Genomic DNA, 72,089 nt, shown 5'->3' with positions numbered 1-72,089 from the left:
ATTCAATAACTTGTCCCTCATCATTTGTTTTGTCTTCTCTCTACTCCTAGTTATGATAGGTTCTATCATGACTTGAGATGGACCTCTAGTCACAGCCTCTACTCTTTCCCTCTCAAGACCATCTATAGGAAACTTCTTCACCCTCTTGACACCTCTCTTCATTTAAATTCATGTTGGAATTGTAGGCTTCACCAAGGTAAGTGGAACAAACTCAACCATCAAATTTAGAAATCAAAAGTTGATGTTCAAGCTCAACTTTTGGTCTGCATGACCCTTCATATGAACTTTCCATTGGTAGCCATCTCACATTCATGCATCCTTCTCCTTCTTGTCCATTCTACACCCACCCTGAATCCTTTAACCATGTTTTTTGGTTTTGCTCCCATTCTAAACAATTATGGCATTCTCTCTTTTCAACCCTCCCTTCTATTTTTTCTTTTAAATGGTCCTGGAAAAGTGCACTCTTAGGGTCCTTTAAAGAACATAATTTGATCACATAGACCTAAAAGAAAGTTATCATTAAGTATATATGGAATTTCATATATTTGGCCTTATTCCCCAACACCCACTACCCCATCTCCAATGAGCTTCACATGATTTGCTCCAATTTGAGTCTACATATTGCCCACAATTGATCCTTTATAGACTCTAATTCAGATCTTGTTATCACTCTCCATAATATCCAGGTTCAACTCTAGAAGTTTGAAGACTTTGTTTTGATTTCCAAGTACCCTTGGAAGGACATGTTTCCTCCATGATCCTTCTCCAAATATGGTTTTCATATGCTAATTGTTTTATGTTTTTCTCTCTTAGATGCAATAGAGCTGGATGGTCATTTTCAATATACAAGGAGCCCATTGGATTTGTGGCCGATCAATTTTCAACATAGAAGGAGCACATTGGATTTGTATTTGTGGTAACTTTTTTCTCCATCAATAGTTTGCTCCTGCTACAACTTGTTCAATCAATTTCAGCAGTAGCTAATTTTACTTGCAACAATCAAATTGTTGTTGATGTGGACTCGACCTATTTGTTGATCAATATGTCCTTCATGTTGTAACTCATATTTGCAAGTCTACAATTATTTTCTTCATTGAACAACTACTCTGATATCTATATATGTATATATACATACATATATATACATATGTACATATATGTATACATATATACATATGTATATATCTATATATACATATATATACATGTGTGTGTATATGTATATATATCTATTCATATATACACATGTATATATCTATATATACATATATACATATGTGTGTGTATATACATATATACATATGTGTGTGTATATACACATATATATGCATATGTGTGTATATGTATATATGTATATATATGTATGTATATTTGAGGCCTTCAACATCATGTACAATAATCATATTCTTTCCATTTCCTTGATCTCCTCCTGAGCGTCTTGTCATTCATATATAAATCACACAAGTAGGAAGACAACTATCTAGAGAAGATAAACTAACATAGCGAACCTATCAAATAACATGATTATGTAGTATCATCTAACATCTCAGCATTGAAATAGAAGTGGTTATTCTACTCTCTTAAATGGATTAATGCCTCACAAGTGGATTGTTATAAATTGAGAGTCCTTCTATCTTAATTAGTATAATGAATATTACTTGTATAGATAAATAAAATGTATGCTTTTGAGTATATTAGCAAACAAAATATTTAATACAGTAAAAATAGATTAAAGTTAAAACATTTGATCTCCTATTTATCAAAGAAACTATTTGATTCGTTAAAAGTAATATTAATCACTGAATTAATATTTTACATGTAATAAATGTGAATATTAGTAATATAAATATTGTAAATATATTCTCTCTAAAAATATATTGAAAAATAAAACTTCGAACCACTTACAATTCTAAAATAATAATTCACTATAAACAATTCAAAACTAATACATCTCAACATATTTTAAATAAATACATACAAAATATATATACCAACTTTTTATTTATAATTAAATAAATAATAACAAATACACCAAACAAATCTACAACAACATACAATAATAACATTGCTTTAAAAATATATCCAAAAATAACATAAAATGAACTTTCAAAAAAAAGATTACTCATATCAATTACATACCAACCTTCAAACCGTTTTAGCTCCTTAATTGTTAAAAATAAATAAATAATAAAAGTTGTTCCCCAATAGCTTACCAAAATAATCAACATTATTCAACAAACAAAGTGTTCCATTTGCACCTTACCAAAACCACATGTTGGAGTTGCTAGAAATAAACTATATTGCAAGTGGCTATAAAATAAAAGTGGATATTAAAACCCTCTCTATTATATTTAGCATCGAAACCTTAATCCAAGAGAGTATTCCCTTATATCCAAATGGGCCAAGAAATGGGTCAACACTCTATTTTAGAAGAGCATTGGAAGAATGAATGTTATGATGACTAAGGCCATTGCCTAGGGAGTAGAAGAGCATAAGGTATTGGGATTAGTCCCTATCACTAACCCCACTACATCATGCTTTTCGAGGGATTTTACCATGTGGTGTGTCTGCTAGGAATGTTGGGTGCATCATCTATGTTTTGTTAAAAACTACCCATTTTGAAAATCCCCAATTTTAATATAGTATTACATAGAAATTTGTGTCTTATATGTTTTTGGGAGGAGTAAATAAAGGCCAACATGAGGAGATGTCTAGACATTCTAAATGAATTTGATTGGAAGATGACTGACCCCAACATGGATATGTTCATTCCATTCTAATACTCATCACATCCCCTATGCCTATTTTTCAATTATTACCTTGATAGACAAACTCATGTTGGTACTAAAACAATCTTTAAGAATTAGAAAATGCCATGAAAATGGACAAGGAGACATCATATCATGGAGAATTTCGAAGCCTTCTCTATAATTGAAACTTCTTTTATTTGATTTTTTTAATATTAATGATATACTTTTTGAAATATGTTTTTTATCTTAATGAATAAATTTATATCTTAATTTATGACTATAATTTTTTTTTTTTGGGTTGTTTCAGAGTATTGTTACTTTTAGTGATTCAACTATATCTTGATTCAAACTTTTTTTTTTATAGTTTTTTAATATAACTGGGGTAAGACCACTTCTAAGTAATGAACAACACAAAGAATGTTGAATCTAAAAATTAAATCTTAGACTTAATAAAATGAATCCAAAGACTAACAACCTTGACAACCGTGCAAACTCAATTTTATTAAAAATGTGGTAAATTTTATTGAATTTTATTTATGTGAGTTTTTACTAATTGGATCTTTTAGTAAAGTTCTTTTAAATTCTATCTTGAAATTTTTTTAAAATAAATAAATTATTTATATGTAAAACTTTTAAAAACTATTAAATAAATCTTCATTAAAAATATTATAAAGCCTCTCAAACTTTGTCAATATAATTTTCTATTAATCATATATGTATTAGTATAAAATTATGTGATTGAAAATACTATAAAATCGTTGTGAACCTTATCTATATGAATCTTCATCAAATAAATATTCATTAAACGTGTTGTCAAGTCCATGTAATGGATTCTATGTGGCTTGTGATTAGGGTTTGGATGGTGTAGAATAATGAATGGATTTTATTTGACATTTTATTGACCATGCTTGGGTGGTGTAGAATATGATATTATCCATCCTTGTGGACCGGCATAGATTTTTCTTTCATAATCATCAACTCCAATGTAGAATCTTTCCATTCTTAAATAAAGCCAAATGCCCAACCTTCTATGCATATCAAGTGGATGTCAAATCAAAGATTAGATAGCTTCCAAGAAAGTGTTGTCTTTTCTATTATTTCCTTCCCAAGAATCATTTCTTTCTATCTTTAAAACTTTTTCAAATCCACTAATGCCTTTCTATCATAACAATACACCAAAATCTACATAGGTAATTGATACTTTAAGGAAGTTCTCCAAGTTGAATGAAATTGGAGCATTCAAAGTTTAGCGTGACATTGTCTTCATTTCCTCGGTTTTATCTCTTTAAAAAGGGCCCATTAGCTTTACTTCTTTATATGGGTTTAACCTATAAGTTACAAGTTAACTAATTGAAGAATGACTCAAGTTGATTATATATATATATAGTACATTAAAATAAAATTTAAATATTTAAAATTAATTTATTGTTCATATATTTAATTTCTAGACATGTATATAACTTCTTAAAATCAATTATGTGTGTGTGTTAATTTTAAATCTATTTATTAAATGTGATCCATGATTTTATTTTTAATTTTAGTTTTATTTTTAAAACTAATATAGGTTTTAGCTTTTTAATTATTTTAATTTATTTTTTAAATTACTTTAGTTTTTCAATTTAAATATTGATTTAAGTTTTTATAATTTATTTAGTTAATTGGATATTTGTGAGAGATTGTAAATTGTTTGGTTTATGTTTTCTCTTATCTTTTTTTTTGCATATTAAGAATGAAACGAAGGAGTTTACAATGTCACAATGCCAAAAAAAATCCCTGAGCTATTGCTATGAATGTTCTACCTACCTATAATACAAAAAATCAATCAACTATTACTGCCACAGAGAGTTTAAAGTTTAATACAGACACTCTCTATCTCTTATATCTCTTCTAGGTTTGAAATTTCCTTTATACTTTCTCTCTCTTTTAGGACACTCGGATAACTGAGATGAGGGGGGTGAATGAATTATCCAATAATTAAAACATTTGTCAACCTTAAACAATCTTATCCATTTAGCCAAAGTAAACAACAACCATAATAAGATGCACATAGACAATTGCACCAGATATGTTAACTAGGGAAACCCTTGATCAAAGGGAAAACCCCGATGGAAATGATGTCCACAAGATGATGTACTAATATAAATATTCCTTGTTAGAGGATAGACCATGTTAGGAGTCTATTACAACATTTAGTTCATATGAGTCCCTATTAGGAGACTTTGAATCCCAATTAGGAAATTCCAACCCTTTAGGAGTTGTAGAAGACATAAGGACCCTTTGTCCAAATAGCTTCTGGGGCAAGACCACTGAACTCACTGTCCAACTAATCTCTCAACTATTCCTTACAGAATAATTGTGTGTACTAGATTGTAACTTCTTTCCTCTATTCTGTCAACCAAACCAATCACAGACAAACCTTGTAGACCAAGCCGCGAACCTCAAATCCAAGTATCCAACTTCAGATCACACAATAAAACCTTGGCAATGAAGTTTCCTTCACTTCCACACTGCTCTGCTCAACTTCACATTTGGCTCTTCATGCTGCTTACAATCACTTCTCTTTCTCATCCATGATAAAGGAAAATGTCCTTCCTTTATATCGAATCCATAAAATGTTAGAGTAATAAGTTATTGTCTTATTAATTAAATCATTTTGATTTAATTATTAATTCACTTATTATCTCTAGTTTACTTAAGCTAAACTTTAGGCATATAATAATTTTTATTTTTTTTAATTATTATCATGTAACTTAGCTTTTACCCTATTAGGCTTTTGATCTCCTTTTATAAGGACTGATCTCTCTGTAAATTATTCATTCAATTTTGATTATAGCAATCACTTATTTGCTCATCAAGAATGTCTCATCTATGGATTTAGCAATTTCTACCTCCATAGCTTTTTGCTTCTCTCTTCTGTAATAGGTGTTTGCATGTAGGTGATTCTTGGGAGTTGTGGGGTTGAGCTTTCATCAACTTCAACATAGTATCAGAGCTACAAAATTACTGATGTCACACCTGCGGCTGTCAGAGTTGCATCAATACTTTTCTAGTGTTCTTGTTGTCTCAATACTTTGCTGATGCAGGTGTCCTTTTTTAGAAGATTTGAAAAGGTTTTTAATAAAGCAAAACTCTTTGAAGTAAAACTTTTTTTTAAAAAAAGCAAATGCTTTTTTAAAATATTCATGAGTTTTTTTCAATAAAGTAGTCTCCTTGGGAAGCGTGTGCAAATATGGTAGCAATTTTTTTTTGCCTTGTCAATTATGTCCAAATTGGACAAATTTTATATGGAAATATGGGTTTTTGGGTGCTACAAATCCAATGGTGAGGTCTGTTTGGGCTCAAAATGCACCAAAAAAATGACCCCCTAGATCCAATACAAAATAACTCTAAAAATTGAAACCCTATGAAATAAAAAAAGGCACAGATCTGAAAACCAAGACTAGTAGACCAAGGGCCCATTAACACCATCCTTTTTTGGGTCAAAATTTGACAGCTTCCAAACCATCACTTCTATAATTTATTTTGTCTTAAAAAGTTGTCTGTGGTTTTTTGGTCATATCTTGGTCATACAAAAGTTTTTTTTGACAATCTTATATCATCAGAAAGCTCTTTCTAAGCCTATCATGATGGTGTAGGTTATTTGGACTTTTGATGCTATTTGGTTTCTTGTTTATGTAGTCAAAGCTAGAAGCTCTATTTTGCACTCTGAGAGACATATCTTGAGCATCTGGTCTCTAATTTGGGTATTCTTTATATTTTTGAAAAGGTATTTCTGAGATCATTCCAATAATGCTGGTTGTTTTTCCAAATTCTTCTCTAGGCACATTCTATTTAGTCTTTTGAATTTTTTTCATTCTAGTGGATATCTGGGTTGTTTCAGGTCTAAGGATCGATTTTGTTGCTTTATATGATCTGTCATGAGTTGAACTATTTTTTGTATTAGCCTTATATCTCTTTTGATCTTTGTTGACATCCTTTTATAGTATTTTTGCAAATGCACTAAGATAAAGTGTCACTCTATTGCATTTCGAGATCTTGCACATCTTTGTGTTTTGTTGTACTTACACTACATTATAAAGTGTCATGGGGAGATAATTATTTTCCTTTTAGTGCCCTCTTCTTTTGTCAAGTGAGTGTCCCTTCCACAACATTAGCCCCATGATGTGTCAATGACACGTGCCTTTATAGGTGTTTGTACCTCTTCCTCACTCTCGATGTTCTTGGTTCTTTCTGTTTTGTAGGAGATGTTGGCCCACTTTCTCAATTGCCTGTCACCTCACCCTTGTTTGCATTAGGGGGGTTCTTTTGTTGTTTCTCATGCTTCCTTGGTTCAATGGAGTGAGCTATGTATTCAGTATTTGATCCTATGTACTAGCTGATTGTAGTGGTTAAATACCTATGCATTTTGGTGAGATGGATCATTTACCATATATACACTCTTCTTTTCATTCCTACTTTGGTTGCAACCTTCCTTGGTTCAATTGATCAACTCTTCAGGCTTTGGTGTTTCATGCCATCTATATCTTTGAGTTCAATCGTTTGCCTTTGTTTGCCTCCTGATTCGATGCAGATTACAATATTCTCTACCTGGTCAAGTTCTATTTCAGAGGAGGTTCTACAGATTAGCAATATCTTTTTGACAGAGTTTGCAACTTCTTCATGCTTCACTGATGTTTCTTCATGATTGCTCTTTGCTCCTATTTTCTAGAACATTCTTTCTATCTCTTTTTGGAGTAGGGTTTTTCCCATGTGGTTTTCTCTATTTCTCCTCTTTACAGAGATTTGGTTGTGCTTGGGTACCTCATCAAGCCTTGTTGCTAGGACCCAAATTTGCTTTTTACAGTAGTTTCTAGGTTTTTTAGCTACTCCCTAAGTTTATCTTAAGGGGGTGTGTTAGAGTAATAAGTTATTGCCTTATTAATTAAATCATTTTGATTTAATTATTAATTCACTTATTATCTATAGTTTACTTAAGCTAAACTTTAGACATATAATAATTAATTATTTTTTAAATTATTATCATGCAACCTAGCTTTTACCCTATTCGGGTTTTGATCTCCTTTTATAAGGATTGATCTCTCTATAAATTATTCATTCAATTTTGATTATAGAAATCTCTTCTTTGCTCGTCAAGAATGTCTCATCTATGGATCTGGCAATTTCTACCTCCATAGATTTTTGCTTCTCTCTTCTGTAATAGGTGTTTGCATGCAGGTGATTCTTAAGAGTTGTGAGGTTGAGCTTTCATCAACTTCAACATAAAAAAATTCCCTGAGTTAGCTGTTACACCTTCTCAATTAATTATTATAGGACCGCATTAAGAACACATTACACTTAGTGATAACATTAATCTCTCACCTTGCAACTTGAATAACCTTTTGTACACGTAACATTATGATGAGCAAACTTAACCATGTCATCATCAACATGTATTTTTCACATCTTTAGTTTTGGCTTCTCAAAATAACAACTCTGCTAGGAGATATAACAAGTTTACTAGAACATGCCTTTGTAAACTCTATCTCACAACAATCTTCACCAAAACTTACATAACTTCTTCCAAACTTAATATCTTATGCTCCCGAGGTTAGTTGCATATACTAGACACTTAGTAGTATCTCCCTTTAACCTCACTATTGAAATTACTCCATGATCTGTCTGTACCAACTTGATCTTTTTGTTATTCTTTTGTTAAATACCATAGAAAACTACTATGTTGACATCAATGACAAATGCAGTCATGAATGTAACATATCATCATGATAATGATCTAATCATGTTTTTATAATACTCCCCCATAGGAATATCATCAACATTCATGCTTCCAAAAATCAAAACATCATCCAACTTTGCCAGTTTATTAGCTACCTCACCCTCTGCAACTATATTTGGAATAACATCCTCATGTGGTAGCTCCTTGGTGCCAGGCAGCACATAGTTCCTTATTTCATTAAGGGTGCCCTTTATCTAATTATCAGGATCATAAATCCTATAGGGACTAGTTGATAGGTTGTAATGGTGGAGGAAAGAATGGATTTGATCAAGGGCCTCTTTTCCAATTGAAAAGTCCCCCACCTTGAAACATCTACACAAGAAAGTGCCTTTATGCACTTTAGGCCCTAGATACTCCCTATTGACCATAAACAACTGCTATATGAGTTCCATTATACCCAACCTAGGAGGAATAAAATTTGGTAATGTGTGGGGTGGCTGGGGACAACTATGGACTCTCATTAAGGAAAAAGTTGGAAATAAGAAAATGTCCCCCCAATTATGGTCTAATCTTTTATCCTCGAGAAGCAGGGCTAGTCTCAACAGAATTTTCAAATCTCAGGTGCCCTAAAATAACCTGAATCTAACATTCTCATTATCATGGTACTAAAATTATTAAAGAATGAAACATAATCACAAAAATGATAAGTATTGTCCCGTACTTGTGTCCACAGTTGAACTGGTAGCTCTCCATTTGCATCAGTGGTATGATCAATGAAATCAGGGCTTATGTACTCCACTTTCTTGTACAAGATTAGGTGCATCAACAGTGAAAAGTGATGGTGCTTGAAATCTTTCAACTCTCCACTCTGAGTTAGGGCAATGTTTTCCTTCATCACCTCTAGAATGTATTCAACATAGTCATACTCCCCCCATGGTAGGAGTCTTGCATGTCTCTGGAAATAATAAATTCAGCACCATACACCATATCAGTTCCATCTTTTCCCACCACCTTGTGGACACCATATACTATTTTTACAAAGTATTTTTTGAACTTTTCCAAATGCATCATCTTCTCCACCTTCTTAGGGTAATCACCCACACTCTTTAGGTCCATAAAGATATCTTGTAGCATAGATTTCCATGTATAAGGTTTTGTATTTCTCTCAAATTTCTTCTCTAGATCCTCCAAGTCTATAGTTTGGCCCATAGCTCCATCCAATCTAAAAGCTTCAATGAATGAAGCATGATCAAGTGTATAGAGGATAGTCCCATCTATCCTATGGAAGGACTTGGTGGTTGAATTGTATGATCGAATTAGGGCCTTCACCAAGTCCACATCCACAAAGACCTCTAGAAAGATCAAATTTTCCAAGGTCTTCTTCCATGGATTACACACCAGGATCTTCTTCTTCATGTTATGATAAAAATATTTGAATAACTCAAAAACCGTGACTCCAGGGCATGTAGCATCTCTTCACAGAGCATATGGGTCGACAAAAGCATAGTCATCTATAGCATTAACATTTGAGGAACTAGGGAAAAGCTTAATCCATTCCTTGACAAACCTATTAGGTTTTCTTTGTTGCATTTTCCCTCCCTTGGAAGTCAAAGTTTTTACCACTTCCATGTTCGTTGCTTGAATTTCCTCAACCTCCTTATTAGACATTCTAAACTAGCTTGAAAATACTAGGAAAAGCTATGTCTAGGTAATGAGAATAATAATCTGCACGCACTAAACTCTGTAATTGCTTAGATCTTCTCTTTGTGAATGGTAAACTGCAACTAATTAGTAGAATATATCTATAACTCAATGTTCATCATCAATGTCCCTTTGCATTGATTTTCATCATGCTCGAGCCTTAAAATTTAGCTTATTCTATCACCTTAGGGGAGTGTCATCATTATTATCTAATGTTGCACTTTCTATTCATTGCTTAAATCTCATTGGTCGAGAACCCTTTGTCATTTCCAACTTATAAAATGGAAAACATAATGTCAACTTAGGGTCTATGATCCTTCAATAAACCCCAAAGTCAAAACCCTTGTAATATCTTAGGCAGGGAAGAGATACCCTTCAATCTTATGATCTCCTAAAGTCAAAAACCCTTATCACATTGTCACAAGGCTTGGAAAAAGTCTCTACGATCTCACGATATACTGGCTACTATAACATCAAAGGTTTCCTTTAAAATCTATGCGATCTCATGACAAGTGGTGTATACTGCACAATGCAACATCTCATGTTGTCCTCCAGACCCGTATAGTACTACAAGAAATTGTTACCTCCCTTTACTATAGCATCGCAAGCTTTATCTTTTACTTTTACAAACTCATGACACAATCCTCTTCGTAGCATCGTAGCACTTTATCCACTGGCTTGAGATCTTATGATACATTTTTTCTTGTAAGATCAGAGATCGCACTATACTGCATTAAAATATAACTTATGTAAAATAAGTTCCTAGCCCCACCAATCCAATTAAGCATCCACCTGGTGTACATTTCACAGTTGACCAATCAAGATCTGACATCCGTCGTTTGTCTAACATTGTAGTACTACTTTGCCTTGTCATTTTTCACCTTACAATCTTTCAATCATAAGTACCCCATAGCATCATAGCATTCTCAATCTCACATTCTGATCTTACAATAAGGACTTCATCATAACATCTTACAACTTTTCAAAGACCTTATTGATGTTGTGATCACCTTATTTGTCATAACATCGCACACCAGACTTGGGACCTCTTTAACATGAAATATGACCATACGATACAAAGGGAATCATAAGATCGAGTACTTTAACTTTCTTATCTACGATACTACAATGTACTGCATATCTTAAGATCGGGGAACTAAAAACATTACACTATGATTCTCCACTAACCCTTATATCATAACATCGTAAGAGATGATGTAAAAGATAAATAAACTCCCGCTTAGATTAAAAAAAAACCTAGGGTAAGGGCTAGACTTTTATTTTTACGAAATTTCTTATAGGATCAGATGAAAACATAACCCTTAGGGCATCATTTTTCACACTAGGGCAAGGAAAAACAACTAGATTAGGGAAAAATACCATGTTAGGGCTATCCTATGAAAATTAAAATTGATAACACATAAAACCTAACATCACAACACTCTTTTAAAAACATTTTCATCATAAAATTTTGCAAATTTAAGTTCAGTGAAAATAGGGGCTATCATGTTGGACAACCTTCATCAAACCTCACAAAATGAACATCCTTTTTTTTTCTATTTAAAACATAGAATCCTGTACATGTCTTTGACCACCCTTTAAGCTCATTGAACCAAATTCATTCTCTGCCAAAAGATACAACTAATTTACTAGTACCTGCTTTTCAAAAACTCTCTCTGAAAGTTTCTTCCAGAGAACATTGCATAACTCTATCATATCTTCATATTTATTTTTGTGCATCTAACTAAAGCATCTATAAGAATCTTTAAATATATGTCTAAAGTGCACATCCCAACTCGTTGAACATTGATCACACCAAATGAATCTTTCTATGCAACTTTGATAATCTTTAGAGAATAAGATATATGTTGACATCAATGACAAACATTGTCATGAATGCAACACATAAGCACTAATTGTGTCTCTAACAATGCTAACATACTCCCCCATAGGAATATCATTAGCATTCATGCTAATATTTCTACCATTTACAATTCTAAAATTATATAAATACCGTCTTGAAATGAGGACAAGGAAGAAGAAGAGTCATGCATCATATTTATTGAATTGTTAATAATTTTTTTGAAATACACATTCCTATGCATCTAGTTTGGGAAGTTGAAAAGATGCCTTTCAGGAGCCCTCCTAGGGAATTTGAAGGGTAATCTATTAGCTATGTGTTTCTTTTAGTGATAGTCGTGTATTGATGATTAAGAGGGGGAGTGGAATTTCTAAGAGGCACATGGATGCTATAAAAGGGAGGCTTCAGCTAGAGGTTATTCATTTATAGTTGACTCCTCTTCATAGATAAAAATGAGTAGTGATGTAGGAACATCCTGGGTTGCATTGCTATCCTGCATGTTTGCCAAGTTTCTTAGTTGTTGTTGAGTCACAATGTCTTAAATTGTTGAGTTCTCTTTGTTTGTTGAGCTCATAATTGTTGCCGAGTTCCTTTGGTTGTCAAGTGTTGCCAAGTTCCTTTACTTGTTGAGTGCTTCCGAGTTCCTTTGGTTGTCGAGTGTTGTCGAGTTCCTTTGGTTGTCAAGTTCTAATGAGTTCCTTTGGTTGTTGAGTGCTGTCGAGTTACTTTGGTTGCCGAGTGTTTCTGAGTGCCTTTGGTTGTCAAGCTTTCTGAGTTGTAACATTTTGTTTGTGTTGACATCAGATTGTTTTGAAGTGAAGAAACTGTAATGAAAAAATGATTTTTTTGTGACTAATGTCAAACCTGCTACTTGTTGGTAAGACAATTGCTAAGTTGATTTGAGTACTATCATTTGTTTGATTAGTGAAGAGGATTTGATCAAATAAGATAACAACATCACCTAAAGGAAAGGTTGAGTTATGATATAAAAAAGAAGTACAAAGATCAATTAAGATAGTGATGATATAGTGTATTGTTTATCTACTTAAGGCTTCAAAGGTTGGTTACACTTATTAAGTCTAGAAGAACAAGTAAGAAGAATTATGTCTGCCAAGCTTGACTAAGTGCATAGTAGGTGCCAAGCAAAGTTAGTGCCAGTCGAGTAGAAAATCAGTTGGAGCCAAGAAAAGTGAAAATTCAGTGTATGTTGAGTGAACATAGTGTAAGCTGAGTAAAATTTAGTTGATGCCGAGCATTAGTAAACTTTAGTGTTTGCCGAGTGAACTAGTGTTGGTTGAGTGAAAGAACAATATGAAAGCTGAGTGACAAAATATTGATGCCAAGTGCCAGTATTCATGTTAAATTGAAGATTTGATGAATATGAGCCAACTATTTTTTTTTTTTGAATTTATGAAGCATGTGGAAGATAACTGTGATGAGCTGGTGGCACAAAATTCAAGGCAAACTATTTTGAGGTAAATTCAAGGAAGATTATAAAGGAAGTTTCTAGAGGAACCAAATAGAAAAGTGGGTAGATTCATTGTATCCTACCTAATCCTACCTAACCCTAAAATGGATGATTGTGGTTAAGTAGAAAAAGATCTCAAATCTCTATTTATAGAGAGAGTTGGTCAGAAGAAAAGGTTGTCACATGCGAGAACCTAAGGAAGAAAAGGAGTCTAAGGTATTGCTTCATTCAGTGGCCGAACATAAGAGACTACAATTTGTATGCAAAGCAAGAAGACTTAAGAGTATGAATACTTGAAGGGTGAACAAGCTATCAGAGTTAAAGTGTGTGAAATTCGAGTAGAGTGGAGGACCAAAAAAAAGATCTTTAATCTACAAGTGAGTTGTAATTTGTTATGAGATCAAGCCTTACTATTAATTTCTAATCATTGTATCAGTCTAGGGTAAATCCTTTGAATTAAGATTGACCTAATAGTCATTTGTAAATCCTTTAACTAGGTGACATTCCAAGTGAATGATCTAAAGTCCTCTAAAAAGGCTCACTCCTCACAAGGTGATTGAAATCCTCTAACCAAGTTATATTTAATAGCATGTATTGTAACCTTTAATAGGGTTAGCCTTTCATAGGGCATCACTGCATAAAAGTGAGAATTAGTAGCATGTTATTGGTGATTTTTCCCAAATTGGGATTCCACATAAAATTCTTGTGTCAAATGTGATATTGAATTTGTTATGTTTCATGTTTACATTTCTACAAAGTCATTTTGACCTAGGAGAGTAACCTACAAAGTATTGCATGATTTAATGGTTACGTGCATAATAATATTTTATGGATATGGGTTCACCAAGCTGTGAAAATATTTATTTGTACATTTGGACCTTGGATAAATGATTCACCCCCCTCTCATTTATTTAAAAGAATTCCAATACTTGGTGTCAAAGTCATAATGCTTAAGAGAACTAGTTTGAAGGTAATAGAAGCAAAAGATTAAGATGTGAAAAAAGAGGTACCCAAGCTTAACAAGGAGAACTTCCCTACATGATAAAGTTTGATGAGGCTACATCTAGGAGGTCTTGGAGACCATGCATAATCTACCATCATCATTGAGCATGCCAATCCTACTGGAGCCCTATCTATTAATGATTTGAAAAAGAAGAAAGAACGCAATCAAAAAATGTTTGAGATTGCCTCTGCCCTAAGTTATGTTGAGTTTGGTGATATCAAGGGTTGTGATTCTGAAAAGAAGATGTGGGATACTCTGTACACTATTTATGTAGGAGACACAAATGTTTTGAGAGCCAAATCTGAAAGTCTTAGAGGTAAGCTCAATGACATGAAGATGCAAGGTGAGAACATTACTCAATATTTCTCTAGAATAAAAGATGTTGTTAATGTTATAAGAGGAGCTACTTATAGTAAGATAGATGATGATATTGTATTAAGCAAAGTACTGAGAACATTGTTGCCCATCTATGCTATTAGAGTTTCTGCCATAAAACAACTGAGATATATATTAGGTTCTAATCTGACTCTGAAAGGTTTGGTAGGTAAGCTTATTGCCTTTGAGCTTTCTAATTATGATAGCTTCAAATATGAAAATGTTGAATCTACTTTCAAAGCTAAGTTGTCATTAAAAGAACCTAAAGAGAAGAAGAAAAAAGTCAAATATGCTTCTAGTGATAGTGATATAGATGAGGAGGATGTAGAATGGCTTGCAGCACTATTAGCAAGGAGATTTCACAAAAGCAAAGACAAATTTAAGGGTAAGTTACCTATCATGTGTTTTAACTGCAACAAGGTTGGCCATATTGTTGCTAGATGTCTAGAGAAGAAGAACTATAGAAGTGGAGACAAATACAGAAGTAAAAGAGATGAGGACAACAAATATTACAAAGACAAAGGCAAGAAGTCTTACTACATTGTAGAAGAGGAAACAAAAGATGGATCTAATGACCATGATGATGAAGTGGTGTATGTTGTAATGAAGGATGATTCTAATGAGGATGAGGCAACTACACTGGTGTTTTATGTGAACAAGAGTGACAGATGGATCATTGATAGTGGAAGTTCACATCACATGACTGGAGCTAGAATTAAGTTCATTACCCTAAATTATTATGATGGAAATAGTGTAAGGTTTGCTAATGATGCACCTTGTCTGATAAAAGGAAAAGGATCTATCAAATTCATAGAAAATATCTTATGTGATAATGCTTATTATGTTGAAGGACTTAACTATAATTTGTTGAGTGTGTCATAATTGAATAGTTTAGGTTGAAAAGTTAACAAAAAAGCTAAGATCTATGATATTGATGGGAAACTAATTAGGAAAGGTGATCAAACTAGATGTAATCTAATTTATCTTGATATGAATGATGCTACTTGTCTTGTTGTGGAATTTGATGATGTGTTGTTATGACACAAGAGGTTATTTCATGTTAACTTTGATAACTTGGTCAGTATCAATAACATGAAAAGAGTGAGAGGTTTGCCTAAATTGAAGAAACTTGACAATATAATTTGCAAACAATGTCAGTTAGGCAAGATGACAAAATCTAGTTTTAAAAGTAAGACTCATACTTCTAAAGAAATTTTGGAGATTGTTCATACTAACTTGTGTGGACCAATTAATGTGTAAAGCTACAAGGATGACAAGTATATTATCCTATTTGCTGATGACTATTCTAGGATGATGACAATTATGTTTCTGAAATAGAAATCTGATACTTCTCAAATGTTTAAGTGATACTTAGCTAGAGTTGAAAAGGAGACATGAAAAAGCCTAAAATGTTTGAGATCTAATAGAGGAGGATAATTTACATCAAATGAGTTTGAGATGTTCTATAATGATAGAGGAATCAAATGATAGACATATGCACCTAGGACCCCTCCACAAAATGGAATTGTTGATAGGAGGAACAAATCTATAATGAACTGTGCTAGGACACTCATGATGGAGAAGAATGTTGCTTTGAAATACTGGAAAGAGGCTATAAGTACAACTGTCTATACCTTGAACCATGTGCAAGTCAAGAAAGGTACTCATTCAACACCTTTTGAACTATGGTATGTATACTCACCCAATGTAAAATATTTTAAGGTATTTGGAAGTAAATGCTACATTCTTAAAGATTTCAAGAATGGTAAATCATATGCTAAAATTGAAGAAGGTATATTCCATGGCTATTCCACAAGAAGTAAAGCTTATAAGTGTTTAAAAACTAATACTAACAAAGTTGTGGAAAGTGCAAACATGAAGTTTGATGAATATACAGAGGTACATGAGGCTAAACCTATAAAGGAAACAAAGGAATACAAATCTTTTGTATACTTTTATGAAGGTATGTATATTGATGAAGATGTTGTAAACCAAGTTGCAAATCAATAGAAAGTTTTAGTGATTGCTAAGTCACATACAATGAATGTTGAGTTGCATTCAGGAACCGAGTTACAATCAAGAGCCAAGTTGCAGACTGAAGTTGAGGCACATTCTGATTCTAAGATTAGTGTACATAAAAGAGATGTTTCAGTACATAGTGATTTATAAGTTGACAAACCTAATGAGGAAAATAAAGTAGAAACAAGATTGTTAAAGTATGTCAAAAGACATCACCCTGCTAAACAAATTATTGGAGATTAAGATGCTAGACCAATGACAAGGAACATGATGAGAAGTGATACATGTTTGCTAAGCACACATGAGCCTAAGAAAATAAAAGATGCCTTAGAAAATGAGGACTGGAGTAGAGCCATGAAAGAAGAGATTGATCAAATTGAGAAGAACAAGACATGCATTCTAGTTCCTAGATCATAGGACAAGAATGTGATAGGAACCAAGTGGGTGTATAGAAACAAACTAGATGAGAATGGTGAAGTCACAAGAAATAAGGCAAGATTAGTTTGCAAGGGTTATGCACAAGAAGAAGGGATAGACTATGGAGAAACTTTCACCCCAGTTGTAAGATTGGAAGTAGTAAGAACCTTGCTTGCTTACTCTACATACAAAAGTTTCAAAGTTTATCAAATGGATGTGAAATTAACATTTCTAAATGGTATATTTGAAGAAGATGTTTATATAGAATAACCAAAAGGATTTGTTGATGCTAACAACAAAAACCTATTATGTAGACTACACAAAGCTTTATATGGTTTAAAGAACGTCCCAAGAGCATGGTATGAGAGACTTCATACCTATCTTGTGCAGATTGATTTTGAGAGGACTGATGATAACAACAATCTATACTTGAAGAAAGAAGGAGGTAAAGGTATTTTACTAGATGGATTTTTTTGTTCATGATATCATATTTGGAGGTCAAGATGGACTAAGTAAGACATTTGCAAATGAAATGAAGAAATAATTTGAGATGTCTATGTTTGGAGAGATCAATTTCTTTGTTGGTTTGTAAGTATATCAAAGGAAATATGGGATATACATCACTCAGTCTAAGTATGTGAAGAAAATATTGAAAACTTTTGGATTGGAAGATTCAAAACCAATTAGCACACCTATGGTGACAGGACATAAGTTGTTAAATAATGATGATTCAACTAATGTGAATCAAACATTGTACAGGTTTATGATTGGAAATTTTAAAGAATGATGATTCAACTAATGTGAATCAAACATTATACAGGTTTATGATTGAAAAATTACAATATTTAGTACATAGCAAACCTGACATTGCATTATCTATTAGGATTGTTGCAAGATTCTTTACTAATCCTAAGGAGAATCATTTGATGGTTGTTAAGAGAATTATGAGATATCTGAAAGGAACAAAAGACTATGGTCTATACTACTAAAAAAATGAAAAATTTGAGTTGAAAGCCTACACTGAAGTTGATTGGGCTGGAAATATTGATGACAAAAAGAGCACTAGTGGAGGAGCATTTTTCTTAGGAAAGAGGTTGGTCATCTGGACCGACAAGAAAGAAAATTACATATCTCAATCTATTGTTGAAGTTGAATATGTTGTTGATATAGTAAATTGTACAAACATTGTATGGATCAAACAACCACTCAAAGGTATGAAGGAGGAAATCACTGAACTTGTGGTACTTTATTGTGATAATAAAAGTGCTATAAATATATCAAAGAACCATGCGATACACATAAAGACTAAGCACAATACAATCAAGTATCATTACTTGAGAGACTTAGTTCAAGACAAAGAAGTGAGGTTGAAATATGTGAATACAAAATTGTAGATAGCTGATATCTTCACAAAAGCTTTACCTAAGGATGCTCATGAGTAGCCAAGAGGTAAACTAGGGGTGATACACCTATCCATAGCTACTTAAGAAGCATGAGTAGTGCACTACATCAACTGAAGTTGAATGTTGTATCTTACAACTTGATGTAGTGGTTATTACTTTAGGAGCTGCCTATGGTAATCAAAGAGCTAGAACAATAGATAGTCACAAGTAAGGTGACAGAGGGAGAAATTGAAACTATTAACATCTGCTTGTTGAGATGACAAGTCTTTGGCATTGTTGTCAAAGAGGAAGAAATAAAGAAAGGGAGAAATAATAAAGAGGGAGAAATTAAGAATACTTTAGAAGGAGAAAGAAATATGAAATATCTACTCAGAGGGAGACAGTGTATCTGATGTTTACAAATGAGGGAGAAATGACTAAAAGAAAAAAAGTTGATTGTTTGTTGATCATAACATAATTTTGAATTTTATAGCCTATATAAAAGATGAAAGTTGTTGATAGAGGGAGAGATTTCAATACAAGGAATTATTTTATTTTCGGTATTGTTGTTGGTATTGGTTTTCCATTAATGCCAAAGAGGAAGATTATTGACATGAGATTGTTTTGAAGTGAAGAAACTGTAATGGAACAATTATTATTTTGTCATTGACGTCAAACCTGCTACTTGTTGGCAAGACAATTGCTAAGTTGATTTGAGTACTAGCATTTGTTTGATTGATGAAGAAGATCCGATCAAATAAAATAATAAGAGCACCTAGAGGAAATGTTGAGTTATGATTATAAAAAAGGAGTATAAAGATTAGTTAAGATAGTGATGATACAATGTATTGTTTATCTACTTAAGGCTTCAAAGGTTGATTACATTGACTAAGTCTAGAAGAACAAGTAAGAAGAATTGTGTCTGCCAAGCTTGACCGAGTTCACAGGAGGTGCCGAGCAAAGTTAGTGCAAGCCGAACAGAAAGTCAGTTGGAGCTGAGCAAAGTGAAAATTTAGTGTATGTCGAGTGAACATAGTGTAAGTCAAGTAAAGTTTAGTTGATGTCGAGCATCAGTAAACTCTAGTGTTTATTGAGTGCACTAATGTTGGCCAAGTGAAAGAACTGTATTGAAGTTGAGTGACAACATACTGATGTCAAGTGCCAGTATTCATGTTAAATCAAAGATTTGACAAATCTGAGTTGACTATTTTATATTCTTGAATTGTGTGAAGCGTGTGAAAGATAACTATGATGAGCTAGTGGCACATAATTCAAGGTAAACCATTTTGAGGCAAATTCAAGGAAGATTGTAGAAGAAGTTTCTAGAGGAACCAAATGGAAAAGTGGGTAGATTCATTGTGTCCTACCTAATTCTACCTAACCCTAAAATAGATAATTATGGTTAAGCGACAAAAGATCTCAATTCTCTATTTATAGAGAGAGCTAGTCAGAAGCAAAGGTTGTCATATATGAGAACCTACATAAGACAAGGAGTCTAGGGTATTGCTTCATTCAATGGCCAAAAAAGAGAGACTACAATTGGCATGCAAAGCAAGAAGGGTTAATAGTATGAATGCTTGAAGGGTGAACAAGCTATCAGAGCTAAAGTGTGTGAAAGCCAAGCAGCATAGAGGATTGAAAAAAAGATTTTTTTTAAAATTTGCAAGTGAGTTGTAATTTGTTATCAGATCAAGCCTTATTGTTACTTTCTAATTAGTGTATTAGTCTAGGGTAAATCCTTTGGATTAAGGTTGACCTAATAGTCATTTGTAAATCCTTTAACTGGGTGACATTCTAAGTGAATGATCTAAAGTCCTCTAACAAGCCTCACTTGTAACAAGGTGATTGAAGTCCTCTAACTAGGTCACATTTAACAGTGTGCATTGTAACCTTTAATAGGGTTGGTATTTCATAGAATATCACTTCAGAAGAGTGAGAATTAGTAGCATGTTACTGGTGGTTTTTCCTAAATTAGGTTTCCACGTAAAATCCTTGTGTCAAATGTGTTATTGAATATATTATGTTTCATATCTATATTTCTGCAAAGTCATTTTGACCTAAGACAGTAACCTATGAAGTTTTAAGTGTTGCATGATCTAATGGTTGCATGCATAATAATGTTTTATGAATATGGGTTCACTAAGTTGTGAAAAGTTTTATTTTATACATCTGGACCTTGGATAACTAATTCACCCCCTCTCAATTATTCTAAAGAATTTCAACAACTTGGTCCTTCATGTGTCGGGTTTTCTATGTGTGGTTTCTAGTTGGAGCTGACCTTTGCATTTAGTTTTGTGATAGGCATTTGCTGAGAATCAACTTGTAGCTTGTTTGGAATTTAATGTAAGGGTTTAATTAGTTGGTATTTGCAACATGTTGACTTGTGGCCATGCATGTATTTAAAGGGTCTTAGGTAGAGTCTTAGGAGGTAGAGGGAAGCAAATATGATAGAGTAGAAGCAAGTTGAGAATGCGAAGTTTATCATTGTGGATCAAATTTGAGTTGCAATGTTGGTCGTAACCCAGAAGGCCTTACAATTGGGCATGTATCTGATATTTTGATGAATCTATAAAAGCATTTACTCCTCTATCTCCTGTGGTTGTTATTTTTGTTTATTTTCTACTATGTTTACTCTCACACGTGGCTTGGATAGCTAGGTGTACCTTTGGCCCTAGTTATCTCATTCATCCCTGCATCAGGGGTGGTTTGGATAGTTGGGTGTGCCTTTGGCCCTGGTCATCTCATTCCTCCCCGTGTCAAGTAATAAGGGGTAGAAAAGAATAGCTTGTAGCTCTCTTACAAGGCTATAAAGCATTAGTGGTTGAATTTTTATATTTGAAGAATTTATATTTCATTTCATCAAGAAAGAAATTTGCACATTTTTTCTTGCAATTTTTTTTTCTTTGTATGAATGGATGGTGGAGTAATCCTCATTTAGCTCAAGAAAGAATATGTTTTGGGTATGCTATTGGGAGTCCCCTAAATCAACAATTTTGGAATATCAGTGGCTATAAGAGTGTAACATTTTAGGTCCTTCAAAATGACTAAATTTGGTTATATTTTGAAAAATTGAAGAGGATCATGTACATAAAAATGTGCCTTGATTAATTGTGACTAGAATAGGAAAAATAATTAAAAGAATCTCATGTTTTGGAAGAAAATCAAACTTATGAATGAATGGGCCATGCTCAATGCTTTATACAAAATTAGCATTTATGATAATATTAAGTCATTAGAGAGAAAACCCAACTTTCACAATGAACCTACAAAATACCTTAACAAACATATCTTCTATGATAAACATTAGTTCTTTAAAACAAAGACATTCAAAACACCATGAAAATTCACTAACTCAAACAACAAAAGTTCTAAATTCAATAAGAAACATGTTTAAAAGAACAAAGTTAAAAGCAAAGGATGTTAGAGGAAACTAGGATGTTTAATAACATAGTGTAAGGAAACTTGCAACCAAAAATATTACCATTTCCACATAACCCATAATAGATCTGAAATAAATATGCAATTGAAATCCATATGCAAGAGAATAGACAACATACACACAAAAATGTGACACAAGATATACCTTGGGAAACCCTCATTGAGAAAAAACCTAGCCTTCAAAATCATCCAACACCATGTATTATTCAACAAAATAAACCATTGTTGTACAACCATGGAAGCCTTCAAAGCTATAGTGACAACCAAGCAATCCATGTCAACAAGCATGGATGCACACATCCCATGTCATGATTCTAACCTTCACAAGTGCTCCCTTGGCTAACCTATCAAACCTTGTTTTTCTCAACTCTTGCCTTTTCCCCACTATCTTGTCTCTACAACTACCCTTGTGGCTGCTTATATAGTAGCAAGTCCCACAAAACCACCAAGTGGTATTACATAAACCATGTGCTACCTAACCCATTGACCTCACATTTAATATTGGACATTTAATTATTAATCTATAGCCACATTAATGAACAAGGAAACAATCCTTTCTAGCACATCCACCATCATGGATCAAAGTACAACATGTGCTCCATCTAGGTACTTATAATAAAATCAAAGTATTTAGCATCTCCAACATTAATGATCCCGCCTCCTATTATGCCACTACCATTGGATATATATAGAATCCATCCAAAGAGAAAGCCACCCAATTTGTCATATAAGAAGATAATAAAATATTGTACCAACTGAAATGCCAAGCACAAACACCTAATCCAAAGATAATCAAATGTATCCATAGTTGTCAAAATATCCATAGCTGAAATAACACCCACAACAAGTGCCAACCCATCCAACTATTGATACCTCAAAATCTATACCAAGTGAATCTCACATCATCAACACATCAAATCTATAACCTACAATCACAAGCCTCAAGAGCAATACCTACCACATATATACCAAGAAGTTCCGATTGCAAAAAAAATGTCAAATCTATAACCAATCCACTCACAACATCTCATAGAAGTGAATCCATGTAGTATCAAGAACATCCACAATACATAAACCAATATCATGCAAGAACAATTCTCAAAACAAGTCTCCAATGCTCTCCCAAGTTCTCCACAACCAACAAATGAAAGAGATAAAGAAATAACCATGTCATCTCTCACATGACATACATGAACACAAACTAGTGATCATAATGTGATATAAATATCAAGATTTAACTGTGTGATTTTTGAGTCAAACTCGATGACCCATGTTTCATGAGTAGTGATTCAACATGAATCCATCTCCCATGAGAATAAATGGAACACTTAGCACTCATTGGATCTAGGTGATGCTCATAGGGGTGAAGCATCGGGACTTCTCGGGAGGTCACCCATCCCAGTACTACTCCAGCCTGAGCGCGCTTAACTATGAAGTTTCCTCCATAGTTAAACCCAAAGCTTGCAACCCCATTTGCAAAACCTTAACCAAGTGTTGTGCCTTATGAACCATTCATTAGAAAGCCCCTTAAGCTCATCAATTGATAAGTAGGAGATAATTTCCACAGCTAGTCAAATTGTGATATGAATATCAGGATTTAACTGTGTGATTTTTGAGTCAAACTTGATGACCCATGTTTCATGAGTAGTGATTCAACATGAATCCATCTCTCATGAGAATAAATGGAACACTTAGCACTCATTGGATCTAGGTGATGCTCACAGGGGTGAAGCACCGGGACTTCTCGGGAGGTCACCCATCCCAGTACTACTCTAGCCTGAGCACACTTAACTACGATGTTTCCTCCATAGTTAAACCCAAAGCTTGCAACCCCATTTGCAAAACCTTCACCAAGTGTTGTGCCTTATGAACCATTCATTAGAAAGCCCCTTAAGCTCATCAATTGATAAGTAGGAGATAATTTCCAAAGCTAGTCAAATTGTGATATGAATATTAGGATTTAACTGTGTGATTTTTGAGTCAAACTCAATGACCCATGTTTCATGAGTAGTTATTCAACATGAATCCATCTCTCATGAGAATAAATGGAACACTTGATGAGCTTAAGGGGCTTTCTAATGAATGGTTCATAAGGCACAACACTTGGTGAAGGTTTTGCAAATGAGGTTGCAAGCTTTGGGTTTAACTATGGAGGAAACTCCGTAGTTAAGCGCGCTTAGGCTGGAGTAGTACTAGGATGGGTGACCTCTCGAGAAGTCCCGGTGCTTCACCCCTGTGAGCATCACCTCGATCCAATGAGTGCTAAGTGTTCCATTTATTCTCATGAGAGATGGATTCATATTGAATCACTACTCATGAAACATGGATCATCGAGTTTGACTCAAAAATCACACAGTTAAATCTTGATATTCATATCACAATTTGACTAGCTATGGAAATTATCTCCTACTTATCAATTGATGAGCTTAAGGGGCTTTTTAATGAATGGTTCATAAGGAACAACACTTGGTGAAGGTTTTGCAAATGGGGTTGCAAGCTTTGGGTTTAACTATGGAGGAAACTCCGTAGTTAAGCGGGCTCAGGCTGAAGTAGTATTGGGATGGGTGACCTCCCGGGAAGTCTCGGTGCTTTACCCCTGTGAGCATCACCTAGATCCAATGAGTGCTAAGTGTTCCATTTATTCTCATGAGAGATGGATTCATGTTGAATCACTACTCATGAAACATGGGTCATCGAGTTTGACTCAAAAATCACACAGTTAAATCTTGATATTCATATCACAATTTGATTAGCTGTGGAAATTATCTCCTACTTATCTAGTGATCATAATGCCCAACCAATCTCAAATCCAATGTAAGTGACACCAAACATCTAGGAAGATAACCAAGACCAAAAAGAAAACTATGCAAATCATAACCTATATCATGTCCTTCTACACACACATCTACATGTAAACCATGCCAAGTAAGATCTCCTCCATAAAACCCAAACCAAGAAGCCACAAAAACACCCAAACTATACCATATAACTAATCATGGATGTAAGCCTCTCACTATTAGAGTAATTATTTTTTTGCACTTATTAATTAAATCACTTTGATTTAATTAATTAAGTTGCCTCTTACTCTAGTTTGCTTAAGCTATCTTGTAGGTGCATATAATTAATATTTTATTAATTATATTGTGCAACCTAGCTTTTTTAGGCTTTAGGTTACCCTTTTCGGGTTTCAATCTCCTTTATAAGGATTGATCTCTTTGTATTTTTCATTATGAAGATCCGTTGAATAATATTTCCTTCGTCTGAGTTTTTCAGATCAAACCCTTGCCTCTTCTTCTCTTTTTCTTTTCCATGACAGGTTTTTTGCATGCAGGTTTTCTTGGGCTTTGTGGATTTGTTGTGCACTTTTGCTCAAATCCTACATGGTATCAGAGCTAGATCTATTGTAGCTTGTTCGGTGTTTCAAGAAAAAGGGAGAACAAGGGTTTGGTGGATCAGATCTGGTGTTTTTTTAGGCTTTTTCTGAGAAAACAGGGGGTTCACTAATTTTTACAGTAGTTTGAGGCCAAATAGACCTCACGAATGGATTCAGAAGGCGTCGAAACCCCCGTTTTGATATAAAATTTGTCCAATTTGGACAACGTTGATTTGGAAGGCAAAATTATTTTGTTCGACAGGCCCATACGGCCATTGGCATGCGGATCGAGGCGAAAAATAAAAAAAATTGCAAAAAAAAAAAAGTGGCACTTTTTGTCATAGCAGTTTAAAAAATCACCTGCGGTCACTGAGATTGCTAGCGGTTAGCGATAACCGCCTACAGTAAACATGCAGGTGGTCCGCTGACTGTAGCGGCTCTCGGCGACTGCTGCCGCTCTGCAACCTCCGCCGCCGGTGGCACCGCCCGCCCATCAGCGGCTCCGTCGGCTTCCTCAACTTCGCCTCCACCCAAGTGGTGGCACTTTTTTTTGTGAAGTTTTTTTATTTTATTATTATTTTTTTTAATTAAAAAAAATAAATTTTCATGCATTCCGGAGGCCCTGGTGGTTTTTTTTCCGTAACTTGAGCATACAGACGTATTTTTTCAATCTGAAAAATGTGTTAGAAAGATGGTTCCGAGACAGAGATGATGGTATAGGTGTTTTTGGGTTTTGATGTAGTTTGGTTGCCTATTTTGGTAGTCAAAGCTGGATGTTTTGTTTTGCACTCCGGGAGGCGTATCTTGAGCATTTGATCTCTGATTTTGGACTTCTTTATATCGTTGGAAAGCTATTTCTGTGCTCTTTCCAGTGATGTTGATTGTTGTTCCAGATTTTGTTCCATGCACATCTTATTCAGTCTTTTTCATTTTAGCATTCTGATGGATATCCTGTTTGTTTTAGGTCTGGGGATCGATTTTGTTGCTTCAGATACTTCGTTTTGGGCTCTACCTTCTGTTGTTTCAGCCTTATGTTTTTTTTTATCATTGTTGATATTCATTGTAAGCATCTTTATGCAAAGCACTGAGATAAAATGCCACTCTTGCATTTCAGATCCTTTTCATCATTGTGATTCGTTGTACTCGCACTATTTAATAAAGTGCCATGGGGGGGATAGTTGTTTGCCGCTTATAGGCCCTCTTTCTCTTTTACCTCATGCAGTGTCGATGACATGTGCCTTTATTGGTGTCTGTACCTCACTCTCGATGTGTTTGGTTCCTGTGTTGTAGGAGATTCTTTGGCGCACCTTTTCAACTGCCTGTCACCTCACTTGCATTAAGGGGGGTTATATTGTTGTTCTATGCTTCTTTGGTTGATGGTTTGTTGGTGTGAGCTATGTATTTAGTACTTGATCCTATATACTAGGCGATTGCAGTGGCTAGCTACCTATGCATTTCGGTGAGATGGATCATCTACCATATAGACACGCTCAGTTCGTGCCTTCTATTTCCATGGAGGTTTTATAGATCAACATTTTGCCAGAGTTTTGCGGTTCTTCATGTTTCAGTGATTCTCTTCTGATCTCTTTGTTCCTTCTTTTGGAACATTCTTTGCTATCTCTTTTTGGAGTAGGGTTTTTCCCATGTGGTTTTCTCTATTTCTCCTCTTTATAGAGATTTTGTTGTGATTGGGTACTTGATCAGGCCTTGTTGCTGGGACCCAATTTTCCTGCTTTTGTAGCTATGCTAGGTTAGCTTACCTCCTGAGCTTCGCTTAAGGGGGGGTGTTAGAGTAATTATTTGTTTGCACTTATTAATTAAATCACTTTGATTTAATTAATTAAGTTGCCTCTTACTCTAGTTTTCTTAAGCTATCTTGTAGGTGCATATAATTAATATTTTATTAATTATATTGTGCAACCTAGCTTTTTAGGCTTTAGGTTACCCTTTTTGGATTTTGATCTCCTTTATAAGGATTGATCTCTTTGTATTTTTCATTATGAAGATCCGTTCAATAATATTTTCTTTGTTTGAGTTTTTCAGATCAAACCCTTGCCTCTTCTTGTCTTTTTCTTCTCCGTGATAGGTTTTTTGCATGCAGGTTTTCTTGGGCTTCGTGGATTTGTTGTACACTTTTGTCCAAATCCTTCACTCACAAGAAGATCAAACTCATAATTCATTCCTAAACCAAGGAATAACCATTCCTAATCCAAAGCATATGCCTAATATAAAACCATCTCCCAAACTCAACCAGAATAATAACATATGCATATGGAGATAACGAATGCTCAAGATCTATATCAATAAAAGATAAGCATAAACATAATACACTTGAGAGAAACAATGGGCTATAGCTCTCAAGTAGTAGACTACCAAGTAGATCAAAATTCAAGAATGAGAATGCTTATCAAGATATCCAAGTCTCCAACCAAGACTCATCTAAGAACATTCTCCTCTCAAATCCATATCAAGTGAATGCCCCTCAAACTTCTTGTTGAAACCAAATAACTGTCCCAATAAATACTTCTCTAATCCAAGAGAAATCAACATCACCAATGTCTCTAAGTATCCATGAGTACTTGTAACCAATCAATCCATGCCAACTCCAAATGCAACACAACAATACCATGAAGTATCCAAAAAATGATCAATGTACTCAATACCAAGAAACTAAACCAATATCGATGTCAAAGTTCCAACCATGGCCTCAGGAACATAAACATGACAACATGATCTAACCATCTCAACCAAAGAGACAAAATGCTCCATATAAACACACCATAACATATCAAAAAACTATAAATGCGTATCAAGAGTATACCATGACATAATAATGAGACCATCCTAACACCAAGGATAACATGTTAAATGAAAGCATAAACCACACCTTTACCAAGAACCCCATGAGTCCTCAAGATGCAACCATATCCACACACCATGAAGAACCAAGTGCACTATGCAAATGTCAAAGACACTTCTATAGCAACAAGGTCTAAGACAAACCTCCAACATCTACAAACACTCAATAAATATATCGATGCTAATAACCCCCACTCAACCATGGTCCCGAGTCACCCATGGCATCATAAAATCCATCTCCTACATTAAGATCCTCTAGGTCCACACTCACACAACCAAAGTGTTAGTACCAAGTGAAACCAAGTTCTCCAACCCAAGAAAATACGAACTAAATTAGGAAGTAATCTCACAATGTCATCTCATCATTGCTAGAAGCTCCCACTGAACTGTTTATCCAAGCTATCCATGACATTGTGATGAAAAACCATCCTCTAATCATGAGATTTAACCAAGGAACAAAACTATCAAAGAACTCAAAGTGCACATCATAAGCTCCTCAAAAGAAACCAAATAATCATGATCCTCAAACGAAGAAGATATATCACCATAATCAAATCAGGAATCCAAACCAATGAGCACCAATTAATTACTTGTATATCCATTCATGTCATGCCTATGGCACTATGATCACATCCATGAAATGAACCAAGCATCTAAGTCTCAGAGTGTCCAACTTGTAATCACAAAATAGCCAACCACAATCCTCCATCGTGACTATGTTACAAGCTAGAGTTGCCATTGCACCAAAAGATCAACCTGTCAATGCCTGATACAACCACTAGATTTATAGAACATAGGAGACAGTTAAGCCATGTCATGATCCCGAAGGGGAATGTTGGAGGTTAGTCCAACAATCCCCCCCTCAACATTACCTGAGGAGATTTGAATCTGTGACATAATCTCAACACATAGAAAAACATGACCTAACATAAGTGTTGACTGCTACATATAATTTTTTTTCAAATGCCATGTATGCTTATTTTGGGATTCTAAGTCATCATTGAACATGCCATCGTGACCCATTTTACTTTATGCACCTATAATTGCTTAGTGATTTGCACTCTAACTTCACATTTTTTTTGTTCCTTAACATGATTTAAAATAATGGTTGCAATTTTGAATTTGGTTCATAATTTCACACATTATTTTGACCTTTGGATCTCAAAATCCAATTTAATAATGGGTTCGAGTTAACTAAGTTCTAACTAGCTTTTTGCTTGCTCATTCAACTATAAATACTCAAATAATGGTATTAGGGTGTTGTCTAAAATGACAAAATCTAATTTATTTTAGATAATCCAATATTGACAATGTATTCATCATTACAACATCATATAAGGAACATTGTATTAACATATTTGATTGTTAAAAACAAAAAAAAATGCTTATGCATATTACTAAACATATGTCCAAAAGTTGTTGAAACAATCTAAGAAAAATTGGCTAAGGCAAAAATACAAGAAGCTTACTACATTCCTCTCCTACCACAAGAAGTTCAAACAATGCTTCCCAACACCATCGGTTTAAGATATCACAACTATACATATTTCTAAAGTTTGATAATACAAACTTGAAAACCACATATAAGAGTCAATAGTACAAAAAATGGTTAAACCATAGGGGCATACATCAAAGCTATAGATGTGAGATTCAACCTAAAATAAGTATAGATCACTTATTGGTCTATTGAAGTTGTACATATTTAGATTCAATAGTAGAGAGTCAAGTTAGCTCACTTAGAGAACGTTACAATATAACATCTTCCTATCACAAACAAAATAAAATATTCTTATCCTCTTTAGCATTTTTTGCATAATCGAGTACAAATTACAAGACACCATTTTTCTCTCACAAACAAGACTAATCCTCTTTATCAAAATTTAAGATATACTCAAAGAGTTACAACTCAATTGCCTAGTACAATTAGACAAAATGATAAAATGTGATATAAGACCTTTCACCAAGGTTCAAATTCTCAAACACATGTTTTGGCTAAGTTCTAACCCTATGTGACTTTCCCAAACTGAATCTTGCATGACTTTGTTTTCGAAAATGACTTATAGATTAGATGTATACTATGAAAAGTACCATAAACAATTATATAAAGACAAAAACACTAACATCTATATATTCCAAATAATTTTCATAAAACAAATTAAAAACATATTTATATAATATTATAAATACAACCCATGCTACATTTATTTACCTTACACTAATTTAGAAAAGAATCCCAAATAATCTCTTTTTTTTTTCCGTCTGAATTGTTGCATTCATTGAAGTCCAACTTGTTTTTGACCAATAAAAATAGACCCAAAAAGACTTGATTAGCAGATCGGAGTCCTAGAATTAAAATGCAGAAACATGAACAATCTCTGGTGCACAAGCCTAGGATTGAGATTTTGCCTCGATCAAACGTCGTTTTCCTCCTCGACGCACGTCCCCATCAAAGGATTAACAACTCATATTTGATTAGTTCAAAGTGAAGCAATTACAGTAAGAAATTGTCTCCTTCAACAGATAAAGAATAGCACTATCACAGGACCACTAAAACCCACCAAATATAGCCAGGAGGACAGTATGATCACATGCCAACAGCCGCACCAAATGTATCAATGACCAAAATAGCGGGTCCCAACATTTTTTTCAAGGAAAGTTTCGGATCCCGACTCTCTGAAAAGCGATTAGCAGGAGCTCCTCCCAACTGGTGAAAAGTAACTCTAGCAGTTAAAATAGCTGAAACGGATACCAACTACCAAAGAGAATGCCAAGGTTTATGATTGGCAGACAAATCTGTCGGCAGACAGAGTTTACAACAGCACAAACATGACAGCATGATAAAAAACAATATGTTAATCATGAAAAATCCTGAAAATAGCAAGCAATAAAAAAATCTTATAATAAAAGGCTCAGAATTCCCATCTGGAATAATGATGAGCTTGCAGAAAAACATTATAAAGGAAGTAGTAGGGAAGACGAAACAAACAAGACTGCAATTCTAGTCGTCCAATCCGTATACGTGTTAAAAAAAAAGCCCTCTGATTATTCTCTTGTCCGGACACCCACATCCTTATATCTTGTCTATGACCCTCCCAGCCAATACCCACTTCTTCAAATCTCATATTCTCCAATACCCATTTGATATTCCCCTACATTTTCTGTACTGATACTTTTCCTCTTTTCCAATGCCTAAATCTTGCCTCTTGTGTAAAAGGTCCTTAATGCCAGTGCTAATGAGTTCGTAAGGGACCGGACAATTAGTTAAAACGGATGGAGCCTTCCCGGAGGCTATATGAGCAAGGCTTGTCTTTATATAGGATGAAGAAGCTGAAGTTGAATCATTAATTTGTGAGTTACAATCATCTTCTCCATATAACTTGGGAAGCTCAGGCAATGGTAGTCTAAGGCTTGCTTAATGCAAGTCCAGGCACCCCCTCATATTTTCCAATATCAAATCCCTAGACCATGTGTATTTGTTGCTGTAAGGACGCCCGCTTTTGAAGATCCTTACTGTTGCTTGCTTTCAACACTCAAATCACCAGATGCTTTGCGTAATTAAATTTTGGTCCCTTTCCCCATAACTAAATCTCTAGACCATTTGTTTTCATTGTTTTGAGGACACTCGTATTTTTGAATCCTCCTTGGCTGGTGCTTTGTGTAGCATCTTCATCACGAAATACTTTCTTAATGTACGTTTGGTCTCTTGAAAAATTACCTTGATTACAAATACAGGTGCGCCTGGGCTATTTATATATATTGTCCGAAGAACACCCACATTTCTGAACCCTCCCCGTGGTTGCGTTTTCTGCATCACCCGTATATTCGAGAGCTCATGTTTTGTCCACTCAAATTGCCTTGTTTTCTTCATCAAATGGGTCTTTAGTTCATCGTTGCAGGAGATGATGCATTTTTTAAAGGCCAGTACGTGGGAAGGAATCTATTAGCTTGAGCAGGAAGTTTTCATCTACATCAGTTACGCGCCTTATTGGTTTTATCTCATGAGAAGAAAAGGTTTGTCTATTTCGATTTTTACAAAGTTGATGCAACTTATATGATTTTGCAGCAAGTATGGTGATGGCTGAAGGTGCTATCAATCAGTTATTTTTTATGATTGCTGTTTGCTTTGAATTGCTAGAGTTTTCATAGTGGGTTTAGCATCAAGTTTATTTTGATTTGGTTGTGTGTTTCGCACAGTATACATGATCCTGAGTGTCGAAGGGGTGATCCAGGGCTGCATGGGGTTTGTGATGCTGACTGCTGCAAATTTTGTCAAAGGTATAATTTTCTTGGGACGTTTAAAAATGACCCTCGGAATATTCTCGATCTCTCAGGCTAAATTAGATCTTTGAATACATTAATGGCTTGACAGTGCATGATCAGTTAAGGGGTGGAGAACTATTTAGATTTTATTCTGAATAGCATCTTTTGATCTCGACTGGTTAGCTTTTTTAACCTTTCCTGTTCAATAGAAAGCCGTAAACCTATAGACGAATTCGCTAACATATTTTAAGAAGTTAATACAAAACAAGAAAGTATATAATCAGTGTGGTCTAAAAGTTCTATCCTGAAAGGAAAATCGTGTGCAGAATGTTGCGATGAAGCATACGTAGAAGATATAGATAGTAAGACTTTCTTGTATAAACTTGATACTGTTTGCAAGATACACTGTATAAGACATAACGAATACACATGAGTTAACTTCCAGTTTTTGGTTCACTATGTACAGGAAAAATCTTGTTTGATGAAGGGACACACGGTTATTTGTTATTTGACTTTCAGTAACTCCCGATTCGGAAAATAAAAATAGCTATCTAATGAGAAGTGAAAAATGGATTTTTCTGTAACTTTTGTAACTGAACAATAATTAATACATAAGTAATATATGCCGCAGGAAGTTGTAACATGCTACTACTCTGATGCAGTGCTATCTATATGCTTAAACTAAAGCTTAGGAAGCTTTGCCTTCCCATATTTGACGTTTGGAGTAGCTGCTACTACTAATTGTTCTACTGAATGATAATTCAGATAGGTGGCGCGGTAATAATAGAAAACAACAGTCTACTTTGTAGATTGCATGTTTTTGGCACCCGTTTCTACACAATGGTAGCGTTTTGTTATTCAAGGAGAATATCTATAACCGTCATGTTAAGGAGAGCCTATTTTATTTGTCATACAATGCCATTACGCTTTCTTGAAGTCCCTATATCAGGCAACTTTAAAACCTTCCACAGTGTCTTGGACGCTGTGGAGGAAATTTGTATGGTAACATATTAAACGTTCACTCTCATCGGTCACCAACTTCCTTTAGCAGTCAAATATTTCACATTTCTAAGATTAGCTAACTGTGCTAATGATTCTTATCATGCAAAGTCCTCACACCCTCAATACACGGCGTTGCCTGAGTCCAAAGATTGTATGTGGAATCACACAAGTCGCATCAAAATGAACTGCTTATAATGCAGTAGTAAGAGAATTATTTGTTAGTTTTGTATTTCTTAGCTATTATGCCTCTCTATTGCAGGTCAAAGAAGAATGTATGCAATGTACAAAAAAATGACAAAACCTCTGACAACTTACCTGTCATAAGAACATTTGCTTTTGGTATTCATTGACAAGAAGCCTGATAGGAAGCACCGATTCAGCCAAACAATTTATGATTAAGATAAATTTTATTGCTCATGATCTTCATCAATTCATGCTGATACTTGGGTTGTGTTACAAATGACCATCGATAAGCTTTAATTGGCATGTGGTGAAAACAGTCACTCCTTTTGTGGAGTTTCTGTAACTAAATAGATTCATAATCTGTTACAAGATTTCCGATCCTTATATTATTTTACTTAAATCTGATTTTTTGATGGGGGCGCTCATACTCCTTACCAACATTTTATGAATACCAATCACAAATCCCATTAGAATTGTCCAGTAAACAAATAATTCTAAGTTAAGGAAGTAAACGTAAATGTTTCCTGTAAGTTATAGAGTATCATGCTCAGGAGAAGAGCAAAATTTGCCCTAGTTTTTCTATTTAACAGGACAGAAAATACTTTTATCATTAGCTGTTTGAGCTCCTCAAACAGTGCTTGACCAATGTTTCGGAAGTTGTTTATAGAGATATAATCATATAAGGAATCCGGATGACATTTTATATGCACCTTGCCACTAAACTCTATTGTTTAGATTACAATATAGCCACTACCTGTGTAAGCGTAAATGAACCAAACAAAAAAATGGCTTCCTTAAGCCAACAAATCCGGAAAATGACAAAATTACAATCTGTAATTGGAACCCTAGGTGATGCTGACAACACTCTGTTTCTCTGCTGCTGTATTTATGGATATCATGATATATCTGTTTTGTGTTGGCCACCAATAAAAGCTCCAGTCTGATTTTATTTGGGACACTGATATTCCTGCCCCTTGGAAGAAATGTCCGAGCCTCAGGTTATCCCTACATCCCTTGCCGTCTTAGGTATATGCCATAATTCGGGGATAGTTTTACTATCAGAGCTACTAGGAAGAAGACAAAAGAGATTCTCGTTTCTATTCAATTCTGTATGGTACAGGAACAGGGACTAATTATGCAATGAAATATGTAGTCTATTACTGAGAGGATAGCCTCCAAAGATATCGAAATTTACAGCAAAATAAAAAGTATAAAACTTAGCTTTGCTGGAAGTTTCTGCTCCCTGTTTGGAGCTATCTGTAAGGATCTCTCCCACAGGAATTGTTATGGGTTTCAGGGATTGTGGTGTAAAAAACTATCACGCAATCTAACCCAAATTTCAGATTGTCAAATTATGGCTGTGGAAACTTGATTTCATTAAATGATTGTGATAGTTTTAAAAATTTCTTAAAAGATTATACAGAAGGCATTTGATGGGGAAATGGGGATGGTTTACACGCGGTACTTTTTGTTTTATATTGTGTTCTCTTAAAAAAACAATGTGAAGAATTGGATCAGTGATTGTTGGAGAGTTCGCTGGTGATAGGTAACTGATATCAGAAACATCACCAAGTACATTATTCATATTGCTTCTGATGTGCATGGTTCTTAAGTTCTGAGTTGAGGTCCACGGGTGTGTCAAAACACTTGCAAGTAGTCTCTTCCCTTCAGCTGGAGGATTTCCCTTCGAATAGCAACTGAGATCTCTTGTTCTATTTGTTTGCTTGCCCAAGCTCTGTTAAAGCTTGTGTGAAGTGAGGCAGTAGATTATATTCTAGTGTACCCAGTTGATGGATTTGTCTTTAGGTCAATCTTACAAAAGACCTTATATTTTAATAACACTCAGGTGGTAGATAAAATCTTCATTCAAGGGTTCAGTTTATCAATTTGAAAAACACATGTTAACTTAAAATGGATGATTGATGAGTTTGTAACCAATGTTCCATTTTTTTCCCTAAATGCCAATTTTGTGATCAAGTGCAAACATGAAGAATATAAAAGGAATCTGTGGCTTCAAGGCATCAGTAAAATCTTCCGAAAGAGAGAAAATTGAAATTGATTGAATTTGAAACAATTTACAGATTAGTATTATGGGAATCTTGACTTCAAAAACAGAATTCAAGGTCGGTAGCTGGAAGAAGACATAAGGAAGTTGATTGATCTCAACGGAGTTGGTTGACTTGACTATCAGTGGCCAGTCTAAACAAAGTTGGGAAATATCACTAGTAGTTTGAACTCGGCATAATTGATAAACTTCAGTTTGACAGATGTTAAGAGTTGCCGCCAAAGCAGTTATCAAAGTGACAAATAAGTTGTCCAATTGAGATGCAGATGATGCATTACTGGGATTTAAAAGTTCAGAATGTGCTGAATGAAGTCTTTCATGTATGTGTTAACAAAATAGTTCTGAAAATGGTCAGAGGGCCAAATGCTTTAGAAGATAAGACTGACATACAAGAATGGTTGTGATATTTTCTTTGAAGGGTTACTGACAGAGGAACTATGCCAACACATAAAATCCTTTCCTAGAACAGCTGGAATTGGTTTTTGGAGAGACACTTGGTGGATCCTAAAGGAGGTAAAATAAAACATGCAACTCAATTTTTCAATCAGATCCAGAGAGAACCTACGTATATCCTATGAATGCCCATTAAGTATTTCTCATTTTCTTATGGGTTTTAAAGCATAGTTCCTAGAGCTAAATACTTTTGTCAAGCTTGTTTTATGTTATTGTTTTTTGTTCACTATTTTTGTTTTCATTTTTGAGCACACACAACATTAATGAAAAAAATCAGAATGTTTTTGAGCAAACATTGATATAGATTACTAAAATCAAAATTAATTTAGTTAGCAACAGCAGATAAAAAATACGTAAGAATAAAATATTTATAAGTTTCACAAAGTTAATTTAATAGAATTGATTGCTTTATAAGTTTGTGAATGGTAAGTTTGAACTTTGAAGTTATCCCGAGGTTCTTGTTCATGTTTTTGGCAAAATGACCTTGCTTTTGTTTTTGGCTAACAACACAAATCAGTCAAAATGTACCTTTCTCCTTTGGCTTGTTGCAAATATGGAGATTCCGACCAGCTAGTGCTTTGTGATCATGTGATTCTTGATCACATAAACTTCTTTTGTGTGCTCCCTTATCAAGTCAAGCACTAAACAGTGGTTATAGATGTATTTGGTCTCATTTCTCTCTTTTTCAACTATGGTTTCAACTAGGAGATCAATGCAAAGGATGGTACAAGCACCCTAAAATGGTAAAGTTCTTTTCCTCAAAAAGTCTTTTTTTGCTAGGTATGTTGTTGCAATGTTATCACTTGGATGACATTCTTATCAACTACCATCCTTCAGTGCCACCTCCTTTGATGTATTGCACAATGTCTTAACATTTTTCACTTGTGTAAAGGGTCCAATCAAGTTCAAGAACTCCAGTTATCCATCTAAAGCCAGTTAGGATGTTAATCAATGTTTTGTTTCCCATCATTTGTCCACCTACTAGACAAAATATTGCAACACTTTTTATGCCAAATTCTATTTTGATTGTTCACTATCTCCTCAATATTTTTCATTGCTTCAAACATACTTGTAACATGGAATGCTACATTGGTATAATACCAAAAGCTATCCTTGTTCCATGATACTTATTCTTCCAAGAAGTAGCCTTGAGAAAAGGTTGCACACTGAGAGTATTACAAGGAACAAATAAGTCTTTGTTAATGCAGCTATCTAGAGCTCTTTGTAGTTGATGGACTCTGTTCCATGGGTCAAGATAAGAGCCTACAACATTTGAACCAAGGAATTTATCTCAACTGCAATTTCTTTAGCCATCTTCCTTTTTTTCCAGTTTTTCTCGTCATAGCTACTAAAGAGAACTTTCTTGTCTTCTCCAACCTTGGCTTCCATTGAATTTCACAACTTAACATCTCAACCACAAATCTATGTGAGTGATATTTCAGGTAATTGATGCCTCCTTTCATCTAAAAAGCGACACTAATTTTGCCCATCAGAAAATCCCGACCCAATTGGCAAGAATGTTTTGAGGTCACCATTAGCAAGTGTGAGATATAAAACATTAAAGAAGTTTGTGTTTTCTTGTGGCAATGACATCTTTTAGTCATGACCTGAATTGGCAATGATCTAATGAAACCACATAAGGAAATAAAGGTAAGGAGTATATATAAATTATGATTTTCCAGTAGTAACGCCACTTTAGAGTGGCAAACCATTTGGCAATATTTTAGTAGAACTATGCCCAATAAAATTTCTAGATAAAGCACAAACGAAGGTCATTCTCTTCATAATGTGATGCCAATAAAAAAATTATGATGAAGGAATAAGCTGGCTTAGGACCAAAGTCAAGTGCAAATATTTAAGATTTAAAGAAAAAGATCGGAACATTCATGATGCCCTTATGATAGTCAGTATGTATGTTATGGAGAGAATTTTAAAGCAGGGAGGTGCCTATTTTAGGTGGTTTTATGTGATTCCTTTCCTCTTTTTCATGAATAAGAATTATGTTTCTTTAAATCATCTTTAAATGAGTCTTTTTACTTTTTTCCTAAAATCTTGTTTGGGAGCTTAGAAATGTGTATTATAATTAAACACATTGTTAAGCAATGATACTAGAGGGCAGACTTAAGTTGCAGAAATTGTCATTGAAAAGCTGAAATCAAGTTGTGTTCATGTTTTGTGAACGACAAGGGTGTACAAAACTGTCCATTTGTTAATCCATTTTTGTATCTTTTTAGTCATTGAATTGAATTTACATAACCTCGTTAAGCTTTGTATTGGTGCATGCTATTCATTAAATTAATAGTTTGCATATTGAAGGAATCAGTTTTCCACAATCCAGAAGTAGTAAAGAAAAGTTTGCATATTGCTTTAGTAATTTATCTTGTTGAACGGTACGATGTTCTTCCATTTAATCATTTTATGTCAATGTAGAATATTGGTCTCTGATTTACCTAGCAGTCAACATCTGTTGGCATTATTCCATTTAACTCTTTTTACACTTAAATTATTGGTGTCTGCTTTAACCAGTAGGAGGTTGTGCTTGTTTGTGCTTGAGGCGTTTATTGGTTATCCTTCTTAATTTAAAAATCTTGTTATAGGGGTCCACTGTTGATAGTCTTCTGCTACATCCAGGGCAAAACCATAGTCAATCAGATATATACATTTAATCCAAAACCCGACTTGAAATCTTATACGGTGTGCATACATGTAGTTTAAGGTATGTTGGGTCTCAGGGAACTTCTTACAATTTAAAGAATGGTCTAATTATATGTGCTAACAAAATCGAAACCCTAGAAGTGGCTAGAGCACAACTAAAATGAAATGAAAAACAGCTAAGACATAGTTTGAAAAACAAAATACTGTTGCATACCTTTTAGATCTTGTCAATAAGCCCATTAAACTGGATATAGAATGTTGTAAACTCCAAACTAACTGGAAATTGATGCAATCAAAATCAACGGATCAGAGCACAAGTGTAAAGGACAAAGGCAGCAGAAAAAGTGGCCCCCTTTTTTGTGTCTTTGATATTTAGGCAAGGCAAGTGCAGACAATAACATTGTTATTGAAGCAAATGACCACACAAAATGCAATAAACTTCAAAACCAATATACCTCAAAACATCTTCATCTCCATGGTTGAGCTAAATAGAAGCACCTTATTCTATTAATAATTTAATACTCTCTAGATTTTAGTGTGGATTCCTCTAGAATAATTTTACCATAATCTACTTGCGATGGCTATTTTATAAGGCAAAATGACAGGACAAATACACTAGCAATACTTAATGGAGTGCAGCTAGAAATGGTTTTTATAAATGTAAGTTTTAGGAGACAAAATCAAAGGTTGTGGTTCAGAGGTTAAAATCTAAGTTGCCAGTCCAGGTTCAGGTTCAGATTTGGGTTTGAGGAACCAGTTCACCAGTGTGTGTGTGTGTGTGTATGTATGAATGTATATACATATACATAGATATACACATATATACATACATATATGTATATACACATGTATATATTATTATATATACATATATGTATATATATATATATATATACATATATATAGATATACATAGATATACATATATATATGTATATCCACACACACACACACATATATATGTATATACATAGATATATATATCTATATATACACACACACATACATACATACATACATACATACATACATACATACATAAGCACCCTAGAACCATGGATTAGGATTAGAATGTCACATAGTAACATATAAAGAACAAAATCACCATAAACTTGTAATCATAGCATTGTGATCATACCATCATATACTTCAAATATTGGATCATTCAGCAAGAGGAAAATTAGAGATAATATCAGATCCTATGCTTGAACAAGGATATTGGAGAAGGGTTAAGTACAATGGTTATATTACTGCATCACACTTGGGCAAACTCAAAGTCAAAATCTTAGAGATGGTTCAGATTGATATCCCAACACTTTTTAGATAGATATATTCAATACTAGTTATCTGACCATCTATGCTTCACCTTTCTTAGAAAGGATGAACCTTATCAGAAACTAATTTACTTAAAATCAATAACTCTTTTGAAGGAAGAAGCAAGGAAGACAGTGAATTATATCAAAAATGATTCTTAAATCTTTGACACTGTTAAAACATTTCATGATCAAGGTGGACAAGGTGTGGTCTTGTACAAAATTCATTGTTAGCTGAAAATAATAACAATATAAAGCTCCAGCGTAAAGTGTTGGAGCTTTTTTGCTGATTGCTTAACTAGATGTAGTGCTGCCAACAACTACATATATATTTAACAACTGAATTAAATAGTACGTGTTCATGAATTCCACCCAAATAGTATTCAGGAAAAGCAAAGAGGGTTCATGACTTATACCAAAAGTTAAATATACAAAAACAAACAAACTTGTTTTCCATGCCTATCCACCTTGGTTCGTTGTTGATCTACCCAAGTATGCCTATGTTTGTCACAGAAGAACTGGCCTATCCAAGAGTGAACTTGGCCTAACTCAAAATCAAATTGAACTACGACCATGACCCGGCTCAAACTGGACAGGTAATAGGGCCTGGGAGTAGTAAACTTGGTAACTTAGGTTAGAATGGATGAATAAGATCAAATAGGAATAGGTTTTGGATCAAAGATGTAGTCATATGAAAAATGTCACATGAGGGACACAAAAATTACCCATCAAGAAGGAAAAGGACAAGTGACTGGAAAAGGATTTGTTGGAATTGGAGGCTAAATGATGGGGATAGGCTAAGGATAAAGGTGGCTAGTGGCAGGCTTCCTAAAATGACAAGGTTTAACTTTTCGCCAATAAGGTAAGAGGTGGATAATATTTTAGTATTTAGTAGTGGGCGGAGGCAGTCGAAAGTAAGGTCAAACTGAAAAATGGCATTTGTCTCTAGTGAAGCATGATTGGAGGAATGTGGAAGATGAAGGGGAAGTAATGATGGCAATCTTGGCTTTTATGATTTAGAAGGGTCATTGATTAATTAAATGGGATGTTGAAGAATCAGAGACAATGGACTAAGAAATATAATTATTTAAATAAATTTTAATTAATTATAGGGGAATGTAAGAATTAATTAATTATATATCAAATATAATAATTAAAAGAAAGGGGAAGCGGCAATAATTAATTAGACATTTAGTTTAATAAATTATGATCGTGTATGTTTTATGGCAAGGAAGGTTGTGTGGGCTTGCAAGTTCCAGAATTGGACTGGCTGTAATTCACAATTTCCAGGGCAATTTTTTGCTGAGTTGCATGTTATATTTTTAAAAATAATTTTTGCTCACAAATCAGAAATTCAATGTGCTTTTAGTCTATGCAGAATCATGTTTTACATAAAAATGTGCATCATCATGTAGGGCTCTAAAATACGACATTTGTAGTAAACTTCATGTTATTGCATTAGAGTTCAACACTAAATGTGCTTGAATTGCACAATCAACTGAGGATATGGTTGTGGCTCATATGTGCAGGTAAGTGACTATGAAGCACTTAAGATCATTAATGAACATAAAAATTGGCATTAGAAAGCTTGTACTAAAGAAAAGTGGCCACGTTAATCCCACAAGGCACCAGCAAATGTCATTAGGATATCTTTGTGATGGTTTAAAGTGCAAATAAACTTCCCTCCCAGATTAGATCCACTTAGAATGACAAACACACTCACTATAGTTTCAACAATGGGGAGGTGACTTATAGGATAAGTTGCCTATTTAGACACTAAATGCACAATAAATTGTATCAATGTCTCTCAAGGCTCAAACAATTATCTTAATCGCTGTTATTCAATTTGTGAAGCATATGTGAGCCAAGAGTTTTACTATATAGAATGAGTAACTTTCTCTTCCAAAGGGGCAACCCACACTTATGATGGTCTTTGACCATTTATGACAAGTTTATTTTGGTGAAGTGGAAGTATCACTTATTATACTTCAAATTGTTGCTTTCAAGTGTTTAAGAAGAAAAATTGGTTATAAAAAAGGACAAGAATGTACTGTAGCCTATAAAGGTTGTGTTAAGTGCTTCTTCATGCATTTCCAAAATTTTGGCAATACCAGGGCTAGGAAAGCTGTTAATTGAGGTTTGCTTGGGTTTCATTATTTATTGGAGGTAGTTAGCATTGTTTCTTGCTCAAAGAATCATACTCAAATGATGGTTAGATATTTTTATGTTCATTACCAATAATCTGTCATGAGTACATGTAATGGTGCGCTGGTAATATGTGTATTCATTCAGATCCATGCTTAAACTTGTGGTAGTTTATGCTAACAAATAGCTCCAGTATAGGTATTGAGGACCAAATCCCCATATCTTTTCCTCTACCTTCATTTTCTGATTACCACTTCTATATAACATACTTATATTCTTGTTCATTGATTCATGCACCTAGATTTGAATGGCATCTTTGTCTCTGTACTAGTATCAATATATCTATATCTCCAAGTAGCTATAACAATTTTAGTTTCATGACCACCTGCTTCATGGAATTCTAGTTATATTCCCACATTATTCATGATTAGCCTTGTTGACAATTGTCTTTGGTGATTGTGCAAATTAAACTGCATTGTGCACATGGGAAAGTGTGTTTACCATATAGGAGTAAATTAGATTAATGCATATTACAAGAATAAGACATACATGCAATGGTTTAGGAACTAGACACATTCTTCATTAATATTTCCATACTTAAGCACATCACAGGCAAGTACAAGATAGATCGTGAATGAGTACTATTGAATGCCTTCTCTCTCGAGGGAGAGTGTACATATAGATCTTGAAGGGGTAGGACCGAACTGTCGTGTCATAATGAAACACCCTTCGGATACTAACTAACTGACGTCTTAACTAATGTCGATGGCACAACACTTTTGCCGACAACATCATCCCCACCAAAAGAAAAGCCGTCTCCCGACGACATACAAAAATGGAGACAAGACTACTATATACAATACATCAAAACATAAACTAGGAGGAATGAGGGTGTGTCCTTGGAGGTGTAGATGCTAAAGCCCACAACTGTGCTTGCAACTCTCGCACCTTCCTAATCCTCTTCTTCAAATCCTCCTCAGCTTGCATCTAAATCTCAAGTGCTGCAGTCATCATATCAGCAATACTCCCAAATTTTGTCTCTTTGGCTGCTCACTCTTTCTCTAGCAGACTCTTCTCATTTTTTACTCTCTTAGGCTGAGTGCGAAATGTTGTTCTTTCAGATTCTTGCTCTAGTTTTACTACCTCTAACTAAGAAATGACCACTTCCCGCTCCGACTCCCATGCTGACTGTTGGGTAGACAAGTTCCCTTTTGCTGCAACCAATCGGGTAGCCGTCTTCTCCTGAGCCTTCTCTTTTGCTACCTGATCTTCCTTACTCCGTCACAAAGCATAGTAGGTGTCCTGGATTAATTGCACTATCTCGTGAGTAAGGGACTCCACTTAGCTTTCCACTACTGGCCCTCCAGCAAGCCAATCCTATCTCATCTCAGAAGTCTCTCTATTAGGCCATCCTCACGCCTCAAAACATGCAGTAAATGCAACAAGGCAACCAACTCTCGTAAACGAGAGAACATGCTCCAACTCTCGAGCTACTCCATCTAGTGCTCGTGTTTGAGCAGAGATCACCACTTGGTGACCTCAAGTAACTACATCTGCTAAGTATGCCTCAACATCCTCTCCCAAAATCGTGGACGATTCTGCTGCTGGCTGCTCCTATGTACCCATAGCCATCTCTATTGCCTCCAACATCCTCTGAGCACTATCCACTAGTGGTGGTTGCTCATCTATAGGGGTAGGGTGGCTCTTGCCCTTTAGAGGAGCTGGAGGAGATACCACCAGCTCCCTATCCTCGACCACGAGTACTTCCCTCATGGGTGAGAGAACGCTAGGTGCTTGTGCCCTTGGGGTTTGTTGAACCTCCTACCAAATAAGCCCACAAATCCTGTGATATACGTGCTTGGTTGGTATCCTCTCTAGTTGGGCTAACGAGCAAGGCGACGTCTAGTGTGACAATTGCATCTCACTCTATCACGTCCAACCGAACCTGTGGCACCTCCTCGTGCATCCGCTCCTGCTCAGGCACCTCAATCACCTCTTCTAACAAAGCCATAGTGAACGAGGTGTGGAACTCTGTCTTTGGTTGAGGAATAACTACTGCCTCAAGAATCGTTGGAGGTGCTGTCTCAGCCACTGCAATAGTTGGGGGCTTGTTGATGGGTTGCCTAATTTGTCCAAACCTAGGAATGTGTATGCTCCTTGTGGTCAAATGTGTTTTCGGGGAGAGAAAGGGTCGTGGAAATAATAATGGTGTGGTGGTGATGATCTCGATCCTCCACTTGCATGCTATCATCGTCATCTGTGTCGCTGTCACTATCGAATGAAGTATCCTGTCGACCACTGTTTGCATTCCCATGCTCTGATCCAGAACCCACTTCCTATCCGCGTCGTTTCCCTGCCATTGCCTTCTAGCCACTTGGTGTGTCCAAATGGTGCCATTGCATCATAGGAGGTTCCCCTAGAGCCAAAGGTCCCAACTTAATCTCAAGCCCGTGGGTTGGGATTGACCATGTTGTGGCATCCAAGAACAGGCCAATAGCTTAGTGTGGCATGTAGAATGCTTTATGCTGCAATGTCACGAACTCATACATACACTCTGAAAGTAGCGTCGCCTAGTCATATATCCTTCTTGTCATAATCCTATTCATTAATGCTACTTGCGAGAATGACATGTCCGAAGCGCGACTGGATCCTATCAGTCTGCTTTTTACTAGGTCCATAATATAATGCCATGGTCCTTTCCTAATGTTGGATTTTTTCAGCCCTCTTCCTTTGGAAGTCTGCATCATAGGTTGTTTCTCTGCATCAAAGAGGTTTCTACATACCAAGGTTACCAGTCATTCCTTTGTCTCCTATGTTAGTTTCTTCACTTTTAGATCAATCTTCTTGCCTCATTCAGCATATCTAGGTATGCCAAATATTCTCGTGAAATCTTGTGCTTTGAAAGAGATCTGTATATCACGGTTTAGATATAAAAAGGTACTTGTTCTCAAGTGCCTCTCATAGGTATTGATCATTATTCACAAGAAACCTTCGAAATCCTTAATGCATAAAACAAGCATTTTAATGGCCCATTCCACCTTCTCTCTCCTTATGTTGCTCTTTACCAAATCGTCGTTTGGAGTTTCTTGCCACCACTTCTGGCACTCTAATCCATTTAATCCGTCAAACTGAATGTTTTGAGGCATTACATGGGATGGTGCTTGCATGGATGCTTTTGGCCGTGCTGTCTCTTTCGCTTTCTCCACATTTCTTGCAACTTTCACTCCAGACGGTAGAACTTGCGTATTCCTTGACATTGTGTTTGTCAAACTTGACCCACTGGCTTGCATCTGCAATTTTGCTCTCCAAGATCGTTGTTTGTCCATAATCATTTCTTGCTCTGTTCGTAATGTCTTTGAGAGAAACGGTTAGGGCTTTCTCCCAATGTATGGCCTGATCCTGCCTTTCATTACCCTTTTCCCCAAGCTGTATGGCTCCAACTTGTACTTACTAACTTCAAGAGAATGATTTTTGAAGAAAGCGTATACCCTCCTTAGCCGTACGGTGCCCTCAAGATCATTCTTACTTCATCAAATTGTAGTAGGGTCATTTTGTGTTCCCAAGCCTTCCATCTTTGCCGTCTATGGTGGATTCCTTCCTATGCTATGGTAAGATAGTCAATCCGGCTTATGACAACAATGTCTTGACCGTACAGTAGTCCCACCATTTGTTTGTGCTTCCGGAATTATCTAATGCTTGGTTGTTTGTGTTCTAGTTTTGAGCACTTTGGCTCCAATTCCTCTTACCCTTGCAAAACTGCACTCAGTATACCATATGGTGTTTTCTCTTTGACTTTGTTGACTTTCACAATACCGTATAGGATGCTATCCTACAGTGTGTTTGCATGGGCCACATTTTTGCTAGCTTCCACATAGCCGTACCATATGGTAGTTGGTCCCCTCTTCTCATGTCGCGCACGTGGGTTATATATGCCTGTACGACCTTTACACTTGCTTGTATTTCCTTTTCACCCTTAAAGCTACCGTACGAAACATTGTTGTGCTTCTTTGGCCGTATGGTGATTTTGTGTGTGGTGGGTCTATATGGCCTTATGGTCATATTTCTTTTGCAACCGTCCTTTTATTTCCTATTTGTACAGTATCATAAATATGTGCTTCGGGTACTCACGCTATCCTAGTGCTTCAGGTACTCACGCTATCCTAGAACTTTAGGTACTAATGCTATCCTAATGCTTTAGGTACTATGCTATCGCTTTAGGTACTTTGTCATTGCTTCAGGTACTATCCTTTGCTTCGGGTACTATCCAGTCAATGCTTTGGGTACTATGCCAATGCTTTAGGTACCATGCCAATGCCATATTGAATAGACTTATATGTGGTCGTATGGCCCTAGTTTATTCACTTGTGTTCTGTAAAACTTTAAATTGCATTTTGGAAAGAGATTCTATGCATTTTTTTTCTTTTTTAATGTATTTCCTAAGTCTAAATTACCTCATGAACTGTCATCTCTCCGTTCTTCATGCCTTTGATGGTAAATTTTGAGTTTCGAACCATTAATTGGATCAGCAACCTCTTTCTTGTCTAAGGTCCATAATTTGATTGCTCCATTATCACCAACTTCATGTTCTTTGTAGGGTCCGACCCACTTGACCTTAAACTTGCCTGGTTTAATCTCGTTGCGCCCATTATACTTCAAGACCAGTTAGTCTGGCATGAATTTTGTTAGCTTTAAATAATTATCATGCCATGCCTTACGCTTGAGTTGAGACACTTTGGTGGCCCACTGTGCCATTAGTCGCCATTCATCAAGCTTATTTAGATTGTATAGCCTTTACCTCAGGCTCTCCATATCACGCAACTTGTTCTCGCTTGTGATCCTCAAGCTTGGCACCATGAACTCAACCAACACCATAGCCTCTTGTCCATATATTAGTTGAAATGTCGTTTGTCCCATTGTGACCTTATAAGTAGTGTAGTAGGCCCATAACACAGATGTCAACTTGTCCTCCTAGTCCTCACCTTTGACTTCGTAGGACTTATAGATCACCGATACTAATATCTTATTCATTGATTTGGCCTACCCATATGCTCTCAAGTCGTATGGGCTTGAAAAAGAATGACATATTTTGAACTCCATTGTGAGCAATAAAATGACGCAATTGACAAAATGTCTCCCCGGTCAATTGTTAGTTGTATCGGAATGCCATACCTGGTGATTATTTGTTCATAGAAATTTTTTGCGGTACTTACTGTTGAGTTGTTTGGTAGGGCCCATGCTTCAACCCAAGTCGTGAAATATTCAGTTGCTAAGACAATATATCGACATCTTCGAGCTTTACTTGCCTTCAGGGGTTTGACAAAGACCATCCCCCATCGTTCAAAGAGTTCTTCTCATTCAACGGGTTAAGTGGCATAAAATCCCTCTTCAATGGATTTCTTGCTCTTTGGCAAGTTTCGCAGCCCACGCCCCATTCTCTGGTGTCGTTATACAAAGTAGGCCACAACAACCCTGCTTGAAGTATTTTCTGTGTTGTTTTGTCTGGCCCTATGTGTCCACTTGCGAGACCTTCATGCACTTCTCTCAATATGATTGACACTTCTTCCATAACACATCTCCGAAGGACTTGGTTGGGTCCCATCTTGTACAATAACCGTTAATCAATTGAAATGTTTGGCCTCTCAACATGAGCTTCCTCCATTTGTTGAGCTGCATTTCTCTCAGAAATTGTTCTGTTGATAGGTATTCCCCAATGCTTGTATACCACGATGGGAGTATGACAATTTGAAACAAGTGTTCTAGTTCTGTGCCTATGCCTGCGCACCCGTGTTACACTGCAGTGTGATAGGTTCTGAAAAGAGGGTTGTTCAACTATCAAACTCTATTCGTTCGTACGGTGTGTTAGGGACAAAGTGGTCACCGCGCGCTCGTGCTTCTTTGGCACCTTGAGCCGTGTTGATTTCTTCTTCACTTCTATCTGGATTCTTTACCCATGGTGTACACAAATTTAGAAATCCTTCCCTTATTTCCTCGATCAAATTCAACGTTTGTCGTGTCTCTTTTAGTAAATCCTTCGTACTTCTCGGTCACGGGCAATTAAGCGAACCGTGCTCTCTATTTAGTGTACCTCTCGTGGCACCATTGTCACCCTCCATGACCCCACTGTGGTACCCGTCAGCGAGTTGCCTAAGCCTTTGCCTCTGCTCAACTTGTTGTGCGAGGATCAAAGCCTATTGTGTGGCGTGGACATCATCATCATTTTGTTTTATTCTATTTCTATTTTTATTCAATTGATTTGGCATCAATCCTTACAAAAACATTATAAATAACTAGAATACTTTTATTTATATATAGTCTCCGTACATCATCATGGGTTGTCTTATGCGACTGTTATAGAGTTTCAGTGCTCTTTTTCACTCACACTCAATTTACATTCCCATGGCCTAGGGCTCATGGGTTAGACCTCCGTTGGGTTTCATCACGATCCTCTGATTCTTGACGGTTCCGTTCCAGGGAGTTTCTGAGAGTTTGTTGTCTGCGCTGCTCCCTTTTTGTTTCCTCCCTTTGCCTCGCTTGCGCTAGAAATGCTTGTGCGAACAAATGAGGGAACTGATGCAACAGTTGGTTTGCAATGGGGCTCTCATTCAGTGCATCCCACACAGTGTCCTTGCGAACCTCTTCACGTATAGCTTCTCTTCGTACAAAAGTTTCAATACTTGCTTGGAACAAAATGTAGAAATTTGCCATCAGTTCATGCTCCCCTTCATATAGCTCGGTTAGTAAGTTGTTGTTCGTTCTCACCGTCTCCGGGATAGGTATTCCCATTTATTTTATTCTTTGTATTTCATTGTTTGCGTCACTATTCCCATATTCAGAACTAACACCAGACCCATTCTTCATTAATATTCCCATGCTTAAGTACATCATACACAAGTATAAGATAGATCATGAATGACTACTATTGAATGCCTTCTCTCTTGAGGGAGTGTACATATAGATCCTGAAGGGGTGCGACCAAACCGTCATGTCATAACAGAACACCCTTCGGATACTAACTAACTAACATCTTAACTAATCCCGATGGCATAACACTTTCGTCGACAACAAAGTGTTTAGGGGAGTCCATAACTATGCTCCAGTTGTTAGCTATTTCTTTGGGAGTTTGGCATTATTTAAAACAAATGATGTAAATATATCCGGTGATTAATATATTGTGTGGATTTCCTACAAGTTTAGGTTATAGGGAAATTGTAGCTAGGAGAATGGATGGGCTATTAAAAAATGGGAATGATAAAATTCCTGTTCATTACTTTTAAACTTTGTTGCCCAATGGAGCAGGTACTGATCCATGTTGATGATGATCAATTACTTGTAATTTAAAGAATTCCTCTATCGTGGTTGATTAGAAATTCATACATGTTACATACCAAGGAACAATCTCAAGAAAACCTCAATAGAAAAATCAATTAAAAATTATGTCATGGTGACTTTGAGATACATAAGTTCAGCATCTTTTCCTTATTATGTACACGGAGGAATAATTATTACCATTGTAGGAGGATCACTTTGGTAGACTTGGATCACAAAGAACACTGGATTTAATCATTGTACTCATTTAGGTGAGTAAGTAGTCAAGCATTCATCCTAGTTTTAGAATGTTAGCTTGGTCTTCATGTGTTTGAGATGTAGGAGTAAACATATAAAATTTGATTGTGGTGCTAAGTTGTTTGATCCTTTTAAGGTCCTTTTCAGGTGTTGTGTAGTTTTTGAGATTGTTTTGGCCTCTCCATCACATATTTATAAAAATTATAGAATTGATCATATGCTTTTTTTTTGATTGGTAAAATACGTATTTATATTAATATAAAAAAGGTACATGTAGTTGAAAAGCCACCTTGTGACCATGGCATTGCCACCCAAAAAACAGGCTACAATCTGACTGTAAACTTTTTATCAAACGTTACAAACCAAAACCTACAGACCTACAAAATATAGACCCCAAACCTAATTGCAACCAGCACTCATTTGAACCACCCCGCAACTTTTTCATAGGAGAAATTGGGAATTCCATCATTGTTTTCCACAGGAAGGCATAGGTACACCATCTCTTCCAGATCCAACCCCAGAAGCCTCCTGGCAGTCATCCAAAAGAGACGCATCCACCCCCGCTACAACTGTACCACAGACCAAAGTAGAGCCACCTCTGATTTTCGCCCTACTATAGCACGGTTTCATCTGAACTTCACAATGAGCAAGAGGATGACCACACCTATTTGGGGCAAAGACTTTACAGGTGTAATCTCGCTCTTTCTTTCCGCTACACAACCCCCAAAGCACGAGCTTGCACGCAGGATCATAGGTAGAAAACCAGCTTTGACCATCCCATACGAGCTACATGAAGATGTAGCTTCACTGGCGTAACAAATGACCAAACCAACAGGGGCTGCAACTCCCCCAACCCCTGCCACTAATGAGACGCCACAGATGATCACCCATGTGCAAGCCGATTCCAATTTCTGTCCTATTAACAACCTTCTCCACACAAACACCCCATTTTAACTCCAAACACTCCCTTGCCACCCCCAAAACCTCCAACTTTGATTCAACCACCATTAACACCAAAGCCAAAAAAAGAGATGAAATATCTAAGTTTGATTGGGGCCTCCAATCGTGCGCCACATAATCCTCACCAAAGAATAGCTTCATTGCCTCCTAGATTCATTATTGAACTCGAAAACATTGCGCAAGCACTTCACCATAATCGGCCTTTCAAAGGCAGGAATCTGTCCAGTGGTATGTAGTGATAAATTGGCCTCCGTTGTGAATTTCCCAAATCCTGCAATCTTTCAAAGTTCGTTCTTCATTGCCACAGCAAAATGAAACACCCACGAAGAATAAAATGGCACTAGCAAAGTCTTCAAAAGGATCAACTTCCGATGTAGGCTTCATTATTAAACCATCGGGCCTGTGGAGAACACACATGCCAAATTCACATTACTGCACGCTACCCCTGTCACCTCTGCCTCCTTTGCTTATGAGGGTTGTACCTGTGACCATTATTGCAATATTAATCAAAGTCCGATGGGACAAGTCCCTTGAAATCTTCAAAAATTTTGAATTTATCATTTAGCGATCCTTTTACCCCCACATTTGATAGTTTGATTGCTAAATCATTCACCTCCCTAGGAACATGTGAAATCTTGTATTCCTCCACCCTTTCCAATAATGTCCGAATCTGTTTATGTGCTTGTTTAGGTACCAAGTGTCCATTTCCCCTTTAGCTATTCCATTGACTACCAAGTGCGAATCACCCTTGAGTTGAATCTTATGGTCCCCAATCTTTATTCCAAGCAAAATTGTCTCAACTGCAGCAAGACATTCTGCCTGGTTGTTTGTGCCATCCACTACTCTCTTAGCCACCAAAGCCACTATACCACTATTCTCATTTCTTGCCACCACTCCAATGCGTGAAGGCCAAGGGTTCCCTTTTGAGGCACCGTCGAAATTTATCTTGATCAAACCTGGATCCGGTGGCCTCCACCAAGGCCTTACCTTCTTTGTTTGACAAGGATTATCCCTCAAAAGCCCATTAACGGGAGAATTGATCATACACTTCTGTATTATAGAATTGTTCATTTATACATGCATACACCTATGTATATGTATGTAGGCATATGTAGATGTATATATATGTAGACACATGCATAAATATACAATATATATGTCTACATATTTATGCAGACACACATATATTTACATATATGTATGCACATATAAGTGCATGTGTTTATATATGTGTAGTTTTTCATTTGAAGTTCAAACATATTCAAATATTAACATCCTAAATTCTCTGACTCTTTCATTCTTCAGCTAAGTGATCATCATTTTTGTATCTGCATATTGTTAGAGACAATCTGATTCTGAGATTTGCACTTGAATAACTGTAGGTGTATGTCAAATGATGGAACTGTTTGTACTTTCAAACAATGAAATCTAAATATTGTGTATGTTATCTTTAAATGTTCTTATGAAGGCAGAAGTTTTTTAATCAGATTAGTGGCATAATTTCTTACAACTTGGTATATTTTTCATATGCAATCATTTTGACCATGTTTGGCATAAAGTTTACGATCTATGCTTTTTTATTAAAAGGTGCATTTCAGTTCTTACAGTTACTGTGTTCCAATGTCTCAAATTTCGTCAGAACTCATGCATTTGCAATTTCTGTGCAGACTTTAGTGGCAATGGGAGCCAAAGTGCAATGCAATAATTCTTTGCAAATTTTCAATTCCAACAAGAATGTATGGGAAGATATCAAAACAAGAAAACACTGTGAAGATGCTTGGCCAGTCTATGGCACAGGGATGATATTGAGAATGAGTCATTCCTGCAGCCTTTTTAAGCAAGATACAATGGAAAAATGTTCAGAATATGATACGGAAATTCTGAAGCAAACCATGCTTAGACATGAAAAAATATTCAGATCACAGGTATGCAAGGAACTTTAACCATGAAATGATGTGAAGATGAAGTATTAATAATTCCAATAAAAAGAAAATGATGGATCATTTTCTCAGTTGTGTTCTCTGCAAATGCAGTGTCATACACCTAGCACAAGAATAATTTAAAATTTCATCAATTTAGTGTAAGGTCCGTTTATTAGGGAAGTGAACTGACACATGGATGATGATTGATATGAACTTGTAGATCAGTTGGAAAAGAGAAGATGCAATAGTGAATACCAAATTATGCTAGACACTTGAGGCATAAGATATGTAATATCTCTAATTATCTTTGTGGTTATGGGATAATGCAGGTCCGTGAGCTCCATCGTCTATATGAAGTCCAAAAGAGCCTCATGGATGATCTTAGAAGGAGAGATTTCTCCTCATCATCTATTTCATCAACAAGGAAATCGGGAGAACTTATGTTTCATTATGGGCCAGAACAGCAGCAATCAAAAGATAAACAGAATCTTTGGGATTTTCTTGATGGATCTGTGAGAGAAAAAGACAACAGAGGTCGTAGCCATCCTACTTTGAGCACACACAACATGCTAACTCTTGGCTCTGGTCTAGTTGATCACAATACTCTGATTGTATTGAACTCAAAGGAAATTAATGGTGGATTTAAAGACTTCAACATGTTGCAGCCTATCAGAGGTGCACCTCGTGAATTTGATCTTGAACAGCCAGCCAATGAATATGTAGATGATGAAGCTGTGGATGAGCATCCAGAAGATTCACTTTTAAGAAGAGAAACCCATGGTAATGGAAAGGAGTCAAACTTCTTCAAGTTTCAGTCTGATGTAGAGCCTGAAAGTGAGGTGCAGCTCACTCTTAGTACTGGGTGGGAGAAGAGCAAAAAGAAAGATGATAGGCCAAATGGAACACTTTCAGATATGGGTTTCCATCACAAAGAAAGAGAAGAAGCAAAGGAAGCCAAACAATCAAGATTTAATGAGGGTTCAACACTTTTATCTGCAGCTTCTAGTAGGGCTAATGCTCAGGCTCAAGAAGATCTTGAAACAATGAGGTCTATTATGCCAAGTCAAAGATATTTTGGAGTGCCATGGGGATTAGGTCAGGATTACCAAAGACATGATCAGAGAACTGAGTGGAAAATGTTTTCAATTGAGCCTGAGAAGATTAAGGAAAAGAGCCAATCCATTGATCTCGAAGCGGGTGACAGGTCCACACGAGAAAATAAAAAAGAACCACATTGGATTTTTCAGGTTTTGAGCCTAAACAGGACTTGATCTGTTATTTTTTAATGTATGCAGTTGCTCAATTTATAATAGAATGTATCTTAACTTGTGCACCAAATTTTCATGGTACTTGCTGTCTGGAATAGTTAACCTCAAAATGGTATTACGCTTTTGTATTAGAAATACTGGAGTTGTATGACCTCTTTTGTTGTCTGTTTTTACAAATAAAATACTAACTACTAGGCAGTCTTTTAGCAATTTACAAAATAATGTGATATATTTATCGAGATCCACCACATAATTTTTACTCAAACTTCTTAACCAGTAGTAGTTCTCAAGAACCCACTTCTCATGAGCACTAATGGTCCACTTAGCACTCATTCCATCTAGGTAATGTTCACAGTGGTCAAGTATCAAGATGTCGTACGAGATCATCAGCCTAGCACTAGTTTGACTCAAGTGCATTTAATCATAGAGTTTCCTTCAATATGTGGATATTGGGATTGGTGGTCTATAAGGTAGTTCTGATGCTTCACCTGTGTGAGCATCACCTAGATTCAATGAGCACTAAGTGAACCATTTGTGCTCATCAGAGATGGGTTCTTGTGAAACACTATGCTTGATGATTTAACGAGTATGACAGAAAAATTATGCAGTTCAATCTAGATAAAAATATCACAGATAAGATACTCATAACTGAAACCTGCTTAGAAATTGTGGAGTTCTGGAATGATGTATTTGCTGATATGATGGTACACCTTAGAGGTAGCATATCCATAGATGCTCTTCCTAGTGTAAATAATTCTCTTCCAAAATTTTAGTTCTAATTGCCATTTCCACATGTTATTGATGTGCTGAAATCTATTGAAGGGACAGAAAAGGAGGAAGACAAACATAATAAAAATGAGGCACTCAAGTTTTGTTCACAAGAGAAACAAAAAATACAATAAGAATTTATGAATTGGGGAATTTCAGATCTTAGTTAATGGTAAATGGTCTCAAAAAGCATTTCTTCTTGTGTTGGTCACTCGTATCTAGCCTGAGGAGATTCCTTTTGTAGATTTTCTGACCTTTCCAACATCAAGTGTATGGTCAGTATATCTCTAGAGAGGCATGCTTGATCATAGGATACCGACAGCCAGAAGATATTGTTGGAGTGGGTAGTGTTGTAATCATTAGAGAAAGACCAAACATGAGCCTTCAGAAGTTGATTTTCCAAAAACTGCCACACTAAAATGAAAAGCAAGCATTCAAGCAGTAGAGAACAAAGGAAAATATGCACCATGATAGTTTATCATGTCTTTAATCAAGGGAATCAGCAGTATAAATGTCACAATTTTAGTTTGTAGATATCAGACTTTAGTAGTGTTTTTGCAGTCCCAATTCTTACGAGTGTTATTGTAGTTAGGCAAAAGTCTTTTGTGGAAAAGGACCAATGATACATGATTGCAACTCATCAATTTCAGAAAAAGTGTTATTGATGTATTAAAGTCAGCAATAGTTGCATTAGTCTGTTGATTCTAATATTTAAAGCAGAAAGGAATGAGTAAATAAAGAACCAAAAAGTAGTATTTAGCAACAAGGTAAAGAGAAAATATTCAGGAACATATTTATGAAGAGGTAAAAAGGGTGGGAAATTTGGGAGAAGAAAGTTTGTAGCTTGGAAATTCTTGTCAATTGCTTCTGCAAATGTTTCCTGAAATATAAAGGCACTTCTTTGCAACATTGCCCTGATCCCTTGACACTGATAGTCTGTGAACTTATCATTCTTTTTACTGGTTCTAAAAATGAACCATTTCACATGCCTTTTAGGTTGTCAAAATTATGATTATACAAGTGGATATTCTCTTAACACATTTAGCTTATAGAATTGCCATGATGTTTTATAGTTCAAAATATTCAGCATTGTCAGATGCCTGCCTGATTGTGTCATATCATTCATTTCTCACTGAACTTAGAAGACTGTCTGGAAGCTAGCTAGAGTATACAAGGACATGGTAATCATGTATCATAGGGTTTGCACTGTGTAGTTGCCTTTTATTACTTGCAGTTTAAAGTCACTGTCTGTTCATGGATTAACAAAAACGAGAAGCTATGCCATCACCTGCTGAAAGTGTCTTCCTAGGATAACACTAGAACAAAGAACCTTCAAAGACAGAAGTAAAGACATGGCCAGAGGCCCCAGAATATGCCATGGAATCAATTCTGAAGGAATTCTGCTTTTCTGAAAGTCTCATTCTGCTTTTCTGAAGACATGGCCAGAGGCCCCAGAATATGCCATGGATTAACAAAAAACGAGAAGCTATGCCATCACCTGCTGAAAGTGTCTTCCTAGGATAACACTAGAACAAAGAACCTTCGAAGACAGAAGTCAAGAAATGGCCAGAGGCCCCAGAATATGCCATGGAATCAATTCTGAAGGAATTCTGCTTTTCTGAAAGTCTCATTCTCGTGGAGAAGTATTTATTCTGATTAATGATAAGAAACTGTAAAATAAATGTAATAAGGCACGGGAATAGTGGTCTATCTTAAGTCAGAGTATTTAAGAAAATAAGTAGATTGTTAAGGTCTGAAGCAAATGTTCCAACCAATGGAATGGACACAATCCCTGGAGAAAACTGCCATTCAGTAAGACAGATTGAGTTGCAGAGCTCAGAGGATACCATCAATGCTGACTTAAAGTAGATGTGTTAGTTCAACTGCCTTGGATTGAAAGGAGAAAGGAGTATAATATTATAGTGATTTTGCTAAACATATAGGGTACACTTGCATCCAACCAAAAAACACTCCTATATCCATTGAAGATCCATAGAGATCTTTCTGATTTCTTGGGATTGGAAAATATAGCAGATTCTACACCATATGTTCTATATCCAAGTTTGCCAAAAAGAAGTGAGTAATATATTATCCTTTGCCTGTATTTAACAGATGTTGATAACCAGTTTCCATGGATTTTCTTTCAGGTCTACCTTCTACAAGCATGGAATTAACTGCCTTTATGAAGCCGTAGATAGATTCTCAAAAAGGCATTTCTCTTGCCATGTAAAAAGGCTATTTCAGCTCAAAAATAAAAATCAACCATTCTAGAATTTATTTATTAACGTTTGATTTCAAACTGCTATAATATCTGATAGTGGTTAACAGACCATTTTGCTCAGCGATAGGCTTAAAACCTACTAATTCTACTAATTTACTGCATTTTTTGTTGGCATTAGCTTTTCAGACCATTGGATTAAGATGCAGAAGCTTATGGTTTACACCTAAGTAGCCAATGCACTCCTTGGAAGGCTGGATGTGGAAGCGGAGGTGCATGAAAGTGGATGCAGATCTGGATGCTCTCCTGATGCGTCCAGGAAGCACATTCATAGGTTGTGGATGCGTTCCCAGGAAGTGCATCCAAGGGTTGTGGATGCCCTGTGCATTCCAACACATCCACATGGTATCCACAACCCTCGGTGTGCTTCCTGGATGCATCTGGAGGCATCCCCAAGCCTCTAGAAAGCATCCGTTGGCCAAGCATAAAAACATCAAATCTGACATGAAAACCTAGGATGTCCAGTTTGTCCAAACGGGCCTCTGGACCAGCCATGGTTCAAACTGATCTGTGGTACTGGTCTCTGGTTTGCCTGTGGATCTGGACAGGGTCTGGTCCACACAAGCCTGGTTCTAACCAGACCACAAAACAGTCGGACCTGGGCAGACTGGATACAAAATACACTAGTTTTTTGCAAATTTAATGAAGATTTCTCCTTCACTTTAAACATTTTTCTCTTAGTAATATGTTTTCATACTCAGTCATTTTTCAGCTCAGGGGCAGGAGTATTTATACAAATATAGCATTGAACTATTTAAGAATAAGTTAAAATTATATTAGTATAAATACTATCAAGACATTTGAGATAGGTTTCAGCTTCAAAGGAGTTAAAAATGTAGATTCTAGATTTTGAAGGTTTTCAAAGAATACCAGACATAGCCAAATTTCAGGATTGAATGTGCCTTCAATAGTGTTATCTCGCATAACCTTTCTTGACATTTTGAGGTCAAATTGAAGCTGGACTAAGGATTTTCTAATGATTCTAACTTATTTCATCACAATTCACTTGGTTTCAATTCTATATTCTTGACACTCAACACTTGGTCATACCCGAGACAAACATTACTTTCCAGCAGACCAAAATTGTTCAAACTGACTCTCAGACTTGAAAATTGCAACCACCTAAGACCATCTAATACTACCTCAAACATGTTTCCAGGAGAAGAATATTTAAAAGGGAAGTGAAGAAGACGAAGAAAAGAATATCAATAAATTTTTAATTCATTAGTTGAACTTCAAACTATGATACTTGAACTTGATGTCAATATTTAATTTTAATGTTTTGAATCTTTGATGTTGAACTTGAAGTATATGATGCTATGATGGAATGATTATGATTACAAGTTTATGATGTTTTTGTTGTTTTAATGTTTTTGTTAACTATGTGACATTCTAATCTTAACTCATGCTTCTAGGCTTCAAAAATATGTATATATATAATTTTTACATGTATTTGTATTAACACTGTGTCAAAAATTTGCCGTACAAACTGGTACTTTGCACTTGAACTTGGAACTAGACCCAAACTAGCATCCTAAGTTAACACCCAAAAAAAGCCACTTAAAACATTGGCTATTTGCCATTTAAATATGGTTTTTGCCTCTAAATCCTAAGACCTAAAACAGTCCTCAAAGAGGCCATCCATTGTTTTTTCATCTCATTTTGTTTGCAGCTAGGCTTTCTTCTAATTTGGTCTCCATTTTGGCATTTTGAATGCTAGGCTCTCTCTCTCTCTCTCTCTCTCTCTCTCTCTATATATATATATATATATATATACATACTTACTCTCTCTCTCTCTCTCTCTCTCTCTCTATATATATATATATATATATAATAGCTTGAAATGCATCCAAAACCCCCTAATTGTTTTTTGCGCATCTGATGTAGGAGCATCCTGGGTTGCCTTGTTATCCTGCTCATTTTGTTCATTCTACATGTTGATGCCGAGTTACTGTAGCTCCAGTGTACGCCAAGTGACTCTTCATTCGCCAAGTTACCCAATTTACGCCAAGTGACTCTTCATTCGCCAAGTTACCCAGTGTTCGCCAAGTGACTCTTCATTAATCGAGTTACCTAGTGCACACCAAGTGACTCTTCATTAACCAAGTTACCCAGTGCACACCAAGTGACTCTTCATTAACCAAGTTACCTAGTGTATGCCAAGTGACTCTTCATTCGCCAAGTTACTCAGTGTACGCCAAGTGATTCTTCATTAACCGAGTTACCCAGTGTATGCCAAGTGACTCTTTATTAACCGAGTTACCCAGTGTATGCCAAGTGACTCTTCATTCACCGAGTTATCCAATGTATGCCAATCGAGTCTTCATTCGCCGAGTTACCCAGTGTATGCCAAGTGACTCTTCATTCGCCGAGTTACCCAGTGTATGCCGAGTGTTAGCATTTGGACGTGATTTTTGCGAGCCGACTTGCAGGATTTATTTTGTTTGCAACATTTATGTTAAGATATTTTCTTGGGATGCGTCCAAATCATTGTTGGGTCGGCCTTCCTCTTATGTAATGTTCTAGAATAATCTGTAAGCCATTTTGGCAAGTATATATAGAGTGTTTAGGCTTAGAGTTAGGTAAGTTTTTGGGAAGAAGATTAGAGAGCAGAACTGAAAGTTCGAATTTGCAGTTGGATCTTTGAATGTGAATGTATTTGTAATTGGCCGTAACCCAGAAGGCCTTACAGCTGGGCATGTATGAAGATAGTTTGATGAATCAATAAAAGTATTTCACTCTTCTTCCTCCTTTGGTTGCTATTCTTTGTGTTTGCTTCCGTTGTGTTAACTCTTGCAAGGTGATTTGGATAGTTGGGTGAGCCTTTGGCCCTAGTTATTCACCCTTTGCCCATGTCAGTTGGTATCAGAGCTTGAGGTTCGTTCTCGTGGAGATTCGATCGTGTAGAACCCTGATTTGGAATTTGGTTGTAAGGTGGTAGATTTGCTGATTTGACCTATAAATTGCAGAGGGTTATGATCTTGCAGGAACCTAATTTATAAAGATGGTTTGTGGTAGAGGAAATAATGTTGATAATGCTATATTGGATCAATTGAGACAAATTGCAGCCAGATTAGATGCTGTGGAGACAGCCTAGAGGAGAGGAGCACTTCTTGATGGTGTAAGTGATGATGAAGCAACAACACCAAACCATAATCCAGAACCTGAAGAAGATCAAGATGAGGAAAGATTGTTGCACATATTGTCTAGGGCAAATTCAAAGCTTGCTGTAGAAGTTGTTCCTTATGATGGAAAATTAGATACCAATGCTATGTTGGATTGGATATTTGATATGGAGAAGTTCTTTGAGTATGAAAACACTGCTGATAATAGAAAGGTGAAGATTGCAGTCACTAGGTTGAAAGGTCATGCATCACTATGGTGGGAGCACTTGCAAACTGATAGACAAAGGAGAGGAAAGGAGAAGATCAGAACTTGGCCAAAGATGGTGAACAAGGTAAAGAACAAATTTCTTTCTGCTGATTACCAAGTTAGCTTGTTGAGAAAGATGCAAAATTTGAAACAAAAGGACATGACTGTGAAAGAATATATCGAGGAATTCTATAGATTGGACATCAGATCTGGACATGTGGATGATGATGTTGAGAAAATTGCAAGGTACATTAATGGATTGAGATTTGGAATTCGGGATGAAATAAGTTTTGTGAAGTTGGAAAGTGTAGAAGAAGCATATCAATATGCCTTGAAAGTTGAGGAGATCTTGACAAAGAAGCATGAACAAAGACAAAGAGGTAGAGGTGGTAGATTCCAGAGAGGCAGAGGTAGATCTTATGGAGAAAGTGGCAGATCTGACAGTTCTATGCAGAATAAAGGCAAATTTGAATGGAAGAATGATGACAAAGTCAAGACCGAATGGAAAAGTGGTAATTCTTACTGAGGAAGAGGTAATTCCTATTCTGGAGGTGGATTTCATGGTAATTGTTTTAGATGTGGTAAAGAGGGACAAATATTTTGAATGTAGATCCTTTGAAAGTAGGCAAGGTAACAGAAATGCTGTGATTCAAGAAGATGATGAGGGTTCACCAAGTGGACCTGAGGCTGGAGAAATCTAATGGTGAGAAGAACCTTATGTAATAAGGGAAGTGATGAGGAACTTGTTTTAAGGAGAAGTCTTTTCAAGACAAAATGTAAGATGGTTGGAAAATGCTGCAAAGTGATCATTGACATTGGAAGTTCTACAAATCCGGTATCAGAAGAGTTGGTTACAAAGTTGCAGTTGCAAAGGCTGAAACATCCCAAACTTTATCATGTTTTATGGATCAAAGATGAGCATAAGATATTGGTAAGTGAGCAATGCCTTGTGAAGTTCAAAATTTGACATTACTTTGATGAAGTTTTGCTTTATCATGTTTCATGGATCAAAGATGAGCATAAGATATTGGTAAGTGAGCAATGCCTTGTGAAGTTCAAAATTGGACATTACTTTGATGAAGTTTTGTGTGATATTATGCCTATGGATTGTTGTCATATTTTGTTGGGTAGACCTTGGCAATATGATAGATATGCTGTATATGATGGAAGATTGAATCAATATACTCTCTGGGTAAATGGGAAGAAACAAACATTGTTGCCTTTGATTGAAAGTCTAGATAAGGTTAATTGTACCGCTGTAAAAATTTGCATGGTTAATGGGAAACAATTTGGAAAGGAAATGAAAAAGAATCAAGTCTATTTTGCCATAGTTCCTAGAGGACCGAGTGTTGGTAGTAACGATCGAGCAGCAAAAGCTAGTAATGACCGAGTGACAACAGATAGTGATAGCTGAGTGCCAGTAGAAATTATCGAATTGCTGAATGAGTATAAAAAAATTATTGCTGATGATATTCCTGATGGTTTACTTCCAGTAAGAAGTATAAGTCATTGTATGGATCTTATTCCTGGAGCTAGTTTGCCAAACAAAGCACCATATAGATTGACACCTGCAGAGAATGAGGAACTTAATAGACAAGTGTATGAGTTGTTGCAAAAAGGTTTGATTAGAGAAAGCTTGAGTCCATGTGTTGTACCTGCTGTATTAGCACATAAAAAGAATGGAGAATAGAGAATGTGTACTGATTCCAGAGCTATTAACAAAATCACAGTGCAATATAGGTTTCCTATGCCAAGGATGGATGACATAATGGATTGTTTGAGTGGAGCAAAGTATTTTACCAAGATTGATTTGAGGAGTGGCTATCATCAGATCAAAATCAGAGAAGGTGATGAATGGAAGACTACTTTCAAGACAAAAGATGGTTTGTATGAATGGTTGGTTATGCCTTTTGGTTTGACTAATGCACCTAGTACTTTCATGAGGTTGATGAATGAAGTTCTAAAAAGATTCTTGGGTAAGTTTGTGATTGTTTATTTGGATGATATTCTGATATTTAGCAAGACTAAAGAAGAACATCTTGAGCATATTAGACAAGTATTGCAGAGGTTGAAAGAGGAAAAGTTGTTGATTAATCTGAAAAAGTGTTTTTTATGCAAGAGAAGATTATGTATTTGGGATTTGTGATTTTAGTTGATGGTTTGAAAATGGATCCTGAGAAGGTTAAAGCAATTTTGGAATGGCCTACACCTGAGAATGTGAGTGAGGTAAGATCATTTCATGGTTTGGCTAGTTTTTACAGGAAGTTTATAAAGAATTTCAGTGCTGTTTGTAATGCTATGACTGAAACAGTGAGGGGAGATGAAAAGGAATTTAAGTGGACACATGGAACTGATAAGAGTTTTGAGACTTTGAAACAAAAGGTTGCTGAATTACCTATATTGGCTTTGCCTGATTTCAACAAAGTATTTCAAGTTGAATGTGATGCAAGTGGTAATGCAATAGGAGCTGTATTAAGTCAAGAAGGTAAGCCTGTTGCTTTCTTTAGTGAAAAGTTGAATGATGCTAAAATGAAATATTCTATGTATGATCAAGAGTTTTATGCTATTGTTCAAGCATTAAAGAAGTGGAGATATTATTTGATGCCTAAGGAGTTTGTGTTGTATATTGATCATAAAGCTTTACAATACTTGGGAAGTCAACAGAAACTAAATCAGAGACATATGAAGTGGGTTGAGTACTTGCAGAGTTTTACATTTTTCATTAAGCATAAAAGTGGATTCACTAACAAAGTTGCTGATGCATTAAGTAGAAGACGCTCTTTGTTGACTGAAATGAAGGTTGAAGTTCTTGGTTTTGATGAGATGAAAGAGTTGTATGATGTTGATCCTGATTTTTCTGAGGCATGGAGAGAGTGCAGAGCACCAAATTTGACAGATCACATAAGTAAGTATGATGAGTACTTTATTCAAGAAGGTATGTTGTTCAAAGGTATTCAGTTGTGTATTCCTAGAAGTTCTATGAGGTTGAATCTGATTAAGGAAAAGCATAGTGGTGGATTAGTTGGACATTTTGGAATTGATAAGAGATTGAGTTTGTTGAAAGAGAAGTATTATTGGCCACAAATGTATAAGGATGCTCAGAAATTTGTAAAGAGTTGTGGAGTTTGTCAAGTTGCAAAGGGAGTGAGTCAAAATACTGGTTTGTATACACCTATTACTGTTCCTGAGAAACCTTGGACTGACATCAGTATGGATTTTGTTCTTGGATTGCTTAAGACAATGAAAGGGTATGATTCCATATTTGTTGTAGTGGACAGATTTTCTAAGATGACTCATTTTATACCATGTAAGAAGACATCAGATGCTGAGCACGTTGCTGAACTTTTCTTTAAAGAGATTGTAAGATTGCATGGATTACCAAGAAACATTATTTTTGACAGAGATAGTAAGTTTGTTGGTTATTTTTGGAAGACTTTTTTGAAGAAGATGGGTATTGAGCTGAAGTTCAGTTCTGCATTCCATCCACAGACAGATGGACAGATAGAGGTTGTGAATAAAAGCTTGAGAAATTTGCTGAGATGTTTAGTTGGGAATAAGCCAAGTAATTGGGAGATGGTATTGCCACAAGCTGAATTTGCGTATAATATTTCTGTGAATAGGAGTATAGGGAAGACACCTTTTGAGATTGTTACTGGAATGCATTCTAGAGGTATATCAGATTTGAGAGATGTTGCTGGTGAAGAAAAGAAAAGTGCTGCAGGAGAAGAATTTTCTGATTTTATAGAGTCTTTGCATAAGGAAGTGAAGTTGAGGTTGGAACAAAGTAATCAGAAGTATAAGGAGAATGTTGATCAGTCTAGAAGATGCCATGATTTTTAAGTTGGTGATGAAGCGATGGTTCATTTAAAGAAAGGAAGATTCCTAGTTGGAACATACAATAAGCTGAAGATGAAGAAATTTGGACCTTGTAAGATCTTGAAGAAGTTTAACAGTGGTAATGCTTATGAAGTTGAGTTACCTGATGACATGGATATATCTCCTATATTCAATATTGCTGATTTGTATAAGTATCATGAGTCAGATGTTGAAGTTGTTGTATTAGAAGATTATCCTAAGAAGCAGATTGAAGAAGTTGAACAGATATTGGATCAGAGAGTTGGCAGGAGCACAAGAGGAAAAGATTACTATGAATATTTGGTAAAGTGGAAGAACAGGCCTATTGAAGATGCTTCATGGATTTCGCAATCTGAGTTGGATTCCACTCAGATTGTGACATTTCAATGATTTAGGAGAATCATTCCTTTCAACCCTGGTTGTCTGATGTAGGAGCATCTTGGGTTGCCTTGTTATCCTGCTCATTTTGTTCATTCTGCATGTTGATGCCGAGTTACTGTAGCTCTAGTGTACGCTAAGTGACTCTTCATTCACCAAGTTACCCAGTGTACGCCAAGTGACTCTTCATTCGCCAAGTTACCTGGTGTACGCCAAATGACTCTTCATTCGCCAAGTTACCCAGTGTTCGCCAAGTGACTCTTCATTTGCCAAGTTACCCAGTGCATGCCAAGTGACTCTTGACTCTTCATTAACCGAGTTACCTAGTGTATGCCAAGTGACTCTTCATTCGCCGAGTTATCCAGTGTATGCCAAGTGAGTTTTCATTCACTGAGTTACCCAATGTATGCCAAGTGACTCTTTGTTCGCCGAGTTACACAGTGTATGCCGAGTGTCAGCATTTGGACGTGATTCCTGCGAGCCGACTTGCGGGATTTATTTTGTTTGCGACATTTATGTTAAGATATTTTCTCGGGATGCGTCCAGACCGTTGTTGGGTCGGCCTTCCTCTTATGTGATGTTCTAGAATAATCTATAAGCCATTTTGGCAAGTATATATAGAGTGTTTAGGCTTAGAGTTAGGTAAGTTTTTGGGAAGAAGATTAGAGAGCAGAACTGAAAGTGCGAATTTGCAGTTGGATCTTTGAATGTGAATGTATTTGTAATTGGCCATAACCCAGAAGGCCTTACAGCTGGGCATGTATGAAGATATTTTGATGAATTAATAAAAGTATTTCACTCTTCTTCCTCCTTTGGTTGCTGTTCTTTGTGTTTGCTTCTGTTGTGTTAACTCTTGCAGGGTGGTTTGGATAGCTGGGTGTGCCTTTGGCCCTAGTTATTCACCCTTTGCCGGCATCAGCATCCGCACATCTGATTCTTGCACCTGCATCCACATCCACACCTGAATCAGCAACTTAGGTTTACATTATGTATGGGTTTTGGCTTGAGATTTTGGATCACACTCAGTGGTCCATCATCAGGAAGAGGCTTTTCTTTGCCTGATGATGGATGACTGAGTGTGTTCCAAAATGCCAAGCCAAAAAAGCATACACGGTCTCTTCTTGATAAATTGACTATTGAGTATGATTTGAAAAGTCAAGCAAAAAATGCATACACAGTGTGAACCAGAAGCATTAAACATTAGATCATACGCCACTCTTTCTTTATTAAACTACAATAGACCTCTTCATAGCTCTAGAGAGCATATCTGGTTCAAGATGTCTATGGGTTTCCAATAAGACACACATTTATGTAGCTTAAGTATAGCACTTCAGATGAGAAGTTACCTGCCATTTTAACATATCTGCTATAGATCTCTTCACAACACTAAAATTAATAGACCTAGTGAGGTTTGTTTTGGTTTCCAACAATTGACACCCATTAGCACAAACTCACCCCTGCTGCCTTCAACAGTAGCAAATTCTTCTGCAAAAGAAAGCTGAAAAAGAAGCCCAGTTTATTGAGCATCTCCAGCACATCTAGCAGCAAGTGCAAACTATTATGTAGAAGTCCAGTGCTCGACCAGTCTAGTGTTGATGATAGATTATGGTTTCGTTTGCACAAGGAAAGACTCACTGGACTTGAATGCAAAGTTTGGCATTTCCAATATGACCCAGACATCATCAGTAAGAATCTTGAAGATAGCAATGGCTTTGAGCCTAATCTTCCATATTATCTTTTTATTCATTCAGTTTGCAATGCAAAACTCTTGCATTGTTACTTTCCACCTTTGTTGGACTATCCATGTAACAGAAGAATTACAAACATCAGAAACTAATTCTGATTGCAGTATTCTAACAGAAGTAGATCAAATTTTCAGTTCACAGTTCAAGCAGACAAGGAATCAGTTTTGACTCTCATATCTGATTACATGAATACTTGAAATGATCAACAAAACTAATGATGCATACCAAATACAGGAGTAGAAGTATATCTTTATTCACACATGCAAGTATTATATAATAAAAGTAGTCCAGAGATGGTCAGCCAAGGATCAGAAATGATCTGATTAGATCATACTGCTTTCTTTGATGATGCAAAATCTATCTAAAGAACCCAACAGTTTCCTAGAGGAACACAACCATTGACTAACTCTTATAACCACCAAACTCAACAGAAAATAAATACATAGATAAACCTTATCATCAAAATAGAACGATAGACTTTGTATACTAACTACAATCAGGAAATTTCTATTTTGTATATCGTCAACATGGGTCAAACTCTTAAAGTAAAATGGTACACAAAGGTTCAAGTTGCAGATCATGGGGTACTCCAAATTGCATGCCATCTTCAGACCGGCTTCAACATCATCCCAATGGTCAAACCACAAAGTACAAACTGATTTTGGTCTTTATCCCATGCTGTACAGCTTAGATGGTATTAACCATGGTCAATACTCACTGGTATTTATAGCAAGCCAAAATTTGGATTAGTGTAAAGTGGTTACATTTCTTGCAACTTCTAAGTGTTTCCATCTTTTGTAATTGCTAAGCTGTTGTTGCCACCTCTTGGTTATATTATAGTTATTCGTGGAGTAGCTGGCCAAATAGTATTTTCTTCTAACGTCTTAGATAATTGCACATAACTTTCAGAATATAATTATTAATCTTGTATGACATTTCTTGCTTCTTGTTCTGTTGTTTGTATATTTTCTCTGGTTCATCTCTAAGTACTGTTGTTAATGCACTCTAACCAATCATAAATTGTTCTGTGCATAGCTCATTCAATCTGTTTACTGTGTATACTGTTTCCTCTCGGTTCCCTAATGGGCCACAGATTAAGATCATTCAACCGGTTTGATTTCTTGGAAAATGAATTGTACAATCAAAATCCAGAAGCAATATGAATACAAATTGTATTATTGTCATACAGATCCATATTGATTATATGCATTACACAATTTTTACATTCAATTTTTTTTTGTTTTGTAAATTTACATTATGATCTTTCTCATTGTTTCCTTGTACATTTTTTACTGGGCCGAAAATGTTTCTGTTACTTCATTTTTGCCTAGCTGCACATTTTTTCTTGGCCTGTGACAACCTATTTATTAGTCAGTTCTCTTTCTCTTCTGTTGGTTACATATATTTTTCTTTTTTAATCCTTTTCAAGTCTAGCAATGAAGTCAAGCTAAATGATTACTGGCATGCAGAGACTTCAATTTTCCTTTCACCTGGTTAGAAAGCAAAGATGTTGGTCTAACCATCTTTTACTTGCAGGGCCAGGGTTCATCAACAGCAATACTCTAAAACAAAGGTTAATTTGGCAGAAGATTAGCTACATGTCAGGCAAGCCAACCTGATGTTGATGGTGTCCATAGAATGTGTCTGGGAAAAAATAATGTTCAGTTCATTCCTTTTCAGGAGCAAAGAGGGATGGATAATTATTGGTCCGACCCCACACAAGAGAGCAACCTTAGATCCGTAGTAGATTCCTCAATGGGATCATTCTAAGCAATATCTCCTTGTCCAACACTTCGATCCCACATTGCTGTTTCTCAGAGACATACAGAAAACTCAGAAGGGTGAATTTTAATCTCGGCAATGTGGAGAAAAAATGAAAGTTCAATCTAAAGTAAACCCACTCTTACCTGCAGCAGAATTTTTGCAGATGCAGAAGCTTGATTTTTAATCTTGTACTTATGGGCAAGAATTTATTTGTAGTAGTACAAATGGAATGAGCGCTTCTGGGTTTCACAGACATAAATGGTACGCAAATCACAATCAATCAAACTGTTCATGCAATCACTTCACATTCTAGAGTGTGTGGCGTGATCTAAGTCAATCAGTCCCTGCTGATACACCAAAGAGCATCCATCAACAAGGTGATTCCCATGCAACTCCTGCATCTACTCCTTGTTTATCAGAATCCTTATTGAGAGACTTGGAGGTGAGTTCCGGACTGCTTAGATCCCCATATATAAATGAACTACCATAGTGGATAAGCTCTGGAGGACAAAATGCTGGAAAGGATTCCCAAGTTTCTTGCCATATTGATCTCCAGCACAATAGATCAAAACGTGGTCCTTTAAACCATGTCATTAAGAATCTGATCTACGATGCATCAAAGCATTTTAATAAAAAAAAAAAGCAGATGGCTCTTGTAAAAAGGACACAAAATATTAGTATAACCATCCAAGACACTTGCCAAGGATCTGTGCATACCAATGGAGGAAATACTGAAAGGAGTGCATCATTCACCATGGGAGAATTGTCAGCAGGTGTCCAAGATTGTGAAAGCAATCCTGTGGAGATGATGTCACCCATGAAAAACATGGGCATTTCTGATCTAGTTGGGAAGCACTTGTCAATGCTAGAAGGTGTTACTCACATGAGTAGGAGTCACTCATCAGACAAGTTTGTTGACAGAGTAATTCTATTTTCCTGGAAATATAATCTAAATGTTTCCTTGGATTGTGATTCAATTTGGATGGATAGCTGCACGTTAGATGAGAATAATGCTGTAAAGCATAGAGAGATATAAGCCAAAGGGTGGAGTGCCAAAACCAGGAATTCTAGATAATCGGGACCCTGATAAGCAATTGCATGCTTCAACAGGTCAAAATTGTGCTCATAAACCAGTCATTCACATGCGACAGCCTGTCTTACTGGTTGTGACATTCAAATGATCACATCTAAAGAGAGGATGGTTTCTGGAAAGCATGATAATATTTCAAGTACCAATGGGTCAGAATCTGTTTTTTCTTGTTCTGATACTAAGAAACTGGGGGAGGGCAGGTTCCAATTCATCTCAAGTAATCTTCATCAACAGCCTGAAATAGAAGTTCCTCTTTGTATGCATTTTAATGAAAAGAACTGCCCAAATTTTGGAATCAAATGTTACAGGGAAGAATGGGGTGTATGCAGTGCACATTAAAATGAAAACTAAACAAATTAGAGATGATCACGAGGACTGGATTGAAGAATTATCTCAAGTTGTATACAGAAATTCTTACCATTTTCTGGAAGATCCCTATAAACTTAGCACGGAGAGGAAAATCTTGGCTCATATAACTCCTGTTAAATTACCACCAGGGTATAGTGGCAATCAGCAGAATCAAAAGTGCTTAGAACAAGATTAGTGTGATTCAAGCCCAGCCAAAATGAATATGGAACAAAAAGAAAAAATTGAGAATTGGTATTCACAGTGAGGTGGCAGACTCAAGAACCCTAAAGTTCATGGAGCTGTTAGCTTTTATTGACAAAATTAATATGAAACCCAAGGAAACGAATTATCTTGCAGTGTGCAGCTTCACCAAGTAGAAAATGCTGGAAGAGCTGTAGATTTATCAGAGAGTACACATCTTGCAGCAGAGATCCTTCTAAAAATTAGCTCAGATAGAGACCCTTGTAGAAATCAGGTTAGATAGAGACCCTTCTAAAAATTAGACTAGATAACTTGAAACCTTCAAATGTTTTTTTGGTTTAGGAAATTCATTAGAATGGTTTGCACTCTGATTCCTGGCAGCATACACTGCTTGGAGTATGCATCTGCAGGATCAGACTTATATGAAGATCCCATGCCAGAAAAAGTTTCCAGTACTTATTCAGTTGAAGCGCTTGATTTTTCAAGTCCATGACATTGATGCTTCCAGGAAGCAATGAAGAAGAACAGTGAGAATCAATTGCAAAGGATGATAGGGAATGGAAAACTCGGAATTTTTTAAATCTTTCACTTGTGATTTCTGTATATACAAAAGGGAAAATTATTGTCTATGGAATATTCAGAGTGAGATACTTCCCTGGTATTTCATCTCTTTCCAGGCAGAAAGATATGGGGGCTCTGCAGATTATTGGATTTAAATGAAGAGCTGGAGGAGGAAACCCTTCCTTCAGAAAGGGTTGACTTACACCCTCTACATAAATTGTCTGTTTCAAATTCATTATGACCAAGTGTTGTAGTCATGAAGTTTCACAGGTTGAATAAGGTACAATTGAGCAGGAAATGCTATAAGGCCACACAAGAAAAAAAACATGTGTATAAGCGCTCAACCCTTGCAGTTCCTCTTGAACAGGTTCCTTGCTGAATAGTTGCATTATACATCTATTGGAAACCACAGTCCTTAAATATTTTCAACCCCATGAAAGATGGCAGATAGAACTCTTTATCTACTGGAATGCTTTTAAGTTTTTTTAATTGTTATATATAAAAGTTTGATTCCATTGAGAAATCATTGCGATTGTTTTTTTTATTGAACTGAATTAAGGAGCTTAAGCCTATCTGATGGTGAGGCCACAAATGAGGGGTCTTGTACCTGTATAAAAAGTTTCCCTACATTCAAAACAAGAGTCCCCTTAAACAGGATACAAAGCAGAAAGCATGTATGTATGCAATGAGGCTCTACAATAATGCTACATTTAAATATTTTGCTCCTCATATAGTATGGGAGTGGAGATGCATATTGAAAATTACCTCATTATTCTTTCCTTTTCTTTGGACTACTGTTCAATGTTCCTGTACGCAATTGCTTTAATATGGGGACATACAGTTTTCCGTGCATTCCACTGTGTGCACACAACAAGATCAATTTATAGACTTTTGCTTTTTACCACAGGAGCACCAATTTCAGTCTCGCATCAAATTTCTTGCCCGGTGTCATTACAACTTGCAATCAAATTTTTAGATTGTCTTGCAGTTAGACGTTTTTCCTTGTAATCCTCATTGTCATGAAAGTCATCTAGTATGATGCATTTTGTTGGACCTATGTGAGACCACCTCCTCGTATAACTTATCTAGTATAACACAACTTCCTAGACTGGTGTGACTACCCTTCTCTAACGTGACTCCTAGTATGTATCACATGGATCTTACTAGTCCATAGGTCATCCATTTTCTTTCTTATGGCTTCAAGTAAGTTACCATGGTGACACTATAGTGTCCAGAAGCAACTCAGTCCGGGCCCAATTACAGTAGCATGCAGAGCGATTTTGAACATTGCAGAGTGAGGAGCGGGGCAGATACGAAAAGATGCACCATCAAGAAAGATTTTGTACAACATTTTGATAGGTCTGCACCAATATTTGGATCCTCTTCAAGAGGCAACAGTCGAAACACACATTACACCAGCTTGGGACTTTTAAGGCCAATAAAGACCACCACAAACCATTGAATGTGATATATAAGCATTTAAAGAAGGCAGTACTAGTTAGGGATTATTTAAGGAGCAGTAGTTAGAAGAAAGGCGATTCAAAAGTTTTCAGCTCTGACTTAATCATTAGAATTATCCCA

At 36.0% G+C, this 72,089-nt stretch overlaps 1 protein-coding gene across 1 annotated transcript; it reads left to right on the top strand.

The window, feature by feature from the left end:
• The first annotated feature begins 31,289 nt into the window (after positions 1-31,289).
• LOC149565029 (uncharacterized) lies at positions 31,290-71,034 on the top strand. Its single transcript, XM_089818576.1, has 5 exons — positions 31,290-32,370; positions 32,554-32,634; positions 52,626-52,883; positions 53,210-54,127; positions 68,081-71,034. Exons 3-5 carry the CDS (start codon positions 52,638-52,640, stop codon positions 68,108-68,110), a joined length of 1,194 nt encoding a protein of 397 aa, XP_089674702.1. The 5' UTR covers positions 31,290-32,370; positions 32,554-32,634; positions 52,626-52,637; the 3' UTR covers positions 68,111-71,034.
• The last annotated feature ends 1,055 nt before the right edge of the window (positions 71,035-72,089 follow it).

This window comes from Cupressus sempervirens, chromosome 3 (genome assembly GCF_028749045.1).
Source record: "Cupressus sempervirens isolate cs-2001-9-10 chromosome 3, ASM2874904v1, whole genome shotgun sequence".
In the NCBI taxonomy this organism is placed as follows: Eukaryota; Viridiplantae; Streptophyta; class Pinopsida; order Cupressales; family Cupressaceae; genus Cupressus; species Cupressus sempervirens.
This window is presented reverse-complemented; position numbering and strand designations above follow the sequence as displayed.

Bases quoted from the DNA above. Each gene is read 5' to 3' on its own strand.
- LOC149565029 (XM_089818576.1), top strand. From the start codon at position 52,638: ATGGGAGCCAAAGTGCAATGCAATAATTCTTTGCAAATTTTCAATTCC. The intron at 52,884-53,209 runs GTATGCAAGGAA...GGGATAATGCAG, and splicing joins AAAAAATATTCAGATCACAG to GTCCGTGAGCTCCATCGTCT. The intron at 54,128-68,080 runs GTTTTGAGCCTA...TTTTACTTGCAG, and splicing joins AACCACATTGGATTTTTCAG to GGCCAGGGTTCATCAACAGC.